At 45.8% G+C, this 72,089-nt stretch overlaps 1 protein-coding gene, 2 long non-coding RNA genes, 1 other non-coding gene and 1 pseudogene across 6 annotated transcripts; 4 read left to right on the top strand and 1 right to left on the bottom strand.

The window, feature by feature from the left end:
- The first annotated feature begins 16,123 nt into the window (after positions 1-16,123).
- Positions 16,124-16,230, top strand: LOC120639408. The gene has a single exon (XR_005661411.1). It is a non-coding gene; the product is annotated as a small nucleolar RNA R71 (small nucleolar RNA).
- A 19,811-nt stretch (positions 16,231-36,041) lies between these two features.
- On the top strand, positions 36,042-39,400 carry LOC120639125. 3 transcript variants are annotated; one of them, XR_005661282.1, is made up of 5 exons: positions 36,042-36,178; positions 36,820-36,932; positions 37,267-37,275; positions 37,413-37,496; positions 39,113-39,400. It is a non-coding gene; the product is annotated as an uncharacterized LOC120639125 (long non-coding RNA). The 3 variants fall into 3 exon arrangements; XR_005661281.1 differs by lacking the exon at positions 37,267-37,275; XR_005661283.1 differs by lacking the exon at positions 37,267-37,275 and having other exon boundaries at positions 36,047-36,178; positions 36,813-36,932.
- A 2,084-nt stretch (positions 39,401-41,484) lies between these two features.
- On the top strand, positions 41,485-43,525 carry LOC120711990. Its single transcript, XR_005690574.1, has 3 exons — positions 41,485-41,844; positions 42,327-42,431; positions 43,219-43,525. It is a non-coding gene; the product is annotated as an uncharacterized LOC120711990 (long non-coding RNA).
- A 1,720-nt stretch (positions 43,526-45,245) lies between these two features.
- LOC120639124 (senescence-specific cysteine protease SAG39-like) lies at positions 45,246-46,583 on the bottom strand. The gene is made up of 2 exons (XM_039915159.1): positions 46,082-46,583; positions 45,246-45,994 (listed from the first exon to the last, which is right to left on the bottom strand). The coding sequence occupies exons 1-2, from the start codon at positions 46,515-46,517 to the stop codon at positions 45,408-45,410; spliced, it is 1,023 nt and encodes a 340-aa protein (XP_039771093.1). The 5' UTR covers positions 46,518-46,583; the 3' UTR covers positions 45,246-45,407.
- Positions 46,584-53,026: 6,443 nt separating this feature from the next.
- LOC120713321 lies at positions 53,027-54,144 on the top strand (annotated as a pseudogene).
- The last annotated feature ends 17,945 nt before the right edge of the window (positions 54,145-72,089 follow it).

The raw sequence follows: 72,089 nt of genomic DNA, 5'->3' as shown, positions 1-72,089 counted from the left end.
ACAAACACCGAAGGTAGCAAGAGAAAGTTAGAGATAACCAATCTAGATCACCTAGATCATGCATATGTTGTAGTTCCAGCTAGATAAAGTGAAGTAAGATAGATGTGAATCTCAATGAAAAGCCTCTTTAAACCAAAAATCTCCAATCCGATCCCTCGATACCCAACCTACTCTGTGGAGACGGCCTGTCACGACGCCCCCCTTTTCAACGGGATACCCTGAAGCAAGTCGAACTCACTTTGGTAGTTCCGCCATGAACCTCTAGCCACCATGACTACAAGATCATGCTAAGTGATCTATCTCGATAATAGATCTAAGATGAAGCGAACCCAAAGAAAAGAATGAAATCGAAAGAGGAGAACATGGTTGCTAAACATTCCGAAACACAAATAACTTCACCATGAATGATAGTACATCACAAGATCACAACCAGGGCCCTACCTTGATCTTGATGATCCTAGCTCCAGAACTCCGACGTGGTCTTTCTTGCAAGGTTCCCACGTCGGCTAGGGCAAACCCTAGACAACTAGCACGACCCTCGGCTCTCCGAGAGGTGTCCCTCTATCTTCTCTGCTCCTTGGCATCGTCTTCCGAATTGCTCTCTGCGTGAACCTTGGGGAGGGGTCTTTAAATAGCCTCAGGGAACCCTCGGTCAAAGGGGAGGTCGGACCGACCTAAAAAAGGTCTGGGCCGGCCGGCCCAATGAGCCTAGGCCGGCCGGCCTGGGTCTTTCCTTCGTCGGCTGGTGCTCAACTTTCTCCCCAAGTCTCCTGGAATCTTCTAGAGTTCATGTCTTTCACGATTGCACCCCTTTAGATGTCGTTATCTTCGAGATTTCTTCGAGGAGAAGGATAGGATGGAAAATCCTTCCTTAAATATCTCTATGCTTTGCTTAGCTTCGAAGTATCTCAATCTTATCTTGTGGGCTTTGTCTTTTGGGCTTCATTGGAGGGTGGATGTGCATGAATGGGCCTCTAATCATCATGGCCTTTTGATCCTTTGTTCGGGCTTTGGCCTTCATCATTCTTCGTGTCATCGCATGATCGTGGGCCTCGCCATTTCATGCTCCAAAATTGGTCAAAAACCTGCAAAAACGAAGTACCTCCAAAATATATGTGCAAACGTGAAAACGACCAATAATTGGCCCGAGGTTAGGATGGTTAGTGATTTTGATATTAAATTCATGCCATTATCAAAGTTAAACAGGGGATAAAATGGATACATAAGGAGCGCCAACAAGCAGCCGCCTCGGCACCACACTGGCCGGCGTCACCCTCCTCCTCCCGGGCTTGCTGCGCCGCCTGGGCCCCTCGGGCCATGGCCTCCCGTAGCCTAGCGGCCGCTGCCTCGAGATCCACGGCGGGCGGGGGGCTGCGGCGCCGTGTGCGGAGTGCTGCGAGCCCCGGTCTTGAGAGCCTTGGCCGGGGCAAGCCGCACTGCATCCTTGGGAACGGCCCCGGGGCTGAAAATCAAGAGACGCGAGTTGAGCAGGATCGAGAAATCCACCAAATACGTAACAAAAACGAAATCCAAAATACTTACCCAGATCGAGCACTCATGCTCCGCTTCCTTGTGGTGCTCCTTCGAGCCCGGGGCATCGTGCTGTCCCTCGAAGACTGCCCCGAAGCCGCTCCGCTCATGTCGGCCCGGTGGCTCGAGGATGCCGGCATGGACTCCTCTCCCGCCGCAGCCTCGTGGCCACGGATCAGCACCTGGGGCGCGGGCGTCTCCTCGCCGGCCGCCAGCGAGGATGACTCCCGCGCCGCACTCTCGAGAGATGGATTCGCCGATGACCCCACTACGGCCCTCGGCTCCTCTGGCGCCACGATCGCTCCCTCTTCTTCGTCCCACAGGTAGAACGTTGGGGGGCTCGCGCCCTCCCCGTCCCTCCTCGAAGCGTGGTCTTCGGCGTCCGAGGCCTCCTCCTCGTCCACCTCCGAGGACTCGGGTGTGGCGGGCCGCGCCTTCCCCTCCGCGCGAGCGAGCTTGCATGCCTTGTCATGCCTTGCCTTCCTCTTCCTTTTCCTCTCGGCCTTTGTCTCCGCCGTGTCCTTCCGCCTCTTCATCTTCTCCGCGTGGAGGCGATTGATCAGGCGTTGTTCTGGGACCGGGGGCCTCGAGATGCCGCACCTCAACCCCTGTGAAACACGCCCGAGATAGGGTCAGGAGAAGGGAACTACATGACGCACGACGAGTTCGAAGCCAAAACTTACCAGGGAAATATACCCCGGCTCGGGGCGCATCTTGATCCTCGAAAGATCCGCGGGATCTTGGGGAAACTCTGCCACCGCGTACTTCGCCTTCCGGGCGGCGTTGGTGTGGGAGAGAAGCTTGCTCGACGTCCTCGAGCCTTCGACCTTGCTCCCGGGGGTGAGCTCGAAAATCGGCAGGGCCCTTTCCACGAGAGGGACAACCCTCTGCCGGTGGAAGTTCGCGATGACGGCCGCTGCCGTCAGCCCCTTCTTCGCCAGACGCACCAGCGCGTCGGTGAGGCCCTCGAGCTTGGCCTATTGCGCTGGGGGCGACACCCCCTAGTCCCACTTCGGCGGTCGCTCCCAGAGAACTTTGTTTGTGAACTCCGGAAGCGCGCCCTTGTGGTTCCGAAGGTAGAACCACCCTCGGCTCCACCCAGCGTTGTTCGTCGTCATCTTGCTCGTGATGTAGAAGTTCCTCCGGGTCTGGCGGACGTGGAGCGTCAGGCCACCGGCGCACGCGTACCGCCTCGGCTGGTTCCGTGCATTCTCGACGAAGAGTTCGCCGCGGAACAGATGGACCCAGAGGTCCCAGTGGGCCTCGATGCCGAGGTACCCCTCGCAGACGGCGACGAAGACCGCTGCCTGCGAGATGGAATTGGGGCTGAAATTGTGCAGCTCCACCTCGTAGTAGTCGCATAAGGCCCGCATGAACCTGCTGACGGGAACGCCGAAGCCTCGCTCGTGGAGGCGCACGAAGCTCACGATGTAGCCTTGCGGGGGCTTCGGCTCAGTCTCGTCCGGGTGCGGGGAAATCCACGCCGGCGCCCCCAAGTCTGGGTTCCGTGGCAGCAGCCGGTCGGCGACCAGCTGCTCCAGGACCGCCATGGTGGCGGAGGACTTCCCCCACGGCAAGGGCTCCTGGATGTCCGACATGTCTTCAATTCGAAGGGGAATGTGGGAGCGACAGCTCTGGATGGCTAAGGTGCTTTTTTCTCCCCTCTCTCTCTCTCTCTCTTTCTCCTTTCTCCTCTTCCTTCCGCTCTTGGCTGCGGACTCAGGATGCAGGGGAGGCGGAGAAGGCGAAGCAGAATGAAGGCAAATGGCCAGGTGAACCCGGAACCTCCCCTTTCTCTTCATATTTATTCGCCATGGCGGGCGCATCCGCGGCCATGGCCCAAATCTACCGCATTGAATGCGGTAGATTTTGCTATCGCTGACGGATGGGCCCCACGACCGCGGAGTCTCCCACACGCGCATGCAACAATAAATGCGGCACGGTAACCGGCGGGCGCGGCGCGACTGTTGTGCTATCCCATCCGTTAGCCGCCGCCCACGCCGCTTCATCTGCCCGAGGCGGACGCCTGAAAAGGCGCGCCCACGTCGCCCGCTACCGGCGGAAGACCCGCACGTGTGTGGCTCACGGCTCTGCGACGTTTTCAGATCACGACGGAATATTCCTTCATAGGGTCTCTTCACCCTCGAAGGAATCGCATTTCGAGGCCTTACTGATCAGGGGGTCGAAGCCTGGCCCTTCAGGGGGTTCGACAGGCGCCCCAGATCACCAGAGTCAGGGACTGCAGGGATGTGCCATACAAACTACCCTCGAACGCGGAGTTCGAGACATCCTACGCAGTGTTCAAGGCCAGTCGAGGGTGCCTAGAAGGGGGATCCCATCGAGGGAGAGCATCGAGCCCTCGGAACCTATCGAATGGGTCCGAGCCCCGCCTAGCGAACCCTCGCGAGCGCTTTATAGGACGTGTCTATGGACCACGAGCCGACCCCTATCGAACGGGGCACGGACGTCCGCTTGAACAACCCGCTAATAGCTCACTGTAGCAGCCATAGCTCGCGGCCCGGGCATGGGTAGCATGGTGCGCTTCACCCCTCCTCCCTGCGGAAGGGCGACGAGGGTCGTAGTCGAAGTCGAGGGTTTCCCCTGAACGCCTTCACACGGGCCTAGGCTCGGGGGCTCCTCGCACACCATGGTTCAAAACCACACCCTCGAATAAATTGACAACCGTCACTTATGAAGCTCCACGTGTAAACCGAACCCACCGCTATTAGCGTACGTTCCCCTAACGGCTAAAGCTGAACGCCGGATCGCTGTACCAGCACCGAGAGTGCCGCGGCCGGCTGAAAAAGTGCCGATGCCGGCTGAAAAAGACGCTAGATGGCCATCCCAGTAAAGCTACCCAGCGGGACAACGTTTATAGCCCTTGGACGAGCACAAACTCTCCTCCAAGGCCTCGGGGGCTACACCCGCGATTGCGCTGACGCGCCCCCGCGAAGGTAACTTCACACATATTCGAGGGTCGAGACTCTATGTACATCCCTATACCCTTGGGGATCCTCCCCGCAGAGGAGAAAGGGAACTTTATTGCTCAATGCAAATAAAGATTACAAAGGGTCACCGGCGCGAAGCCATCGAAAGATACAAACACGTTGCCACCTACGTGGCAATTTTCCCTGTCTTGGGGAGGAGCGAGCGACGAAGAAAGGCACTGAGCCCCTAGCTGACGCAACAGCAAGGCTGCTAGGGATGCGAGAAGCAGCCCCCAGACCTCACGGGTCCAGCAGGACGCTCTCCTCGCAAGCCTTCTTCTAGCGTCTCCTCCACCGAAGACCACGCGGGGGGTCGAGCTGGCGGACGGCGCCCTCCGCACCGTCTCCCCGAGAGCAACCTTGTCGCCGGGAGGGACGATGCGAAAAACAGCCGCCGTACCTGGCGCTAACGCCATGGTCAGGCGCCTCCATCCCCCTTTAGGCTAGGGGACATCGCAGAAGCATGACCCCACGGGCCCAATGCTCTTCTGCTGATCCCACTGAGCCTGGGGGATGGAGCGCACGCCCACTCCGGTCTTCCCCTGCCGCTCGCAAGCATTCTTCTAGCGCCAAAAGCCTAAAAAAGCCAGGCCACCCCATCTGGGGGCCGGTCACAAAAAGGCAAAGGAAACATTACAAGATTTAGGCAATGCTGGAAGAAAGAGTCGGGAGGCTGGAGAAGAAGGGAAACCCCACGACCCCTATTTATAGCTGCGCCGGGCACAAAGCTTCAAGCTTATCAAAGAACGGAGGCTTGTATCGCCCGTGACGAAGTGGCGCTCCACGAGCAACGGATGTCCTCGGTCCCCGCGTCGAGACACGACCGAACGAAATAAAGCGGAGCTGAGCCCCTGGATGCTAAGCGGTGCAGCATCGGCTCTGGCCAGATGCCCTCGAACGGCGCACCGTAAAGCAACCAGGAACGCTGGGGCCAAGGCCCTACGTACGAGACAACGCGATGGGAGCACCAGCTGCCAAGCAGCGGGCGCTACCATCGCCCTGGCCCCCCTCAGCGCGCGGACACGTCTTGTCCTTCAAACAAACAAACAAACAAAGAGGCGCGCGCCTCGAAGTACTCCCCCCTCGGGCATACTATCCCGACCGGCGTGTTGTCACATCTGCTGGGCTGGCGCTTAGGCGCGTCTGGCGGGTGCGCGACATTGACTGATCACGTCAAAAGGGAAATCACCGAATCACCCTTTGGCCGAATCCATTGACTCGACCAAAGCCTCGGGGGCTACTGTCGGGTGCCACAATTAGGGACACCCTAATTGGGGTGATAAGATTGCTTTAAAACACAAAAACACCTGTTAAGGCAACTGGGCCCACGAAGACCCACGGCCTGCTTCCAATCCGGAAGAAAGGAAAAGACTCAATAAAGCCCAGCACGCGGCCCATTCACATCCCCCTCGAACCCGCGGAATGATCTCCGCCTCGCTCGAGGGTCCCTCCCGGGCCCACTGGACAATCTCCGCCTCGCTCGAGGGTAGCGAATCTACCCTCGAGCGGGTGATTCATTCTCCGCCTCGCTCGAGGGCCCCCCTCGGGACCCTCGACCGCGCAACACACTTCCGCCTCGCTCGAGGGTAGCGGATCTACCCTCGAGCGGGTAACTCATCTCCGCCTCGCTCGAAGCCGTCTCTCGGCATAAGGGACAAACGGCCCCGCCGCCCAACCGCCCGCCGTACGAAGGCATTAAAGGCCAGCCACTCCGCCACGGCTCAAAGGACGGGCGGCGTCAGACTGCCACTCCCACCAGTGGATGTGACCGGGGTCCCATCCGCTGACTCTGGTCATCACTCTGCCATCCCGGACACTGTAGCAGCGCCTTGGGACCTACGACGTGGGATAAGACAGGCTCGGTACTGCTCCCGCCGACCTTCCGGACCCGCCCCCCACTGAGGAAGGGGTCCGGCGACGTCACGTGTCCCCCGGACCTTCTAGTGTGCACACCCGCACTCCGACCAGGGGGTCCAAGGCCGACTCGCGCCATTACTACCGCCGGGGCACTGCAGGACAACCGGCGCCATCCCCGCGGGACCAAGGACGAAATCGAGGACAACAGCAACGTGCGCCGCCTTCCCACAGTATACTTCCTACAGTGTTTGACCACTGTACCCGCGATTCGAGGGAAAACGACGACTTCCATGCCCTACACTCGTGTACGCCGCCCCCTCCTTGTGACTATAAAAGGAGGAGGCGGACCCCCTTTAAGCGTTGCTGGTCTCTAACTGGACTCTAGTCTGCTGGGTCTCTCTGGTTTCTATCTCCCAAGAGAACTCTCAGCACTACTGAGCACTCATCTCAACCGACTCCACTCCTAGCAGAGACTTGGGAGCTCCCCTCCCTCTCTCGCCTCGCTTGTATCCCCTACTACAAGCACTCCGGGTGCAAGATAATACAGTGCCCTCGCATACCCCCTTTGCTGGACGTATGGCCCCGCGGCCGGAACCAGGATAAAACCGTGCGTTACTGTGATTGCCTCTTGCATCATCATCTGGGACGAGGAAACACGTAGCGTTTACTAGTTGGGATCCAGGCCCCCGGGTCGGGACACCGACACTACTCTATAAATGATTGCCCAAGAAGTTGAAAAGAAAATGATCTCCATCTCAACTTTAGTTTTGTTGGATTATAACTCTATAGTGAAGAAATGAATAAATCGGTACCACTAAAGTAACTCACGCATATGCATTTCTTGTAGATTCAACTACTCTCGCTGACGGTACGTACGAGCTGGTGCCGGAGTCCGAGAGTGAGCAGCGTCAAGCTCAAGCGAATCTAACTGAAGCCATTGAAGACCCGAACCAAGTTTCGGAAGAGCCCAAGGCTAGTTACGCTCAGGAAGGCAAGCCCCGGAGCATGACCTATTACTTTCAACTTTATGCAACTTATTGTTTCTATATGCTTGTGCATTTAAGTTTACAGGAGTTGATTGAAACTTTAGTTGCATGATCCTAGGTACCTATGTTTGAACACTAGTAGGTTTAGGTCATTAGATAGCTAAGCTAAGGATTCGGTAGAAGTCGAGTGATTTCCTGTCACTCGCGAGCTTATAGGAGTTGAATGTCTGCTACATGCTGCAATCATAAGGTCCATGGGCAGGGCTATGGTACTTGTTGATGCCCCATCTGTTTAGGGAAAAATGTTAAGGCCGTAGTGTGTGGTAGTGGTGGTTAAACGTTTGAACGTACTAACCACATGCCGAGAAATATGATAATCGGTAAGCTTAAGTACTTGGTTGGACCGGGGAGTGGACTTTTCCCTCACCCTCTTTGAACTTGTTCTCTTGCGCGCACATGCGGGTACAGAGTCTGCATACTCTGTAGTCGAGGATGGTGACCCTGATCCACGAGCCAGAAAGAAAGGGGAAATGTTACGTGGGGACTCGGTTCCCATGCGTGTGTTTAGGTCCACCTGGCCAGGTTAACAAATTCGATTCAAATCGTCCGTTTCCCGCGGTTATTGAGACTGCTTAACCCTTTTGCCACATAGAGTAAGAAGTGGAACAATGATGATGAAGAAGATGGTTGAATGATGAAAAATAATTGTTTTCCACCATGTATGCTATTGGATAGATGCTCACTTAGAATGGTTAATTGAACTAGAATTTTGAAGCTAAAATTAGAAATTAAGGATTTACTCTTAGTTGCTTTTCGGCGAAACAATCCCCTCCAGCCAAAAGCCTTGCATGTCTAGGTATTGGGCTAAGTATACCCATAGTCAGGTAAGTCTTGCTGAGTATTAGTATACTCAGCCTTGCTTGTGGCTCAACTTTGTTTTTCGGTGATACGTTTGAAGATCAGATAGCTAGCTTGACTTGGCCGTGTACCTTACCTCCTGGTTGGTCGGTGGAGTGGGATCCGACTTCGGCTAACGATGACAATGCCGAGTGATGTCATGTACGGGCTTCATCATGACATCTTGTATCGTCATTTAGAACTTGCTTTATTTCTGCTGCAGTTGAACTCTGAGCTACTTTCAATTTGAATATCAAGTATCTTTCTGAGATTTCGAACTTGGTTTGTAATAATTAAGTTAAAATTCTGTAATTTAATATATTTGTGAAATGTTGTACTCTCTGGACTCACCTTCATGTGAGTTGCATGTAAGCTTTGGGTTTCTTTTGCAGCTCAGGTGGTTTCATCAGGACTTTACCCGACTGGACTGTCAGATTACTCTGTTTAAAGTGCATATTAGCCGGGATTACCTTTATGGTTATGGTTAGCGCATTTGAGCCAGATTAATTCGGGCAGTTCTGCCACACCCTCGCACTAGTCAACTCGGTTGGTTTCTTCATCACTTACCCTTGCCGTGTTGAGCTAAACTTTGCACATCAACAATGAATTCAATATGTCATTCACAAGTCTTACTTTGTAATCATGAGCTTTTGATCCTTTAGACAAGACATGCTTTATTTTGACAAGCCATATTTAGAAACCACCAAGTAATACATGAGCACTCGTTTCTATCTTTCCTCATAATGTACTTGTATTTGCTTTGTAGTCATGAATGATAACCATATTCCATGCATTGCAAGCTTCCATGTATAAGACCAATATGTAGCACATTAGTGTATGTCTTCTCATTTTGCTTAACTCCATGAAACCTTGCAATAATCCTTTCAACAATTTTATATCTCAAATATTCTTCAAATTTGTCAAGCCATGAATAGAAACCATATATCAACATTTCATGAATACTTGTTTCTCATTTCTTGTCACAACATGTTTGACTTTCAACAATGAATTCCCTTTTATTTGATTCCTTGATACATGAGTCAATACATAAATTGATACACAAATAAATCCCTGCTCATGATATCTCAAATAAAATATTTGTCCTTTAATCATGTTGTCATTCAATTCACCAAAACCCATTAGGGGCCTAGATGCACTTTCACTACCCCTCATCCTCCTCTGGATTTAATCCCCATCGGCCTCCTGCTCCAAACCCTAGCCTCAAATTTCTTTCTCTCCTCCATTACTGCCTCCTCCTCCTCTTCTTCCCCAACTCCGGCTGCCACCAAATCCCCCACCTCGAATGAGTTTCCCTTCGATTCCTCGTGGCTACAGACTCCCCTCAACGTCCTCGACCCATTCTGATGCTTATCCCCTCCGTTTCCTCATCCTGCAAGTGTTCCCGGCGGAGCTCCCTCGCCTCCGCCGCTGGACATCGTCACGTCGCCCGTCTGCCGCCGCTCCCCATCCGTTCCGCCACCGGTGACACTCGCTGCCGCTTGGAATGCGTTGTGTGCCCGGTCCCTGGCCCCGCTTGCTCTTCCTCCGCCGTCGTCGTCATTTGCCATCGCCGCGTGCGAGCCGCGCCCCGCCTCGCCCTGGTCGCCTTTCCTTGACCCGGCCTAGGTGGGCCGCCTGCCCCTAGGCCCCTCTTGTCGGTGGCTGTGTGGTGTTGGTTGTGTGGATCTAGCGATTGTTGGCCCTTTTGTGATGTTTTGTATTGTCTGCATTCTTGTAAAATTCATATAAATTTGTACAGATCTCCAAAAAATGCAAAACTTATTTTTTTGGATTCATAATGCTTATATCTATTTTGGAAAAATGTTGTTTTGCATGTTATCATGCTGTAGTTTTATTTATGTTTTAATATTGTAAAAGTAAGTTAAATGCTTAGTTAATTGTGTACTGCTCTAAAAATGCCAAAATAAATTTTGATAGATTACTTGTGAAATTGTCTTTCCATTGGTGTAACTGGCTTGCATGAATCTTGTATGTTTGTCAGGGGTTTATCTCGATTTCGTGCTTGCTGTCTAAAATGTTTTTTATTGCATAACTAATTGACAAAAAATGATAAAATTGTACATCTGCTTTTGTTAGCTTTGTTTACATGTTTAGTTCCTGTGTAAATTTTATGGAAATTTATTGAACTCTTTTGCATGTCCTTCCTGATTTGTCTTGTTTAGAGTAGCTGAAAATTGATATATTTATGATTAATTTTAGAAAAATAATTTTGTTGCAAATCCAACTCTCATGAGTTTGTTTTGATGTCCTCTATGTTCTAAATTTATTTCATGATTTATACTTTCTGTATAGAATTTCTATGTCAAATCTCGCTTAAAGTGTTCTTGTTTAGGTGCTACATATAAATGTTTAGTATTGTGTATGTTTATTGTTGACGGCTGCTAAGTACCAAATTTAGGCCGTCAACTCCTGCATAAATATATAAAATGTAAACATTAACATAGTGGTAGGGGTTTATTACTGACCATTTCCACAAGTGTTGGTAAATATTTGTATGCAGGTGAATTAAGGGAGAAAACACACTTCAAAGTAGGAAAACACACTCCACAGATTAAGGCAAAATGCGAAACCAATCAAAGCATGAGAATCAGGCTGAAACGGATCAAAAGAGGCCCAAGTACCAAAGCAAACCCATGGGATTAGGACAGGCCATGACCCATGGGATTAGGACAAGGGACACCAGGACAGCCCAAATACCAAGATTGGGGGCGGTTGGTGGCAATGGACCGTTGGCCGACCACCCTGGTCGGCGGAGCAGGCCACTACACCAACCGACTTCAATCTTCGACATGGCAGCTCCTCATTGGTCCTAGATGTTAGTTCTTGGAGGATTACTAGCTGAAACCGACCTTGCTGCCCATGGCTCCCTCCTATAAATATGAGAGGAGGGGGCAAGAATCAAGACACACCACCAAGTTGGGTTTCACATCCACCAACTGCAACTTCAAGCCTTCTCTTTGGTTTAGAGGTTCCTAGGGAGAGGGTAGAGGTACTCAGGAGGGGCGTCGGTCTTCGGCGCTCTTCTCCATTTTGTACCTCTACAAGAGTGAGAGAGTAGTTCGGGAGAAATGCCGGGGTGTCGGCACTCTTCCCCGGCTTGTACCTCTACGGATGAAGCTACATTCTTCGGGTTTAGTAAGTATTCGTGATTTCTATCTCCAGTATTTTACTTGGTATAGTAGATGTTAGTAGTGCTTGTAGTTGAGTGAGATCAGTTCTCTTACTCGCGGGTTCGTCGCTCTGTATTCATACAGAGTGCTGTAGTTTGCTACTAGATATCATACGTAATTAGACTACAGTAGTAATCAGTAGCGTAGGCGTGGTGTCTAGGCTAAGGGTTATCCTTCGTTTGCCTTATATCTGTTGGCGCCTACCAACGTCACCAGCGATGATGCCCGCAGACGCCAATTTGGGGTGGCAGTATTTCATGAACCATGAATAAATCCGCAAGCGCACGGAATACCGCTGTAGCATTTTACCCGGGAGTATACCAGGGTCTCATTTATATTTCCGCAGGGAAGGCGGTGAGTGAGAAGATATATAGATTAGTTGGTGAACTCTATTTAGATTGGATATTCTCATGCATAAACAGGGGTAAGGTAATAACATGGTAGGAGGTAGTGTGACACACACACAAACTACCCTCTTGGAAAAATAAAAGATAAAAGAAAGATAAAAGATGTTTCAGGTCGGGAGCAAGGTAGAAGTCAGAGCTCGAGTCAGCTATGCTAGGCTAGCTATATCTACACTTTCTCATTGGTTAGCTCGTCAGAGATTAAACTACACAACAGGGAGATCGCTATCGAAGCAACGGGAGGAGCCCGTATACCCCGGTGACTTTATGTACCTCCTACCCCCCCCATACCGAACGTGGAAGATTACTCGGGCTCAGACAGGGCTATCACCACCTGCCGGCTACCTCTACAAACCGTGGGTATAGTTGACATCCAGCAACACTTAGCTAATCTAGACACCATGTCTACACTAGTAAGGGATACTCTAGTGTCCCGCACGGAGCCCCCACCCTCCAGATGGACAGACATCACACTAGAGCAATCATACGAATACTGGAGCAGTTGATAGAGTTCTAAGAACAAAAGACTAACCATCTCCAACACAGGGCGATCATACAATGCAAACATTGAATAATAATGCAACCATGACAAGAAGCATATACCCGATAACTCAGAATATACTTCAAGCAGATATCGGTAACCATAGTCCAATTCTATTACAAACGACCAAATATTACAAGAGAGAGCTAGAGATGAACCCATACCAGAACTCTCGAGCAACTCCGGCGACTCGATGACTCCTAGACTTCTCCTAAACTCCACTAAGCCTAAAGACTATGCAAGGAATGCAAGAGAGGAGAGATGTGAGGTGTGTGGTGTGTGTGTATTCTAATCTCTACCCCCCCCCCTTGTATTTATAGCAGGGAGCCACGGGGTGAGACTACTGCAACCGACTTCAGCAACCAGTGGAGAGGCGACACGTGGCGAAGTTGAGGCGGTGGGGCCCATGGGCTAGGTCCAACCGACCCCAGCTTCGTCCAGCAGGCTGTCTTGGGCCTCCTTGTCTAGTCCACGGTGGTCTTGGCCTGTCTTGGCTTGTCTGAATTGGGTTCTTGCATCACTTTTGGTCCATCTGAGCCTGAATCAGTGCTCTGATAATTTCTATGATTTTATGTCGGGCCAAAGTGTGCTTGTAACCTGCATATTAGCTTGAAAACACTACTTGCATATTCTAAAAGGTAAAGTGTGGTTTAGGGACTTTATTGGATAAGGATGCATGTAAGAAATGCAAACTCTCATGATTTTCTGATCAAGTTGACGCCTGGAAATGATTGTTTGTGAGCGTCAACAAGATCCCCCAAGCTGTCCTTTGCTCGTCCCAAGCAAAGGAGGACAAATCAGGTTGTTGATCAGAAAATCACTCTGACTCGTACCTTACTTGTCATGTCATAGTCTGAAGCAAAGAGATTCATCTATAAGTCTAAATAAGTCGGTTAGCATACCTTTGCTCAATTACCTTACTCCTTCATGAGGCTTTTTAGCTATCTCCTTGTCTTGGGCTGTTGATAGTTAGAACGGTGCATAGAGTAGTACTTACTTATTCAGAGATCCTCAATCCATCTGCAGGTACTTAGAAAGATTTTTGAAAAAATGGCAAAGCTCTCAGGATAACTCTCTCGAGGCACTCATCTTGTATTTCCTTACCAGGGCAGTATCTGCCTTTGATCCTTCCTACTACTACAAGCCTTTGTGGAGCTCAAGGTAGGATAAGACAGGGCACACTTGTATTCTATATATTGTAAAGCTAAAGAGAGGATCCATGGAGAAACAAGTCATGCAATCTCGATCAAAAGGTGCAAGTGTATGGGTGGATGGATGGATATGGCTTACTCCTTGAGGTAATGGCTTTTCTCTTTTGAATCATCCATGTGTCTTTTTTTTCAGACATGGTTACCCCTTTTTTCTCTTTTTTTTGGGCCATGCTTCTTTGGCAGACTATCTTTTCTCTTTTTGGGGCAACCAAAATCTGACTTTATTTTTTCAAGGATGTTCTACGAGAGAGATCACCAAGACATGGAGCATTTACTATGTGGAATGGATGGATGGTGATGCCAATTCCCAGTGTAGGAATATAGCAAATGGATGGAACGTGTACGTGCTTATGATCGAGAAAGCATGAAGAGTATCTCACTAGGGTCATACAATTTGACAGAACTCAACAGGACATCAAGCAGCATATGTGTGAGGGTTTTTCATGGAATATGACATATGGCTCTGGTAGGACAATGCACATCACTGGGGAACTTGCCTCTTTAATTTTTTTTAAAACAACTCCAGACTTCAAGCATCGCTAGAACAAACTTGCACAACCTTATTTACCATATCTGAACTCACAACAACTTAGAGTCAGATCAAGCATATGCAACCCACGGAACTTTCAGGTTCATTGGCAAGACATTTGTATAACCAACGAATTTAAACTCAAGAGAATTCTTATTTTCAAACTAGGCACAACAGACATGATAGAGCAAAGCAAAACTCATCCTTTCAACTTATCAAAAGGAGTTAAAAGATTATTACCGCGCATCATGAAAAAAAGGAAATAAAGCAGTAAATCTTTATTTTGTTTTTGAAAGTTTTTATCAAATTTTATTGAAAGCAAATAAAGGGATACATTTGACTTAGGGGAGGGAACCTCCCCCAAGCTAGCTCTTGGTCTAGGGTCCGAAAAGCAGGACCTTTCTCCATACCTGATCATGTTGAGGTCGTTTCGTCCATACCTGGAGAAGTAGTAGCGATCGATGACGTCTTGTTCTTCTTGCGCCACACCTTCTTGGTCTTCTTTGGTGGCGTAGGCGGCGTAGGAACTGGATCCTCGGATGTAGGATAGACAATTACCAGATCTTCCCATACTGTATTGGCGATGAAGTCAGGGATCTTCTGGTCATCTTCCACTGGCTTGGTTGGTGGAGTATGAATCTCCCAATCCTCCCAAGCTAGCTTGGAAGGGGGGTGATAGTCTTGATCATCCCAACCAGGCTCTGCCCATAGCCCTTGTTTCTCACTATCCTCATGAATTAGGAATACCTCCTTTTTGTTCTGGAACTTGAATTTCATGGTCTTTCCCATGATACAGAGGCTAATTCTTCCTGTCCCCACATCAATTCTGGCGTTTGTATCCTTGAGGAATGGTCGCCCAAGTATGAGCAGAATTCCAAGATCTTCCATATCAAGGACTACGAAGTCCACCAATATGTAGGTATTCTTGACTTTTGCCATTAACCTTTCCACAACTCCTTCTGGATATCTTATCGTGGAATCCGCCAGCTGTACACACATAGTGGTAGGGGAAATTGATGGATAGCCTAGTTTCTCGAAAGTTACCTTGGGCATGATGTTGACGCTAGCTCCAAGGTCACAAAGGGTGTGATCAAAGTCATAATCAAAGATTGAGCAACTGATCACTAGGGTTTTGGAATCTTCTCTTATTGTGGCTGCTAACTCGCCCCACGCACCTCTTCTTGGGTGTGTGAGCTTCTCTACATAGCTGAGGGGTGTCCTGCTAAGTGGCTCTTTCCACATAGCATTGATGACATTCACGCTTTCTAGAGTTGACTCGGGTTGCCCCGGAATCTTCCCTAGTTCAGCAGCAGGTGTAGCAACAGCTAATTGAGCCAATTGAGTCTCTAGCGCCTTATTGAAACTCAGCTGGTTCTTCATAGCGGTGGAGAATCCGTCCATCTTGGCATGGATGGTCTCCATAGATTTGTCTATAGCGGCCAACTTCTTTTGAAGGGACTCATTGATCTTCGCTTGGCCGTAGACAAGATCTCTCAAGGTAGGCTGGTTAGGACCAAAATAATTCGAATTCCCATTACCTTCTTGGTAGTATGGGCATGGTTGATTCCACCCCTGACCTCCTTGTGGACGAAACCCATTGCTGCCATTGAGGAATAGAGCTTCTTCTTGGGTTTCTGGGCAATAGTTGCCCGAATGTCCAACATTCCCGCAGACCTCGCACGTCTTGCGAGTTTCCAAGGCTTGAAGTGTTTGCATCTAAGCCTTATCTTGGGAATAATCCTCAAATTTCTTGAGGAGGAGATCAATCTTCATAGCGAGCATGTCGGCCTCCTTGACGGAGTGCATACCTCGCTGGCGCAGTTGGAGGTGATCATCGTTCCAACCTTGGTTGGAAACCATCTTCTCGATCAATGATGTAGCTCTTTCAATGGTTAGCGAGAAGAAAGCTCCACCCGCAGCGGCATCCACATGATCACAGGATGACTGTGTCAACCCGTTGTAGAAGTTCTGTAGAATGAGCCAATTATCCATTCCATGGTGCGGACATGCCAAAATGTACTCCTGAAGCCTCTCCCAAGCTTCCGAAATTGACTCATTTGATGCCTGTTGGAAGTTCGAAATCCGACCACGAAGAGCATTGGTTTTGCCCGTCGGGAAGAACTTTGAGATGAACGCCTTGCCACATTTGTCCCAAGTATCCACAGCAGCCTTGTTAGCATAAAACCACTGTTTCGCTCTCCCCAAAAGAGAGAATGGAAACAGACAGAGCCGGATTGCATCTTGCGATACACCCTTGATAAAAAAAAGTACTGCAGAGCTCCAGGAACTGCTGGAGATGAGCGCTGGCATCCTCATTGGCCTTGCCACAGAAAGGATTGGCCTGCACCATCGTAATGAGACCCGTCTTGATCTCGAAATTTTCTCCTCCGGTGTTAACCTCAGGCCCTGTAGGAACCTGGTTAGCAGACGGAGCAGAGTAATTACGGAGTGTCTTCTGGGCCATAGCTCTAGGAGCTGACAACGATGCGATGACTGGATCGACTGCCGAGAGTGATCTCCGAGGTGATACGAGACGCGCTCGTGTCCTTCTCAAAAGTGACTCTGGATCGGAATGAAAGTTTTGCGGCAAGTCGAAACCAGTCATACACTACCCAGTTTTCATATCAACAAAGACAAGAAAATAAAGCCAAGTTAGCCTGTTTAGCAAGCGAATACCAATTTTGATTTTGTTCACAACTTTGTCTATATATTTCACTCTGTGCCTTCTCCGGCAACGGCGCCAAAAATGCTTGTTGACGCCTACCAACGTCACCAGCGATGACGCCCGCAGACGCCAATTTGGGGTGGTAGTATTTCATGAACCACGAATAAATCCGCAAGCGCACGGAATACCGCTGTAGCATTTTACCCAGGAGTATATCGGGGTGTCATCTATATTTCCGCAGGGAAGGCGGTGAGTGAGAAGATATATAGATTAGTTGGTGAACTCTATCTAGATTGGATATTCTCATGCATAAACAGGTGTAAGGTAATAACATAGTAGGAGGTAGTGTGACACACACACACAAACTACCCTCTTGGATAAATAAAAGATAAAAGAAAGATAAAAGATGCTTCAGGCCGGGACCAAGGTAGATGTCAGAGCTCAAGTCAGCTGTGCTAGGCCAGCTACATCTACACTTTCTCATTGGTTAGCTCATCAGAGATTAAACTACACAATAGGGAGATCGCTATCGAAGCAACGGGAGGAGCCCGTATACCCCCGGTGACTTTATGTACCTCCTACCCCCCATACCGAACGTGGAGGATTACTCGGGCTCGGATAGGGCTGTCACCACCTACCGGCTACCTCTACAAACCGTGGGTATAGTTCACATCCAGCAACACTTAGCTAATCTAGACACCATGTCTACACTAGTAAGGGATACTCTAGTGTCCCACGCGGAGCCCCCACCCTCCGAATGGACAGACATCACACTAGAGCAATCATACAAATACTGGAGTAGTTGATAGAGTTCTAAGAACAAAAGACTAACCATCTCCAGCACAGGGCGATCATACAATGCAAGCATTGAATAATAACGTAACAATGATAAGAAGCATATACCCGATAACTCAGAATATACTTCAAGTAGATATCGATAACCATAATCTAATTCTATTACAAACGACCGAATATTACAAGAGAGAGCTAGAGATGAACCCATACCAGAACACTTAAGCAACTCCGGCGACTCGATGACTCCTAGACTTCTCCTAAACTCCACTAAGCCTAAAGACTATGCAAGGAATGCAAGAGAGGAGAGATGTGAGGTGTTGTGTGTGTGTGTGTGTTTGTGTGTTCTAATCTCTACCCCCCTTGTATTTATAGCAGGGAGCCATGGGGTGAGACTACTGCAACCGACTTCAGCAACCAGTGGAGAGGCGTCACGTGGTGAAGTTGAGGCGGTGGGGCCCATGGGCCAGGTCGGCCGACCTATAGGTCTTTCAACCTGCCAGGTGGGCCAACCGACCCCAGCTTCATCCAGCAGGCTGTCTTGGGCCTCCTTGTCTGGTCCACGGTGGTCTTGGCCTGTCTTGGCTTGTCTGATAATTTCTGTGATTTTATGTCGGGCCAAAGTGTGCTTGTAACCTGCATATTAGCTTGAAAACACAACTTGCATATTCTAAAAGGTAAAGTGTGGTTTAGGGACTTTATTGGATAAGGATGCGTGTAAGAAATGCAAACTCTCATGATTTTCTGATCAAGTTGACGCCTGGAAATGATCGTTAGTGAGCGTCAACAATATCCCATGGTTTAGTAGAGGTAGGCCATAGGTGGTGACAGCCATATTGGTCCTTCGTAATCCTCCACATTTAGATATAGCGTAGAGATGTTGGCCAGAGTCGATTGGCAGACCAGTTGTAAGCCGGTTCCCGAAGCGAGTATTGTGCCCGAGAGATCGACCTTTAACTCAGCTATAGTGTTATCTTAGGAATCCTCTCTAGCCTTCTACCTATCTTGGTGTGTCCTCGGACCGACTGGAATAGAAGTTAGTGCACATACGTTCTCTTTGGATTCGATAACCCTTGGAATACTCTGAGGTGAAAGCTACAATGGTATCTATGCGCTTGCAGATTTATTCGTGATACTAAAATACCCAACAAGCTTTCTGGCACCGTTGCAGGGGAACAGTTGCTGTATCTTTCTTCGAACCTAGTCGTCCTCGTATCCTTTGCTTTTCTTTTCTTCTACCTTGACCCCCGCTACCCATAGAGGAGCTACCATCTTTAGTTTTCTTCCTGCTATCTTTACCCCCGCTACCCAAGGAGAAGCCATCCTTTCACAGCCTCTTTGCCCCTAGGGAGGAGTTTCCAGAGCCACCATCATCTACACGAATAATTCTCACATCCTGCTGTGAACTCTTTCCCGATCTTATCACTCTGGTTCGGAAGCCTTCCTTCTCTGGGTTAGAAAGTGAAAACCCATACCACCATTTGTCGAATTTCGAGCAGTTGTGTTCATTGTTTGCCATTATAGGCATGACACAAGATACCCTTAAGAGGAAATTGTTCCCTTTCTTTCTTATAGGGAAGGCCGAACAATAGTACACGTATGCCATAGGTAGTGTACAAGACAACTGGGATGAGATTAGAGACAAGTTCTGTCTTGAGTTCTTCTCGTTGTCCCATATCATTGCTCTACATAGGGATATCCGCTCTTTCAAACAGAATGAGCGGGAATGCATTAGAGTGGCCTGGTACAGATTCTTGAGTTTGATAGAATCAGGACGTGTACTATCGATACCCGAATCCTTGTTGCTTGGCAACTATTATGAGGGCCTCGACAAGTACTCCGCTTTTCATCCCGACGTTGTCTCTAGAGGATCATTTCCCCATATGACTCTAGCTGAAGGTAGGAAATTCTTATATGATATCATAGATTCTATCGTCTTCACAATCATGACGAACTCCTCTGGAAAATATGCAAGTTGAACCAAGAGGATCTTCTAGCAGTTAAATCCAATCTTTCATCTTCCACATCCTTAGATTCAGCTCTAGAAACCTCACCCGAACCAAGAACATCGGAGGGAGAAAAGATTCACCCCCCGAAGTTCTCTTCTAGATTCGAGGATGAATCAACAGGAAACCATAGAAACACCTCGAATCTCATAGATGCCCATTCAGGGAAGGAACCTTCCTCTGTCCACACCGATCAATCTAGAGATCTCTTGACAGAACCTTCTCTTAGGCCTACGGTACCTCTTTCTCCCCCCGATATCCTTAATGAAGCAATACTCAAGGAGGCCATGAGAGAGGAATGGTCAGATGGAGTGAAGTGCTTTTCTGAAGAAATTTGGATTAGTTCACCCTCCATGATCACTCCTTGTTCTATAAGGGGAACTACCGTAGAAGCCCACATTAACCCCATCATGGAGGTTAATGTTTTGCCATGGCACTTAGCGTACATTCTTCTGGGCAATGTTACGCTAAGACCATCCGACACGCTCTTAAAGAGTTGTCCCTCGGGACACATCCTTAAATGTCGGGGGGTTGCAAGTGCCATGCCGCTCATAATAGACAAAATTGAGGTCAACTTAAATTTCCATATCTTCGATAACCTCGATTTTGATCTTCTCCTAGGCTCCCCATTTGAAAAACTTCTCACATCTCAAGGGAGTCGAGATAAAAAGCTTAGGAAAACCGCTTTTTCCACTGTCTCTTGCTTAGAAAATTCTATGGTGAAGCATTTTCCCGAGCCAAACCCGCTCAAGGAAATGATGCATGAATCTTCGTTCATACCATCCGAGTCCATTCTCTCCGAGGTTGCAAAATCTGCTACTTCCGAAGAGCACGACTCGGACGTTACCCTCCACTTTTGTGAAGACAAACGATCATTATCCCTCTTGAGCGAGTTTGAGCCTCTTCCCTCTGGCCCCAAGAAAGTTGTTCTCAGCCATGATCGAGATTCAACTATGCTTTCCCACGATGAATCTCTTGCGATGGAGAATCGATGGGCCATGGAATTTTGTGAGGCACCGACTTTGGAGTCCGATGAAAAAGATTCCACAAATGAGCATGGGACCGTCATCCTTGAAATACCATGCTCATTCAATGCAACTCCAGAGTCAGACATGCTTAGTGCACCATGTACACACGAGGACTACAACCACCTTATGGTCCTCTTCTGTAAAACTTTCAGGAGGTTGGTTGTAGATGTATATGTTTATCGTAAACATTGCAGATTTTGTGGGTGCAACATTTGGTGGTAAAACAATGACCCATCACCAATGATGGCTACAAGAGTTCTCATAGTCGAGCTTATGACCACAAAAACAAAGCACTGCCGGGAGATAGCCCGAATTATCATTTATTTATTTCCCTTCAATAAAAGCAAGTGCGTGTTGTAGGATAAATCTTTCCTTCAAGTATTTTGGGCCGCTAACCATTTCAGGTGGAGATCAAAATGAACGATGGACAGGTGATGCCTACAAGCATGGAAGCAACACCAACTTCAAACATATTGATACGTCTTGGCAAGGGAACAACTATGAAAGGGAGTTTGAACTCCACACATTTGAAGTTTTGTTGCCCAGCAATGCAAACTCCAAGTGTGGGGGAGATATGTGAGGACCCCAAGTAAGATCCCTCTTGCTAATTTTTATCTTGGTTTGGGAATGGTGTTAGTTCTTGTATCTTCCTCCTTAAAAAATATAAAATTCAAAAAAATGAGAGGAGTTGCCATGGTGACAATATTGAGTTCTCATCAACAAAACACTATGGTAAGTACTCTCAATGTCCTGCTTTTGACATTAAACAAAATCATGTCGGGAGGTCGCCCGAGGATCGCCAGAGTAAGTCTCATGGTGAGAGTAAAGTTTAGTTTCAATAAATTGTAGGGCTCCCTGGTTCTTAAAACTGCCAGAGCCATTATTTCGTTTCCACCATCTCGTTGAATACAGCACCAGGTACAAGTACAAGTGTGGGGGAGATATCTCAAGACCATCATTGTCATGCACATTTGAGATCTCCCACAGATGCATTGCACAGCAATGTCTGCACCAACATGACAACAGACAAGGCAAGGACACCAAATTCAGCCTGCCGCCTAGTGGTTTGGCTGAATCACCATTGCCTTGATCCCCACCTTCTTAAAGAGCGATAGTATGTGCATCCTCTGTCTCTCAAATCTCTTTGATTCATGAGTTTGAACGTATTTTAAATCTTACTCACTAAAATCAAACTCAAAGTGAATCAGTGTGTTGCACCTGCTCTATATGTTTTCTATAGTTGGCTTGCATATGTTTTATTCCATTCTTATCGCCTTGATGCTTGTGAACAAAAATATTTAGGAAAGCATGCTCATTGTTTGAATGATATGGTTTGAATGATATGATCTTTGCTCTTTGTTGTTTAAGTGCATGGGGACTTTATTTTGAAAATTTTGAAAACTCCTTTGCAAAGCTCCTCTTTGATATACCAAAGCCATATGATGTTTCAGTTTGAAAACCTTATACACATATGCTGCTTGTCTTGCATTGAGCTTTGTCAAATTATTGTAACCCTTGAGAGAAATTTTTGTCATGCTTTTACGATCAAGATTCACGTGCACGCCTTATACCCCTTGCTATGCTTCTTTGAGAAGTTAGCATTGTACCATCCACTCATTCCACAAAATAAATGCTCCATAGTATGTGTTGGTCTCTCTCTCTCTCTCTCCAGTTTTTGTATAAAAAAAAAGAGGCATGGGCTATCAAAAAAAATATGGACACATGAAGGTCCATGAAAAAAAAGAGATAGCTATGCTCTCTAAACAATTTATGTATAGAGAGAGATCATACAAAAGGAGTTTCCATTCCATCCACCACAATCCATACATGTGCACATCTTGATCTGATTGTGTGACTTGATTTTCACTTTGGATCCGGTTTTTGACATTGCAATATATGTGAGACAAGTATGCCTTATCTTCCATATCCTACCTTGAGCTCCACATATAGCCATCATGTCACACCCCTAAAATTTTTGAATTTCAGGATGTGATTGAAATTAAAAATAAAACAAAAATGTTCTCATAATTTTAAAATTTGCCCAACATTTATTTTTCTTCAGAAGGAATTTAGTGTAAAAAAAATTGGTTGTCTTCTAAATTAAATGAGGTCGTTTTGTTTGTTATGCATTCAAGCTGAATTGCATTATTTTATTGATTGAGTTCAATTGAATTTAAATCCTCCAAATTTAAATTCAGATGAATGTGTTTGAATCCTTTTTTCAAAAAGAAAAGAAAAACAAAACTATCACTTCTCTCTCTCCCTTTAGGCCCAACCCACCTCCTTCTCCCTTTCTTTTCCTTCTTTCCCCGCGGCCCAAAACCCCCATCGCCGGCCCAATTCCATTTTAGTCCCCCGGCCCGACCCACCTAACCGCCTCTCCCTTCGTCTCTCTGCCGCTGACAGGCAGGCCCCGCCTGTCGGGGTCGTCTTCCCCGTCCCGTGTGTGACACGGACTCAGCAGAGTCTGCCAGAACACGCACGCCGCCGCCCTCTCCCTTGGCGCGCACGGCAAGACCCGTGGCCGCCCCCTATTTATAGCGCCCGCGACCCCCTCTGGACCCCTTCGAGCTCGCGCCGGGCTTGCCTCCCGCAAACCCTAGCCTCGGCTGCCATTGGAGCTCGGGAGCTCGGTGCCGCTGCTGAAACACTGCTCCGCCGCATCCTCTCGATGCCCGCGCACCCCCAGAGCTCCACCTCAGGGTGAGCAATGCTGCGCCCCTTCCTTTTCCCCTCTCTTGCTTCCCTCCGTGCGGAATCGCTAGCCGTCGCGTCGTGGCAGCCTCTCACTGCTGCGCACCCCTTTCCAGTCTCCAACTCGCCTCCCAGATCCCGTAGTCGCATTCGCCGTCGCGTGTACTATCTCCCCGTCCAGACTAGGGCCAAAACCAAGCCTGGAACACCGAAAACGGAGAAGTCCGGTGAGCTCGACGCCGTGAGCCGCCGCCAGTGGCGGCGTCACGGCGCCGCTGCCAGCGCCGTCCGCTCCGCCCAAACCCACCACAGACGTCGGATTCCGATCTAACGGCCCGGATCTGTTTCAACCAGAGTCAATAGATCCCATATCAGTCAACACTAGGATGTTTTGCAAAGAAGCCCCTCAGTTTTGTTGAAATCAACACGCGGTCCACTCCAGTTCAGAAATATTTATAAAACAGTCATTTTTATTTCATTTTAGCCCCTATTATTTTATAAAATAGAACCAGCCATCCCTAGTCTGCTCTTTTTCAGATCTAACCCTAGCCCTTGCCCTTTTTGCAAGCACTATTTTATGTGTCTTGCATAAGTTTCCTACTAGCCCTTCATGTCTATAGTTAATCGCGACTAGGTCCCTACAACTTTGTTTCTCCCATATATTCGCCGTTTTAGCTCCGTTTTCCGTGTTTCTTGCGCTCTCGTAACCTTTAGTACACTCTTTTAAAGCCTTTCTTTTGTTCTGGTGTATTGTTCTTAGTTGTACTTTTTGTTTGCTTTGTATGGTTGCCTGTTGATTGCTTCGAGTAGAAGGATCCTTATTCGAGGATTGAAGATCAACAGTTTCAAGTGAGCAAAAGTTGAAGAGTAGTAAGAGTAGTTTTTCATTGGAGAAAGGCAAGTGACCCTAATCATCCTTCTATCTATGCTTATTTATGAGAATACTATGAATTAATTAGAACATGGAGAACCACCCAAGAAAACCGTACAACCATAATACTATATGGCTCTGGTCTTGGCTAAGTAATTAGATGAACTATATGTTGTGTTGGGGTGGTTGTTGGCACTCCTTAGCCTATACGAATTACTCCGCAAGCACACAAAGACCGATGTAGCTTTCACCAGGGAGTATACCTGGGATATCGAATCCAAGGAACGGTAAAGCTTTGACTAAGTCTATAACTAGTTCAACCGGACCCATCAGGGGAAGAGAGGTAAGTGGGTAGAGGGTCTAACGCCGGTTAGTCAACTTATTACCCAGAAGACTTGAAACTAAATTGTCTTGATCTACTTCGGCGGCCTCAGGGAAGGACTCAGATTCGGGTGAGAAGGGAGTCCAACGGCAGACAGCACTACTGCTATGAAAACACCCGAACGTGGTGGACTACGAGGGACGGATAGGGTTGTCACCACCTGCCACCTACCACAACGGTACCGTGGGGTGGAACACAACCCTATGTAACTAACCCAGTCTAGGCACCATGCCTACAACTATCGAGTTACGTACTCCTACCTCCCGGCAAGGCAGAGAGCACTCTCAAATAAGTAGAATTTGCTACTTACGCAGACTAGGGATCCCGCAGATCAATGACAGAAAGTAAACAAGTAACTGAAGTAAAGAGAAAGACTAGCGAGATACCGACGAGAGACGAGGAACTTCACTCCAAAGATATTTCATTCCTCTGAGGTGGCTTACAAAAGTGGAGTAAGGCTGAAATAATTCAGCACCGCTCCTTTAGCTTAGTTTTCACCAAAGCTCTCACCTCACACTCTCCCTATTCTAAGATGGACTACATCTTGTTTGAGGCTCTTCTCCTCTCCAAATGGTGTGTTGAGAGTGGGGGTGTGGGCTGCCTTTTATAGCCCTCCAAGGTAGGTGGCTTAGCTTGTAAGCAAGGCTAAGGTTTGCTTAGCTTGTAAGCAAAGCTACGATAGCTTAGCTTGAAAGCCAAGCTGTCCACTCATGCATGGCGGTTGTGTATCTTCCTCTGGAAGGCTGCACACGTGGCGCGAAAAAGTGAGGCCGGCCGGCCTCCCCTAGGCCGACCGGCCTGGGGATGTCGTCCGTTGTTTGCCGCCTTTTTGCTGTACGCTCCTGATTGTCTGATGAAGTAGGTTTCAGTTGCATTGGTCCGAAGCGAGGCAGTTGGGGGCCGGACGGCTTGGCCTAGGCAGGCCGGCCTGGGCTTGTCCCTTCTCAGCCCTCCGATCCACCGACGTGTTGATCAATGGTTGCATATTCTCCTCATAGATGGTTTCGGGCTTGAGGTTGAGTTGGAGTACTGCATGTGGACCCATCTTATTATGGCTCAAGCCTTTCGGTCTTGGTTTGTATATTTTGTATGAAACCACATTGGATTGGCTTGCATTTGCACTCATGAGCACTCTGACCAAAGATGAGCATCAAACTCCACGGGGTATAGGCCGGCCGGCCTGGGATTCCTCCCATTTTGGCCAAATTTCGTACATGTTGTTCCTGCGTTCAAATACTCACCAAAACTTGTGGAACTCATTAATATAAATCAGATTTGGTTTGTGTTGGCCCTTAAATCATGAATTCTGGAGAAATGTTGGCGGTAAAAATCATAGAAATTGACCGCCAACACACCCCCACACCTAGACTTTGCTCGTCCCGAGCAAAAAGAGTCGACAAAGATCCAGAGGATCAAGCAAAGTCCAGAATTCATGAGCTCAAAGAATGTATAAGAATTATTTCTATGCTTTCCTCATACCTTGGATTCCGGGTGGCTAACACTTTCATCTCTGAATATTGATCCTCAGAACAACTTGATGGAGAACATGATTCATTTCCTTTTCTCTGTACTTGGAGTTTTTGCAAGATTTTCAAAACAGGAGGCATGCTCTCATCTCTTTCAACTCACTCTTAGTTTCTCTTTTGTATTTGAGTCTCGCTAAGGTAAACTGAGAAACCTCTCCTACTTTTTGATAGGCTTTTGTGTAGCTCGAGGTAGGGATAAAGTTGCATATCTTCCTCATTTATTTTGCAAGATCAAAAATCTTGTCTTTGAGAGGTCATGTCACCCTAGAACTTGGTCATGTGCATGTGTGCGATGGATGAATGTCCTTTGAGTGGTGTTTGATCTTGGCTTCTCCATCCTTCCCCTTTGTCCTTTTTTTTGCTCGAGTAAGAGTGTCTCCTCACTCGCTTCCCTCCTTTTCTCTTTTCTCTTTTTTTGGGGGGATGGAGAGCTTCCGATGAACCACTTTTGGTGGACTTTATTGATGAATGTGCGTGGTGGATGACCAAAGTACTAGATGATCATGACATTTCTCGAAAGGCAACGATGTTTGATCAAGCTCAAAATATAAAAAGATAGCTATGTGGGCTCAACTCTACTCATATATGGCTCTGGATAGGACTTTTGTAAAGTTGAAAGAGCATGAGAATTGCCTCATTTTAGCCTTTTAAAAACAAATCTACAAGACTATGAATTAGAAAGAACATGTCTCGCATTTCATTATATCATGAGGGTCAATAGACAAGCTTCAGGTGATCCTATTATGTATGTTCCAAAGGTAACAAGTACTTGCATAAGAAATATAACTTATACACTTTTGAGAATCATGTGTGAATTCATCTCTTCCAAGGCTTTCATCCAATTTTAATTTTATTCAATCCAGAAAGAATATGAATAAAAACCTGGAAGGAAACGGAATACAGTCGCAAACCTCCGTGACGAATTGCACTTGGCGATGTTTGGTCAGGCACGGGTGCATCGTATTGCACTCAACTTTGTTAAGGGGTTCGTCTTAATAATGTTCATGTACTTCCCCTGCACACTTGGTGGAATGTTAGAATAGGGGGGTTGGTTGGCACACAAATGTGCGCCAACCAACTAAAGCACAAGCATGAAGCAATTTTTTTTTCAAACAAAAACTTAGCGCTGCTGAAAACAAAATTTTGAGAAATAATTTGGAAAATAAATCAGCGCCCACTACTAGGATATGGCACGTTTAAGGTCTGGCGATGACCATAGACGAAGGCTCTTGCTCGAATAACTCGTAGACGTCTATTTCTTCGAGTTATGGTAATTCGGGCTCAAGGAATATATTCAATATTTGGCCATAGGCCTTGAAGGTATTCCTGTCATTATCCTGGAGGGTTATGACCCCATAATCGGTTTTGGTAGGCCTTCTTCCTCCAATCATCCAATTCAGCCAAACATATTTGCCTTTTAATCCCGGCTGATTGGAGATCCATCTTCCACCTCTTGATCGCCCGTTGGGATTGTACTATGTTAGTCCTATCCACGTCTTTAAGGATATTCAATATGCTCAAGGTGCTAGATGATTTTGCTCTTCCATTCTTTCTCCTTGGCGTTCATTATTGGGGTGATATGGAATAGCAACCCGGTGGTTTACTTCAATTCGCTGAGACACTTCCTGCAGGTCTTGTCTTGTGAAGTGTGAGTCTTCACCACTAAACATGACTCTTGGAAATCCAAAGCAAGGAAACATGATTTCCTGAACCATCTTCTTTGAATTCTTCGAGTCGGCAGCAACACAGGAAGTGTTTCAACCCATATGGACACATAGTGTCCATAGCCACCAAGATGTACTTACGGTGCTCTGGCATAGGGAAGGACTCATGGATTCATTTCCCCATACGCCGAAAATTTCCAACTGAAGGTTGCTCTTCAGTGGCATAGCATCACAGGCGTTGATATTCCCGTGTCTCTGACATCTTGGGCATCACCACACAGATTCCTTGGCATCTCAAAACTTGGTTGACTAGAATTATCCCTTCTGCCAGACCTAAGTATGGGGACGGAATACTCCGTGATATGCTCCCCATGGCAATGGGTGGCACGCTCAAGGATCTTGCGGGTCTCACATAGCGGGTTGCAGCTGCGGAGTGAACCATTAGCACAGACTTTGAATAGATAGGTGGTCGTCCCAAAGGTGGTATTCTCTAAGGTGGATTAACTTCTTCTTGTCTTCTCCTAGAGGTATATATCCAGTCACCATGAAATTCACCAAGTTCTTATATCCTGGACTAGATATAGTGACCTTCAGAAGAGTCTCAACTCTCAAGTAGTCATCAAATGGTAATTCCGATCCCTTACTTGCATCCTTAAGAGATGAACAACCACTTGATTCTTTGCTCCTTTCTTTTCTTTGTTTTCCAGATCCAAAATCTTATAGGAGCAAAATCCAACGGATGAGTTGTGGCTTGGCATCCTTCTTGGTCAAGAGGTACATTGGTGTAGCATGATCCGTGTGTACTATCACCTCAATACCAACCAAGTAGGATATTAACTTGTGGCAAATACCGGTGCCAAAAGTTCCTTCTCCGTTGTTACTAAACTCCGGTCAATGTCTTACTTGCATAAGAGATGGCATAATGCTGATTATCCTTGCATTGAACCGGCACTGTACCGACGGCGTGATCATATGCATAGCACGAGGGCTCGAAAGGAAATTTCCAATCGGGAGGTCGTATGATGGGAGAGGAAATGAGTGCCTCTTGGCACTCCATGTCCGAAAACAATTCCTTCTCTGACCATAAAGCACACTTCTCCTAGTTAAGGATTAAGTGCATTTCTTGGCATCCTTGAGAGTTAAACTAATGTCTCAAGGTATTGCCACAGACTGAGAAATCTTTCATGATGTTCTCGATTGGGTCGGAGAAAGTCGCCATCATACACCTCTGAGGTAAAGCAGGTGCATTGCAAAGACCAAATGACATTCGCCGATAGGCGAAGTGTGCCGTAGGGACGGGTGAAGGTAGTTTTACTCGGTTATCCTCATGAATGGGAGAGTGTTGATAACCAAAGTATATGTCGAGGTAGTGGAATAATGAGTGATTGGCCAGCCATTTCAAGCATATCACCATTGAAGGGGAGAGAGAGAGGTGATCTATCCGGGTAGCCTTGTTGAGCATCCAGCAATTTATGCACATCCTTGTTGACTTCCCTCTGAGGTATGCGCGCTCCTCAGATGTGATTGCTCCCTTCTTTGGGACCACTTGAACTAGCATGACCAAATCACTGTCTTACATGGGGTAGATGACGCCCACATGCAGTAGCCTCAATACCTCATTCTTTACTACCTTCCACATCGCATCACTCAGCCGTCTCTGGTGCTCTTTGGACAGCTTATGGTCCGGTTCCATAGGGATGCGATGGGTGCACAAGTTGGGGATGAACCCCTTCAAGTCCTATAGAGAGTACTCGATGATGGACCAGTACTTCTGTAGGACTGCAACGAGCCGCCTAGTCTCACTCTCTGTCAGCTTACACTGATGAGAACTAGCGTACTCTGTTGTTTGTGGAGGAAGGCTTACTTTGGCCTAGGAGGCAGCGGTTTCAGCTCAAGAAGAGGATGTTGCGGTTTCTCTTCTTCATTGAGCTTGAGGTAACCGCCCAGATCTGTTTCCTAGGTGAAGTGAATGGCATCTTCTTCTGAGATAGGTTGAGCAAGATTCCTCTTGTATTATGCTCATTGCCTCCTCCACTGGGTCTTGCTCCGGTCTAGCCTCTATAATTGTATTGCCTGAATGAACTAGACTAACCGGGATCTTCTCTTTGCCAATCTCAAGCTGAAGTGTAGCTCGGTTTCCGTTGGGGTTGACAAGTAGCTCTATTGGCTGACCAATCAAGAAAACTTGTCGTCTTCGGGGATATCGAAGATGTAGAAATTAAGGAAGATCACATCACATCAAGGACACAATCATGAAGAATTCCCTTACTCTCCATCATCTGGCCGTCGATCCACCTTAGGTTCTACCAAGATTTCTTGTGGTGCAGCGTCCCCAATAGTGCAGAGGAGTGTTCTGGTAGATGATACTACCGTCGAATTTGCACTTCCTCAATCCATTCCTTGCTTACGATCACATTAAGACCCTCAAACTGCGATGTAGCATCTAGAATGGATGCCTCAAATCTTGAGCATATGTACTTATGTTCCTTCGGCATTGCTGTGTTCCATATACTCTTATGAAGAGATCAGGAATGACATTGACATATCCTTGGTGAGTGGCTCATGATCTGTGGACTTGAGTGGTTCGGTAGTTCCTATGTGTTGTGAAGGTGGAGAGGATGCAGCTGATAGGATGCGAACTTGCTGCTTTTCTTTGGGTAGATCGGTTGGCGAAACTCATCAGAGGCAACATTTATGGAATGCGCTCTCTGACTTGAGTGCACCAACGAAATGATGCTTCAGCACCTTCCGGAACACCATGAGGTGCTCTAGAATATGCCATAAGCAAAAATCTTTCCCACACTATTCCAAATGACCCTTCGCCTTGCTTGAATGATAGCAGTGGAAAGCGAAGTGCGAACACTTTGGTAACAGGTAAGAAGAATAAGCAGACTCATCCTTCAACATGATCCAATCTCCTCCAACTCTCCTTACACTCCGGTCGTACCAAATTTTCTCTCACCCATCAGAGAGAACAGGGAAAGCTTTCACCATAAGGTGTTTTGGTTACTACCAGGTATGGTAGGATTCTAGCAAGTGAGTGTAGGAATTTGTCTTTCATCAAGGAGAAAAACTATGCACGAACCATGGCAATGAGACTGGGACTGGCCTCGTGACCATCAGATAAATGGGGGGTAAGATGGTGGCGATTCCAAAGCTCGCAGGATGGAACTGCCGGATAACTAGGAGTAAAACCCCATGTGGATATGCGGAAAGGTGTATAGCTGAACGAGTTCTAAACTAGTGTTGCTACCGTTCCCCGACAACGGCGCAGAAAGCTTGTTGGCACTCCATAGCCTATACGAATTACTCCGCAAGTGCACAGAGACTGATGTAGCTTTCACCATGGAGTATACCTGGGATATGGAATCTAAGAAACGGTAAAGCTTTGACTAAGTCTAGAACTAGTTCAACCGGACCCATCAGGGGAAGAGAGGTAAGTGGGTAGAGGGTCTAACGCCGGTTAGTCAACTTATTACCCAGAAGACTTGAAACTAAATTGTCTTGATCTACTTCGGCGGCCTCAGGGAAGGACTCAGATTCGGGTGAGAAGGGAGTCCAACGGCAGTCGGCACTACTGCTATGAAAACACCCGAATGTGGTGGACTACGAGGGACGGATAGGACTGTCACCACCTGCCGCCTACCACAACGGTACCGTGGGGTGGAACACAACCCTATGTAACTAACCCAGTCTAGGCACCATGCCTACAACTATCGAGTTACGTACTCCTACCTCCCGGCAAGGCAGAGAGCACTCTCAAATAAGTAGAATTTGCTACTTACGCAGACTAGGGATCCCGCAGATCAATGATAGAAAGTAAACAAGTAACCGAAGTAAAGAGAAAGACTAGCGAGATACCAACGAGAGATGAGGAACTTCACTCCAAAGATATTTCATTCCTCTGAGGTGGCTTACAAAAGTGGAGTAAGGCTGAAATAATTCAGCACCGCTCCTTTAGCTTGGTTTTCACCAAAGCTCTCACCTCACACTCTCCCTATTCTAAGATGGACTACATCTTGTTTGAGGCTCTTCTCCTCTCCAAATGGTGTGTTGAGAGTGGGGGTGTGGGTTGCCTTTTATAGCCCTCCAAGGTAGGTGGCTTAGCTTGTAAGCAAGGCTAAGGTTTGCTTAGCTTGTAAGCAAAGCTACGATAGCTTAGCTTGAAAGCCAAGCTGTCCACTCATGCATGGCGGTTGTGTATCTTCCTCTGGAAGGCTGCACACGTGGCGCGAAAAAGTGAGGCCGGCCGGCCTCCCCTAGGCCGGCCGGCCTGGGGATGTCGTCTGTTGTTTGCCGCCATTTTGCTGTACGCTCCTGATTGTCTGATGAAGTCGGTTTCAGTTGCATTGGTCTGAAGTGAGGCAGTTGGGGGCCGGGCGGCCAGGCCTAGGCCGGCCGGCCTGGGCTTGTCCCTTCTCGGCCCTCCGATCCACCGACATGTTGATCAATGGTTGCATATTCTCCTCATAGATGGTTTCGGGCTTGGGGTTGAGTTGGAGTACTGCATGTGGACCCATCTTATTATGGCTCAAGCCTTTCGGTCTTGGTTTGTGTATTTTGTATGAAACCACATTGGATTGGCTTGCATTTGCACTCATGAGCACTCTAACCAAAGATGAGCATCAAACTCCACGGGGTATTGGCCGGCCGGCCTGGGATTCCTCCCATTTTGGCCAAATTTCGTACATGTTGTTCCTGCATTCAAATACTCACCAAAACTTGTTTAACTCATTAATATAAATCAGATTTGGTTTGTGTTGGCCCTTAAATCATGAATTGTGGAGAAATGTTGGCGGTAAAAATCATAGAAATCGATCGCCAACAGTGGTTTTGCTTGGTTGTTATGAGTATGTGTGGTGGAGCGGGTGGAGGAAGCTGTGTCTTCTGAGGTACAGCAAAATTAGGGACCAACACATACATATAGGGATTCTTTGGAAAGGCCTCGTAGCGTCCCTATGTAATCACACCTCGGAAAGTGTGGTATTGTGCCTAGCTATCACATGCGTGGTTGGGTTCAAAGTTCTTCAAAACTTTTACACAAATTGTGGTGAAAGTGTACAACCTCTGCAGAGTGTAAAACTGATATATCAGCCGTGCTCACGGTCAAGAGTGGCTTGGACCCTTACATGATTAATTTAACTTAAAGATGGATTTAAATCATTTTCCGGTTATTTCTTATGGCCTTGCTGAGTACCAACTATAAGTGTACTCACCCTTACTTACTGCTGCTGAGAAGAAGAAGGTGTATAAAGTCTCTTGAGGATGCTGCTAAGTTATAGGCGTACGCAACCCCCAGTCGATTGCCTGTGAAGTTTGAAGCCTTCGTTTCCAGGATAAGCTGTATAACTCTGATAGTCTTTTAGTTATTGTATTTCTCTTTTTTGTGATACTGTTACTGATTATTCACTTATAATGTCTCTATTTGTATGAAACTTGATCCTGGCATACATATAGTTATGCATTCGGTTTTGTCCTTAAAACCGGGTGTGACACATCACTAGAAGTAGGATGAAGAAAAGGCAAGTCAAATGCCTTGTGAGGATGTATACACATTGAGCGATCTGAGAGAGCCAAATGAGGAGCTAAGCAATTTTTATTTTGAAAACTTATTGAAAAATCCAAAGCTACTTGACATGAGGAGTAGAAGCGATTTGATTCAAGACCATTCCATACCTCAACCACCCAAGATGGTATGATAGACACTTCAGAGTTCACAAGTACAAGGTATGGAATATCTCTTATGCTCATTTCATATTTTTGGAAGTCATGTTCCACCTTAGTCCTTTCTGCTTTACTCGAGAATGAGCAAAGGCTAAGTGTGGGGGTATTGTTGACGACTGCTAAGTACCAAATTTAGGCCGTCAACTTCTGCATAAATACATAAAATGTAAACATCAACATAGTGGTAGGGGTTTATTACTGACCATTTCCACAAGTGTTGGTAAATATTTGTATGTAGGTGAATTAAGGGAGAAAACACACTTCATGAGTAGGAAAATACACTCCACAGATCAAGGCAAAATGCGCAACCAACCAGAGCATGAGAATCAGGCTGAAATGGATCAAAAGAGGCCCAAGTACCAAAGCAAACTAGCTTAGGAGAAGCCATGACCCATGGGATTAGGTCAAGGGCACTAGGACAGCCCAAATACCAAGATTGGGGGCGGTTAGTGGCAGTGGGCCATCGGCCGACCACCCTGGTTGGCCGACCAGCCAACTACACCAACCGACTTCAATCTTTGACATGGCAGCTCCTCATTGGTCCTAGATGTCGGTTCTTGGAGGATCACCAGCTGAAACCGATCTTGCTGCCTGTGGCTCCCTCCTATAAATATGAGAGGAGGGGGTAAGAATCAAGACACACCACCAAGTTAGGTTTCACATCCACCAAGTGCAACTTCAAGTCTTCTTTTTGGTTTAGAGGTTCCTAGCTTAGGGAGAGGGTAGAGGTACTCAGGAGGGGCGCCGGTCTTTGGTGCTCTTCTCCATTTCGTACCTCTACGAGAGTGAGAGAGTAGTTCGGGAGAAGTGCTGGGGTGTCGGCACTCTGCCCCAGCTTGTACCTCTATGGATGCTGCTACATTCTTCGGGTTTAGTAAGTATTCGTGGTTCCTATCTCTAGTATTTTACTTGGTATAGTATATGCTAGTAGTGCTTGTAGTTGAGTGAGATCAGTTCTCTTACTCGCGGGTTCGTCGCTCTATATTCATACAGAGTGCTGTAGTTTGCTACGAGATATCATACGTAGTTAGACTACAGTAGTAATCAGTAGTGTAGGCGTGGTGTCTAGGCTAAGGGCTATCCTTCGTTTGCCTTATATCCCACGGTTTAGTAGAGGTAGGGCGTAGGTGGTGACAGCCCTATTGGTCCTTCGTAATCCTCCACGTTCGGATATAGCGTAGAGTTGTTGGCCGGAGTCGACTGGCAGACCAGTTGTAAGCCGGTGCCCGAAGCGAGTATTGTGCCCGGCAGATCGACCTTTAACTCAGCTATAGTGTTATCTTAGGAATCTCTGTAGCCTTATACCTATCTTGATGTGTCCTTAGACCGATTAGAATAGAAGTTAGTGCACACATGTTCTCTTTGGATTCGATAACCCTTGGAATACTCTGAGGTGAAAGTTACAACGGTATCTGTGCGCTTGCGGATTTATTCGTGACACTAAAATACCCAACATTTATATCGTGCATCGTCGCATGTTATGCTATTGATTCTTCATGTCATATCATTCACGACCCAACCATGGCATCATTCTAATGCATGCATCTTATTCATGCATTTTAGTGACCGAACCGTCGGAGAACAAACCTGTTGAGCCCACCGAAGTTGCCGAACCCAAGCCCGGTGTCGAGTATGTGGTTGAACCCAAGAAAAACCAAGGCAAAGCAGCTAAGCATGATCCCTTGCACCTATTTAGTTATTTCAAGACGATGTATCACCTCGATGTATCCTTCTTGAAATCAATAAACTTTTCTTTTTCCAAAAAAAGTGGAACATAAGATCTTCATATCTATTTATCAGAGTGTAATAATGGTATTTACTCTCTTGTTTATGGTTTGAACATTGTTCTTAATATATTCACTTATGATATCTATCATATGTGTGTGAACTTGATCCTAGCGTGTGTATTTATATATATAGTAAGTCTATTGAGTACCCTAGCTATGGAATAAGCCATTCCATACCCGAGTGAGCCCGGGCACCCGATCCGGCTTGTCCCCGATCGCCGCTTCCAGTTTTTCCATCCGGTTCGCGACGTCCCCCACCATCTCCACCTCTGTCCCCACGCCCAACTGCCCAGCTCCCCTCATAAAAAAAACTGCCCAGCTCGTGTCTGCACTCCCCTGCGGCCGCGGACGCGCGAGACAGCGAGGCGCCCGCAGCCTCCCCGCCTCCTCCCCCGCCGGCAGCGGCGGCCCCACCGCCGGCGCTACCGATGTCGGCGTCGTGTCGGGAGACATCCGATTGGTGGGAGGAAGCAGCAGCAGGAGCCGGAGCCACGCACAACCGCCCAGCTCCCGTCTGCACCACCCTGGCGGTCGTATCTTGCACCGCCGCCGCGGACGCGTGGGATGACCAGGCGCCCGCAGTCTCCCCGCCCCCTCCTCCTCCCCTACCGGCAGAGGTGGCCACGGCGGCATGGGGACGGGGTCGACGCCACACCCCTCCTCCGACGGTGCTCCCTCATCCAGACCCCGTTCCACGAGCCTATCCTCCCGTCGCCGTCACCCCAAGGAGATCCTCCTCTGACCCGCTGACCAGATCCTCCTTCCATCAGGGTTCCTCACGTCCGGTGCCGCCCCCTCCTTTCTTCCATCTGTTGCGATGAGAGGAGCCATTACTGACCTGCCTGCACCGCACCTTCAATGAGAGGAAGTGTGTCAGCTCGATAGCGCCGCACCAGCACTCCCACGGTAAGAACATGTCCTGTGCCTCCCTCCCGGTGTATTAGTAGTTGCAGATACGGCGCTTGCATCGCCTGCACAGTTGTATGAATGGATAGATTGAACATATGCTGCCCTTGGTATTTTTTCCTCAATTCTGATGTAATTTGTCCTTGTCTGCATCATGTGACCTGAATTCTGATCTAGAGTTTTTTCTCTCGTTGGAACTGCTGGTTGAAATTATAGTTCATGAACCATATAATTACAATACGCAGAATCGCTAGAATTTTTTAAGCATATGATGGTAAATACCGATAATGGCATTTGTTGCCTGTCGCTGGCCATATGTTCGCAGCGCTGGCTTTTTCATAAACTGCTGCTTGAACTAAACTCCATAGTCATAGATAACTGCAAATAAGCAAATAGGCAACAACAAGGAATGGGACAGGATGAATGACTTATCCTGTCCAAGTAACCACGATGTTGAAGCCCTTTATTTGCAGCTGAAAAATCAAACTGAATCATTGAATAAATAGTTTCTGTAGCTTATATATTTCAGTTTGATAGCGATTTATCTTGCACTAATGCTCAATCCAAAATTTATCTTACAGATTCAGCTTTCAGTTATATGCACGCTTAGGCATATAATCCTATTTTCTTCAAGTTTGCAGATTATCTGATGGGCATTTGCGGCATTCTTCATTGGTAGAGGCAGCTTCTTCTCCCTCCCCTGCACCATGGATTTCTTCAGATTAGTGAGCTCTAATTCACCCCCAAGCACAAGGTGCCCTCTATTCTTCTCCCGTATGATCTGTTGATTTTGATTGATCCCCTGCGTTAGTACCAATGATATGTGAATGTATTAGAGCAGTGTTGGCCCTAGATTGTTGCTTTCTCGTAGTAGCGTGATTCTTTTCCTTGTTCCCCATTTGATCCCTCAACGACTGATTTTGCCATGTTCAATTTCGATCTTCAGAATTTTTTCTTGTAGTACCATCATAGTATCTTTATGCCTACAAATTACATATTCTAATAGCATGTCTCTTCTACTTTTCAAAAACAATACAAATTTTGCTATTGGGTGATTGCTGATGAGCTGAAAAATCTGCTAAACTCAGGCCATTGAGGTGGGTTGTGTGACTATGCTTACAACAACATCACTGCAAAAGTATTTATCATGTATTTTGTTTAGACATTACAGTACATGCATGGGTAACCTTATGCTGACAAGCCCCACTTTATGCTCTTTCTTCTTTCCCTATAGGAAGAACCAAGCACAGAAGCGCTGTCTTCGTTTCATCCTTGGACCTCTGATTACTCTGATCTTTGGTGTTCAACGTTCTGCCAGGTGACGAAAGGAAAAATAATTAAAATCTGGGCACAAGCAGTTTGCACTGTTAAACTCTGCAGCTAATGGAGGCATTGCCAGTTCATCAGGTCAATCCTATGATGTCGAGATTGTTGGCACCTCGTCCGACTATGCCTTGTAGGACTAGGAGGAGCATCAGATCAACTTCAGTGTTAAAAGAGAGCTGATGTGGTGCATGCAGATCAGTGACAGGAGATGACAATTGATTTACATGAATGCTTTGGTAATTTACCATATGATCATCTGAATGTCAGGACCGTGAGGTTCAATTCAATATAAGAGCGTGCATTTCCTTTGTTAGAAAATTTACTGATCTATCATAATCCACCCATTTTTCTGTAATAGGATTTGAATTGAGATGGTTTTATTTGATCAACTAATAATACACTGAGTAATACTGCATATGCACATGTTTAAATTTCTGTACAAATTCTATTATCATTTGTTGATTTGGGTATTCTGGTTGATATATATACACAGCAACAATTTATTCCCAGCTTAATATGCATTTTAGAGTTATATCATTACCACAAGCGAGATCAGTCCTTTTAGACAAGGGTATGCAGTACTAACTGATAGAGTCTACTTGCAAAATGTTAGGGTGGACTTCAATCAGGGTTCTGTCAGATTCTATCAGAGTATATTGATAGTGTCTTCTGTTGTACTAACTAGAGCTCAGGTTTCTGCCTTGTTCATACCATGTAATTTGTAGTTTTTTTCATGTTGTTTTATTTTAACTATCAAATATGTTAGAAAAGGTATACTTGTAATCTAAAAGAAAGGTGTATCATAGGTATCTACTTAGTATGTTCAATCCTTTCCCGCTAGTAAATTTCTTCATATAACCAAGCTATTAAGGGTTAGTATATGGTGATGGCTACTGCCCTAGGTAGTTGGTGTGGATGGCTGTACTGCTGCCCATGGACTTTCTATGGCACCTAAATTGGTTTGCGAATCATGCCTTGACTTTTATCACTATGCAAAATCCTCATGAAACTTTCTCACCGAGGAGCCAATATTTCCATTTAATTCACTGTAGCCTATTATTTTGTTTATTGTGGAAAAATCACTTACCAGAAATTGTGCCAGATTCCTGGTGTAGCGTGTTGCATCTGCTCTTGCTTAGAATTCTACACAGTCAACCCAGAATTTTGGGTTCCTCGTATCATTTGATTAGAATTGGTTGCTATCTGGACAACATCATAACCTTTATATGCAGAGCTATTGATGTGATATTAAAGCCCATACAAATGGTGCTATCACATTTTTTTCTTGTTATTGTGCTATAATTATGTGTGTACTACTCTATGGACGACATTGTGCATTCTCACAACTGAATGCTGATGCCATGAAAATTTTGAATTTTTGGTTCAGTTTTTATATGTGCACCTTCGAAATTTTGAGTGCTACTGTTTCTTCCCTGACCAGGTTCACGCGAGTGTCAGTCACTTCTTGCCTTGTCTAATTTTGCATCTTCTTGATCTTGCGTGTCTATGAACTTGGATTCATAGAAGCTATTATCAAAGAGTTTTGTTTTTCTTTAATACTGTTCCTTCTTGTTCTCATTAACTTGCACATGTCCTGCTGTATTTCAGTTGGGAGTATATGTAACGAGGAAAGCAGACCGGCTAACTGAGAACCATGGATTCGGCCTTGCTGGATCAGAGGGCCAAGCTTGTGTTTCTGAACACTGTATTTGTTGGAGGCACTGCTGTTCATCATATAAATACTCCTTGGATGTGATTATGCTTTGTGTCATTGTAAGGGTGGGATTCTATGACCGGAACAACTAGAAAACTAGGTGTGAAATTATGAGTTTTTGTGATCAACTTCACACTTTACGTTTTACCTTTCTTTTCTTGTTGTAAAGATTAATTAATTTATTCCAAAACTTGTTGTAAAGATTAATTAATTTATTCCAAAAGATTGTGCTTCTGCATACCGGCACAAAACAATTCTTTCCAGCCATGTTCTCAGGATTGCAAAACTATATTTTCGACATTCACCAATGTATATGAATTTCCTTGGAAAATTTCCATTGCATATACAAACAGGATACATCCAAATTAAGAGAAAACACATATGCCTGACTTTAATAAAACATTGGAACCCGTGTTGTAAGAATGCACAGTCACTTGAAAAACCGCATCGGCGTGACCTCTAATGTTTAAACCACCGGACAACAGCACGTCTGCATCCGGCTCGAGAAAAACCGGAGCGGGACCACGGGAGAAGGACCGGGTGGTTGCGTTCCAGCGGCGTGCGGAGCCGGGATCGGATGGTTGGCTCGAGCGACGCGATGGGGTGGGTGTGCTCGGGTATGGAATAGTTATTCCATACCCAGGGTAGGGATTAGCCCTAGCCTATATATATATATATATATATATATATATATATATATATATATATATATATATATATATATATGAGATGCATCTAGTTCTTTTCCAAAACCGGGTGTGACATTGTCTCAACTTCAATGTTCTAAGTTGCTTGCTGCAGTTTAATAGCTGATACAATTTATTAGCAACTACTGTCCACAATGCTGGTAGCTGATTCAGTATACCGGCAACGCTGGCAGTGTAGCGTTGGTTTACTGGCACTGTACAAACTAGCTAATATATATGGCTGAGTTTGGGTTTTGGTTTGGAATGGCAAACAGATTGGTTTGGCTCAGTTTTTGAGGTATGCAGTTTGGTTTGGTGAGGTTTGATCAATGTGAAAATTAGTAACTAATTTGATGTGGTTATGATCCGGATCTCAAACCATCAGCAGGTTGAACTCCTAGTGTAACTGATACTAGAGGTTGGTACTTTCACTACTGCACATACCCTCGTCACCGCCGGTTCAGCCTCCCGTTGGATTAGGGTTGATGGTAATGGGATCACTACTACAAAGCATAGATATTGTAACACACTCTAGTAACACATTCATCAATGTGTTACAGACAAACTGCATAAGAACACAAAACAATGTGTTACTATATGTTATAGATGAAGGTTGTAACACATACAGCTTATGCTCTAAAATTGTGTTACAAATAACACTTATAGTAACACAAAAATAATGTTACACCTAAACTGCTACGGATATGGAAGTATTTGTAACGCATAGAAATAATGCTACTACTAAAGTGATACAAAGATCTATACCCACTATATCACATATGACAACGACCTTTCTGTGATGAATACCTCATGGCAAGAGAGCTATTCCTCATTCAATGATATTGTGCATGTTGTTTTGTAGCATTTGGCACAACTTAGGGATGATTGTAGCATTTGGTACAACTTAGGGATGAAAGTGTGATGTGCCTTGTTTCGATCAGCTGAAGTGTCAAGTATGTGACAAAAATCATATTAATGCTGGTCCGCCATATCTTTTAAATTTTTTGGAGAACTTTTTCTTGAAATTTTAATAAGAAATAAAATAATTAACCATATATGGTCACATAAGGACTATTTGCACCAAAACCTCCCAATCATAAAGTTGAAACTAGCCTACGACCTACCTATTGTGGTAAGATCCATTGCCACTTGGTTATGTGGGGGTAACCTAATCCAAAATTAAACTTTAATTTGGGGATACACTACGTCAACATTCAAAAAAGAAGACATCTGATTTAGTGACGGGTAAATAGGACATGTCTTTCGTATGACATTAATGATGGGATAATGTAAACACATCACTAATTACTTGGTTGATCCTGACACACCCGCCACACAGGAGCGGACCCACTTGAATTATAGGGTATGCAACTAAATACCCATTATAGTATACTCCATGTATATTGGTTATACAAAATAAAAATTGCATAACTTAACATGCTCCCGAAGTCTTACCCACTCTGGCCCAAAATAGTTGCAGTCCACCACCCCCTTCCCACCCGCCGGCCCACATCAGCCCATTAGCGGTCAACAAGCCAGTCTGTTCGACAGGCCGAGCCGAGCGCTCTCTGCCCCACCCCCGTCCCCCACTCACCCTAACCTCCCGCTCCCAATTCCCCAGCTCCAACCACCGAATCCTAGTTGAGGCGGCGCCCGGCGGCGCGGCCAGGACTGCGGCAGCCTGCGGCCAGCAGCAGCACCACACCAGGCGGACATTGGATCATCGGGTTGGGCCGGTCGATTGGCGGCCAGCCGGGAGCCTGCAGTGACGGTGGACGGCGGACTCCTCAGGAAGGAAGCTGCACCCCGCCCGCCGCCGCCGGCCTCTACGAGCAGGATGTCGGATTCAATGCTGCCGCCCCCTCCTTGGGCGGAACAGCACATTTCTCCCTGCCGTGGCTGCCATCCTCCTCGTCGTGGATGTCTAGTAGCTCCTCACGGTGAGCTTCTCCTTCTTTCGCTTTCTTTTCTGTCTTACCTAGGGTTTGAAATTCAGCACGTCTCACAGATTTAAATCAGTGTGTATCATAGATTCCGTCCTATTGATTACTGTTGAGAGTAGATAACTTACCTGCAAGCTAGTAGATAATTTTTCATTCAAACTTTTAGCCAACATTCATGCTCATATGCTAGTGTGTTGTTCTGCTTGAATGATGAGGGTGACTGGTGATGTGCTTATCCCTTGCACAACCTGTAAATCTAAAAGGTCCGTCTCTATTTTATTCAACATAAAACACTATTTTTTATTCAGACTTCTGAATCAATTGTTTACTTGAACCAATGCTATTGCAACCTCGTTTTCTATTTTTCTTTGACTATATCAAATATTTTTATATTCTCTGATAATAAGTTACTTGTATTATGATTATGCAATACACTTTTATGAGGTATAAATGAAGAATTTTTGTCTTTTGTTACCCAGAACTTGTATGCTTTGCATGGACAAGCATTGCCTCACGTTGTGGCGGAAAAAGAATTAAGGGAGGAAAGGCAGTATTATTCTGTCAACATCTGGGGCATTAGAATGGTAAGCTACTAAGAGAGCTCCAATGACTTGATATTGTGCTTTTGATGCTTTTTGTTACTCTAGTGCTCTCTTTTTTACAAGTATATAGCTTACATAAATAGATGAGTACAATTCATCTGCAGTGCCTAAAATCTAGTAGCACTTTCCAGGATCAAGTAATGTTCACCTCAAATTTCTGCATATTTCTTAGAAGGAAGGAAACTTGATCTTTGCCATCAACTAAAAGAAAAGGTGACCTCTTGCAATAGACTTTGACATTGTTGTGCCTTGTATCTGTTCTCTGGACCATTCCTTAAAATGATGCTGAAATCAGTCATAAAAAAATACTAATATAGCGTATGGGCTGGTGGATATGCACCATCTCTGACTTGAACTGTGAAATAGTTCCTGCATTACAACAAACATTAGCTAGACAAAAAATAATATTCAGAGGCAGGCATGAACCACCTAGCTAGAGCCAGGAAACTAGTAATTGATACACAGCATATGGTTCATCTGACAATATTTCCTCAGAACTGTCACCTGCAATATGGAGATTGGTGAACTCTTCATGTATGAACAATGAAAACAGCATGGTCGATGAGATGTTATATTAAGTTCGACATTGTTAAGTTCGATGCTGTTAAGTACTTAAGTTTGATATTGTTTCAAATTTCTTTAGTGCTAACTCAGGTTAATTTTGTTCATGCCAAATCAGTATTAGTTGCTTGGCCTTCTAATTGTGTATGCTATAGTTATTTTTTTTTGAAAACATAAATATTACAACAAGCATAATTTCTCTATGCAGGTTGATTATGATCAATGGCTGAATTCTTAATTGGATGCATTCAAGAATGGATCAAGAAACAATGAACTTCAAGATTTCTAAATACTTATATGTTTTAATTTTCCTTTCCAATAGTACAGATTTTGTACTCTTTGCTGTCACAATGTATATTTGCTCTCTACAGTTATTCTTATATATATATATATATATATATATATATATATATAGACACACACACACACACACACACTGTCACATGATGCATACTACCTACATTTGTTTCCCTTCTATATTCTAGTGATTATTGAAAATTGTGGTTTGTGTGATTGAGCGATGTGTGATGTTCACTCGAAAAAAAAATGCAATGCACCATCATTTTCAATATGAAATGCATAAATTTTTTTTTGAAAAAATTAAGTGTGTTACAATAGGCAGAATATGTGTTACGAATCAAAATGTTCTATTTTGGAACTATGTTCTCTATAACAACGGGGAAGTGTTACTAGAGCTAAAAATATGTTACAAAAGATGACTGTTGTAACACTTGAGAAATGTTCCACTAGATCACTAATTGTGTTACAATGTAGTAACACTTTTTAGGATCTAAAGGAAAACATGTATTTTGTTCCAACAGAACAAACTACAGTAACATCGCATATAGGAATACTAATAATATGTGTTACAACTTGTTACTAAAATCCTGTTATGTAGTAGTGGATCATCCATCACTGTCAGTTACTCACTAGCGCCACCGCAGCCCCGCACACTCCGCGTGCCGCCGCAGGGGCCCTCATGCTGCTCCCTCGCCCCCACCCGCCATATCCGCCCACTCGGCCTGTGCCGCCGCGGGGCCCTCATGCCGCTCCTCCCATCCTCGTCCCCGGCCACGGCCGTCTCAACGCCATCCGTCAGGAAAGGGGGAGGGGAGAGGCGACGCAGCGGCAGCAGGGAGGGAAGGACCTATACGGAGGACTGAACCAAACCAAAATATGACTGTGTTCAGTGTTTAGTGTCAATGCTTGTTTCTTTTTCTGTAGTTTCAGGTTTGGATGTTTTTTATGGTTCTCAGCTTACGAAAACCGACCCACCAAAGGACTCCAAAAAATTCCCACCTCATCACCATGGCTCATCCATCTGTTCTCTCGTAGCTGTCTCCTGAGCCATTGCCACCTCCATTTCCGGGTGCTCCAACATTCTTTTGCCGTTACCAGGTCCTTGTTCGCATTTAGATATAGTTAGTACTGTACCATATGATTTCATTTCGTCTTACGGTTAGGGATTCTGACTCTTAACCAAATTGGCTTTATTATCTCATCGACAGTATATGCAACTTTGTTGATCATGAGTGCCTAATTTTTCAGCAATTTAATTTGTACCTCATGGATATACCTAGATCTCGTTTGGATATATTAAGTCCAGTACAGCATGGCCAAAGCCATGGAAAGTTGGCCAGCCAATGAATGCTTAGGCCTTGTTTGGTTGTATAAGATTTATTTCAGACCGGGGAATAGTAGGTATAACAATAAACTCATGATAAGATTCCCGATCTCTTGTTATACTTATCATGAGTATATTTTATTGCAATGAGTTTTCAACCCAAAATAAATCATGGTCTCTTGTTGTACCTATTACAAATTTCTTGTTATACATACTATTCCTGGGCAAGAATAAATCCTATACAACCGAACAATAAATCATGCCTAATGATTTTTGCACTGCTGTTTCATGGGCCTGCTGCCGAGAAATATATGGACTCTGCACGGCTTACTGCATTCAAGTTTGCAAGATCTTGCACAAATACGAATTTGCTTGATTAGTGCTCCTTGTGTACTACAACTTTTTTTTTGCAAGTTCGCAAGTTCTTAGTGCGCCAACTTGATAGCAGCTAATGTGTCAATCCTTTCTGCATGAATTGCATAAAAACCGTACATCATAGGGCACTCATCAGGGACATATCTCCGTGCACCTGGCTGTGGTGTGCTCATCCTTTCTGAATATGAGCTCCATGCCTCCATGAAAATTACCAGCATGTATTCAGCAATCATTAATAAGTATTGAACTGCAGAATATACATAAAGATTATTTCAAACACAATTTACAGACACATATGAACCAGCGATACATCACGAGACATGGAAGCATTATCCATGGCTCTACATAAGTGTTTTTGTTTGATTGAACTCGAGGCTTATGAAGGTCTAGCTGCATGCCTACGCAGTGGGGTAGGAAGGCTCCATGGCAAGACCACACATGCCCTTCTTGTCTGAAATATCCTTCTCCATCCTCAGGTAACCATTCTCACCCCATGTCGTGCCCCATGAGTTCTTCATCAGCCAATACTTGGTCCCATCGCTGGTCTTTCCATAACCAATGGCTGCGATTCCATGGTCCAAGTCAGTACCACAGGAGCCGGTCATCACACCACCAGAGTAGAACTGAAATGTCATGTCTCCGCCATCCACTGCCACCGACACGGGCTGGTTCGCCACTGCCTTCATCAGTGCAGCCTCATCGTTGGCCGGCACATCTTCGTAGCCCTTGATGGTCGCAGCACTATTTGATCCACTCTTGCACTTACCATCGGTAGCTGTGTAAGGATAGCTGGATTCAGTGGTCAGGCCACCATTCTTGATGATGAACTTGAAGGCATCATCCATCAAACCACCCGCGCATCCCTGATCCTCACCATGGACATCGCAATCAACCAACTCTTGCTCGGAGAGTGAGATGAGTTTGCCGGTGCTGATTTTTGCAATGCCCTCTGTGGCGGCCACAGCCGAGAATGCCCAGCAGCAGCCTGCATTTAATAATGTTATTATATAAAATAGTTTGGGTAAATTGTGTTGGCACAAGTAATGTATCATCATACTAAATGTGTACTTACCACATTGGCCCTGGTCCTTGATGGGAGTAACGGCACCCTTGGTTCTCCAGTCGATGGTCGCCGGTAGCGCATCAATACTTACATTCTCGTACCTAAATCCAGTAGGGACTTTCACCGGGCTAGGTCTGAAGCCCTTGTTAGTCTTGGTGGCCCTGAACTCGTTGTTGGTGAGGTCTGCGAACTGGTTGACGCCGAGCCAGAACTTGCGGTTCCCAGCGGCGTTGAATGACTCAATGAACTTAACATTGGCCTTGAACACCTCGAACCGCCGAGCCTTCTCGGCGGCATCTTTGTAGACACGGCTATACTGGGCCATCCACTGCTCGTGCCTCGCCACCATGGCTGAGTCGTCGCTCAGGTCACGAGCAGCGAGGGCAGCACTGCAGAAGAAGACGCAGCCGAGGATTGTGAGGAGCAAAGCCTTTGGGATGGCCATGGTCGATCAGGCCTTTCAGTTGGTTTCTACTGCTGCAATTGTGCACTGTCGTCCTATTAATTTGGTGATTGGATACGGAAGAGTTGCAGGGTATATATAGCTACCGGTCTGTATTTTTGTAAGCAAGAAGATACGGTGCTTGTACGATGTATTGGGTGGAAAGGGACATGTCCGTGGCCGTGAAGTACGATTAGCTTTGTTTATGGCTAGCGTTATCAAACTGTAATAAAATATTAAGCTCCACATTTGATCACAGGCATTGAACATATCGAATAAAAATTGGTAAAAAAGACATACCACATGGGAGTGGGGCAAGTGATTGTGACATAGTAGGCTACCAAATTTGACGTTTATTTCTTCATCAATTTGTTTGCTTGACGTGTTGGCAGCTACGGTAGCCTTGGCATGATTTTCTTCATCAATTTTTTTAACAAGTCTGAGATGGTTATTTGATCACTGTATACATGGTTAGGGAATAGACATGGCAGATGACAAAAGATATGAATGGCAAGCGTTGATCGGCAGATGGAGGCAAGAATCACTACCCATGTCAAACTCATCTACATAGTTCATTTTACTAGAGATATGAAATTTGGAGGCCCTTTGCGGTCGCACCATTCGCACACCCTTGGGGACAGGCCTGGCACAGTGCCGAGGGGAAACGGGTGGCGGAGGTGGAAGAAGACCTGATGGGCGAGGCCTGCTTGTCAGCGAGAGTGAGAGAGGAGGGATGTGGGGCAGGCCGGGGAGAGGAGTTGGGCCTGGGTTCGGGCCATGCTGGGAGAAAAAAGAAAGAAAGAAAGGGAGTTGGGGCGGGCTGGTGGCTGGCTGGGCTGAGCGGGAGAGAAGGAGAGGGGAAGGGGAGCAGGAAGTGTATTCTACGCGCGCGCATCTACGTATCGACATATCGCACAAGAGCTTCACGCAGTCACTTTTCTGGTCCAACTTTCTTCCGGAGGCCCGTTTAGGAGCCCATTTTTTTTGTCGATTCAGCTTCCCCATGTGCCCATTTTCTTCTTTTTCTCCGCCGTTCTCTTGTCTTCTGCCCCGTTCTCTTCCTCCATTCATTTTAGGTTTTTTTGCTGGCTCGTAGATCTCCCCATTTCTTTCTGTTTTGAACTGGTAGGCTTGTAGTATCTACCCATTTCTTATTTGTTTTGAAATGTCATTCCTGTTTGCAATTTAGTTCACTCTTTATGGCTTCTAGATTTCTTTGGGCAAAATTATCAGCAGTTATATAGTTTTCTTGTTTATTCTATTAATCTTTTAGGGTAATGACAATTATTATGCTATTCGTAGTTAGTCTTTTATATATAGTATTTTTTTCTGTGCTAAATAAGCAGGTACTTTTACTCATCAACTTTTACTCATTGTTGACTTCTGTGCTACACAATTTTTCCATCAACTTTGGAACACAATTCTTACTCATTGTTGACTTCTAACATTGAAAAACTCACATATAGGTACTTTTGATCATTTAAGTTCCAACTGCCTTAAATTTTCTCTAAAGTTCCATACTATATTAATTGTTCTCTGAAGTTTGTTCATAACTTTTAAAATTGTTGAAAACTTTTCAGTTTGTGTAATCTTGTAGAACTTTTTGGCCTGCTTCATTTGTTCCACATTATCAATAAAGTTCTATACTATATTAATTGTTCTCTTAAGTCTGTCTACAACTTTTTACTTTGTTCTAAACTTTGTAGGTTGTCCTAATCTTGTACAACTTTTAAGTTTGTTCCTTTCAAAACTTTTAAGTTTGTTCCTATCATCTAGATACATTTAAGTTGTTCCTTTTTGTTCCCTTGCTTTTAAAACAAAAGGAACTTTTAAAATTGTTCCATTTGAGTCTCTACTTTTGAGAAAGTTCCAACCTGGTTTAAAATGTTGTTTACAGTCCTGAACAATACAAATTGTTCTTAAATGTTCTCTAAAGTTCCATACTATATTAATTGTGCTCTGAAGTTTGTTCACAACTTTTAAAATTGTTGAAAACTTTTCAGTTTGTCTAATCTTGTAGAACTTTTTCCTAGATCTGCTGAAAATCATTCTCCAAAGCGTTAATTATTCTCCAAAAGTAGTATGCTCACAATATTATTAATGCTACAGAACTCAAACAGGAGGGCTACTAGTAAACTAAAAAACAAATTGAAAGCCCACGTACGGCCCACGGATATCAATTCAGCCACGCAAGTTGTTATGTCCATGTGAATGAATCGATTCAGCCCACCCCAACCACTGCGTCCCACGTGAATTCCACCCGGGCCAATCACTTCTGCGGTAGCTTCGCAGAAAAATGCATATGCAACGAATAGGACCGGGATATCGCGCGACCCGTCGCGCACACGGCGATTGCGCGACCCCTCCCCCCCTACTTTTTTTTGTCCGATTTTGGCATCTTACGTGGCCACCGTTTGCCTTCATGTGTTTCTTGTAACTATATTTGTCTCTCTGACCTACCTACCCATGTACAGCATGTAGTAGGAGTTTTTTTTAACATATAACTTGTTTATAGAAAATGATTTATCTTATTCGTATGATCTCCGTTTTAAATACTGATTGTACCGTTGTGTTCTACGTGACAAGATGAACATAACTAGATCTCAGTTGCATATGTTTTGAAAATGTTTTCAACTAGTAGCAACTTATGTGAAAATTTAAGTATGATATTACTAAAGGAGTTGCCACACATATAAAATAAAAGTTGCCACAAAAAATACTTATAAGTTTATAATATAGATATATTGTCACAAATAAAATCTATAATATATATACATAAGTTGTCACAAATAAAATTCATAATACACGTAAGTTATTACAAAACACAAAAGATGGCATACATGTAAGTAGTAGAAGAAAAAGTAAGTTATCATAATCATAAGTTTAAAATACAATTTGTCATAAAATAAAAGTTGTCTTATATGTAAAATAAAAGTTGTCGCACATATAAGATGTATGTTACCAAACATATAAGATAAAAGTTATCATAAAAGTACTTATAAGTTGTCACAAAAGCATAATTTGTTATAAAATATAAGTTGTCACAAATAAAACCTATTATATACATAAGCTCCACTAGTAGCGAGTTATATTTACATTTGGATTTCATAATATGGAAGGAGTTGCTACAATATATATATATATATATTGTTATCCTTTATACATATAAGTTGCCATAAAAACAGAACGGTACATATAAATTATTATAAGTATATATATAAATTATCATAAAATAAAAAGTTGTTACACATATAAAATAAAAGTTGCAAAAAAATAAAATCTATTATACCATGAGTTGCCAAACATATAAGATGTGTGGTAAATCTATTACATCTTACGTTTGTAACCAGTTATATATGTGATAATTTATATCTTATTTGTATGACAACTTGTGCGTATCAACCTTTCGTTTCGTGGCAACTTATTCAATAATATCAAAATTAAATTTATACATAAATTACTACTAGTGGAAAACATCGTAAAAATATATGCAAGTGGGGTCTAGTTTTATTCGTCTTGTCGTGTAGAACATAATGGTATAATCAGTTCTTCTCAAAATGGAGATAATATGAATGAGATAAAACATTTTTTATAGAAGTTTCGTACCAAAACAAAGTTAACTAGGTGATGGCGTGAGCATGCAGACACATGGGCTGAAAATGCGGGCGGATTAATGCATGGGACATTGGGCCGCGATGCGAAGAAAGGCCGAGGTCGGGCTTGCGAGGGTTGCGCGCCAACACGCCAGCGCGACCGGTCGTAGGATAGCGTTTTCCCAACGAATAGACAGCCCCCAAAGGGGAGGGCGTGCTGGAAAAGGGAGGGGTTTTGGGCTGCCAAGAGAGAGGAAGAGAAAAAGCTGGGTTGGGCAAAAGAAAAGAGAAAGAAAAAACTTTTAAACAAAAGGGAAACAAAAGAACAAGATCATTTGAAAATAAAATAATTTCAAAGTCAAATAAATTTTATTTTGGGTGTTACAGACAGGCATGATTTAGAGAAATTTATAAGTACAAGGTCAGGTCATGGACAAAGCCGGCCAACCTGTTTCACTCGAATAAATTCCTGACCGTGTTTGTCCGAGCAATAGGTATTTTGAATCAAATCTTCTTCGAATCCAACCATTGGTTTGAAGAAAAATCTTTTTGAATTGGGGAACAATCTGTGTGTAGGGATGGACGCCGAGCCAGCTCGGCTCGGTCTCGTTAGCTAAATGAGCTAGCTCGACTCGGCTCGTTAACAATATGAGCAAAAATAGCTGCTCGGCTCGGCTTGTTAATAGCCCGAGCTAGCTCATTAGGCTCGCGAGCCACATTTAAATTTGATATTACAATCACAATATATAAAAAATATAAAAGTATAGCACTCACAAAGTTTTGAACTTCCAAAATTCAAACTTATGCATAAACCATAACCAATCAATAGTTTACTTATTACATTAGCTCGGCCATAGCCCATCAGCCATAAGTACTATTGTAGCAACATGTATATCTTAAAAAAGACTAAGGATGCACTCTTGTCCCTTTGTCCTCAGTTTTGTTGCAACCTGCAAAAGGACTCCATCTCTCGTTTACAAATTGAAGGCACATGCTAAGTTTCGGCGACAAGCAAATATTGATTAATTTTACAAAGAACTATATTAATCCAATACTAGTGAAGATAAAATGAATAGATATTTTATTAATTTCTTTCTACCACCATTTGTAGAAATTCCGGCAACTCAACATTATCCCCATCATGTATTTCCTGAAAAGACAAACACAATTTGACTAATTAGACCCTCTTGCCTCCCTTATAAGAGCATCTCCAAGAGTGTTTCTAAATTTCACCCTCTAAATTATCATTTGAAGAGCCTTATGCATAAAAACCGTTTTCTATATGTTTGCACTCTCCAACAGCTTTTCTATATCTTGTGTGCACTCTAGAAAGCTATTTTTTATTATCTATCTTTGTCTTGCAAGAAATGTGGAATGAAGGATGTCTACATTTGGATAGCCACTTAGAGAAGTTGTTGGAAGGTATTTTTCTATCAAAATCTCTATTTATAACAATGAGGAAACATATAGAGGATCTCTTGGAGATGCTCTAAGCCCTAAAGCTCCGTTAGCTCGTGAGCAGTTCGCTAGTTGGCTCGAGCTAGGTCGTTAACAAAACGAGCAAAAATAGCTGCTCAACTTATTTAAAAAATCCATCGAACCGAGCCAAACTGAGCCAAGCAGCAATCAAGCCGAGCCAGCTCGCGAGTTTCGGCGTCCAGCCTTATCTGTTTGGAGCCCGGGGAGGAGCCCCTAGGCCTGGTGTTCCATGGTGCCCCGCCCCCTGTCCGCCACCTACCGGCTGGGCACACGCAGCAGCAGCTCCCCCCGAAACCACCGCTTGGAGAGGCCTTGGCCAGCGGTGTGATCCTCCGGGCGGTGGTGCTTGTGATTATCCGGGTTTCAGATTTTTAACCACCCTTTTCTTTTGCTCGGGATATTTTTGTCTGCTAAACCAAACGTTCGAAAAGGTTTCTATCAGATAGGTTAAAAAGTCTAGAGATCCAAGAGAGAACTCAATTCATGTTAGGACATATACCAAGATAATATACAGGAACAAAAAAAAAACAACACGTTATTAGTCTCAACCAAAATAAATCTTTGCATACCACTTAGCGCCAATGTCTTATTTGTTTTTCTGGGTGGCGGCGGTATGCGCTGCCAACAAGCGTAGTGACTACTAATATTTTCAGACGCGTTCACACCATGTAAACTCCAAATAAAGATCCCTGCAGGCCGTAGCTTGTACGTCTGCAACATATTTGTACCACAGATTCTAACTGATACGAGTCAAATTTGTGAATATTCCGTCTAAGAAAAAACAGTCCCACATGAAAAAAAGTATGCTGCACAACTGAAAAAATGTGTCGTTGGTTGAATTTTGTGAATTTTCAAAAATGTAATTTCTCCACAAGAAAAATGTTTTCGGAATGAATATAAATTTGGTAAGAAAATTGTGAGCTGTTGGATTAGCATCTAATGGGTGGGAAATGTAATTGATGGATAAGGTTATCAGTCACTTGTCATGGAGACAGGCCCTGTTACGCTGCGGTGTCACATTAAACCAGTCTTGTTTGGCATAAAATTTTCTCTGGAATACCATTGGTACGGCTATAAGAAATGTTCACTTTTTATAATGGTATGCGGAGTGCATGGTAATATGGAGCTTAATTTTTTATATACGTTTCAGAGAAATACCAGATGACAACTATAACCATAATCAATAAAATTGTCACTCTCAGCTCCAAAACACACGTCTCAAGCACAAGTATTTTATAGATGTGGCAACCCTACTTTCACGGCTACGGAGGTGTTCCTTTCCACAAAGCTTGAGCCACATAATACATCGTAAAAGCACCGTTTCTTTGACTACTTTCACACAACATAGCGGTAGCTATATATACCCATGCCACCCACACTTCCAGTCACCAAATTAAACCAAAGCACAGCGTGCAAAAACAGCAGCAAACAAGAACAACCATGGCCACCTGCAGCAAGGCTTTGCTCTTCACCATCCTTGGCTGCTTCTTCGTCTGCAGCGCCCTCACGGCTCGTGAGCTGACTGACGACTCGGCCATGGCAGCGAGGCACGAGCAGTGGATGAGCCAGTACGGCCGCTTCTACAAGGACGATGCCGAGAAGGCGCAGCGTTTTGAGGTGTTCAAGGCCAACGTCAAATTCATTGAGTCGTTCAACGCTGCTGGGAATCGCAAGTTCTGGCTCGGCATCAACCAGTTCGCCGACCTCACTAATGCTGAGTTCAGGGCGACCAAGACTAACAAGGGCTTCAAACCTAGCCCAGTGAAGGTTCCTACCAGATTTAGATACGAGAATGTTAGCATTGATGCGCTTCCGGCTAGCATCGACTGGAGGACCAAAGGTGCTGTTACACCCGTCAAGGATCAAGGCCAATGTGGTATGAAAAAATAACTTTATATAATGCACATGTCAAAGCTTTTTCCCCCCCTCAGATACTATAGCAACTAATGTACCATGCATGATTATTTGCAGGCTGTTGCTGGGCATTCTCAGCTGTGGCTGCAACGGAGGGTATCGTCAAGATCAGCACCGGCAAGCTCATCTCGCTCTCGGAGCAAGAGTTGGTCGACTGCGACGTCCATGGTGAGGACCAGGGCTGCGAGGGTGGTTTGATGGACGATGCCTTCAAGTTCATCATCAAGAACGGCGGCCTGACCACCTAGTCCAGCTACCCGTACACAGCCGCTGATGGCATGTGCAAGAGCGGATCAAACAGTGCCGCAACCATCAAGGGCTATGAGGATGTGCCGGCCAACAATGAGGCTGCCCTCATGAAGGCAGTGGCCAACCAGCCAGTTTCGGTGGCTGTGGATGGAGGAGACATGACGTTCCAGTTCTACTCCGGTGGTGTCATGACCGGCTCTTGTGGCACTGACTTGGATCATGGGATTGCAGCAATCGGTTATAGAAAGACAAGTGATGGCACCAAATATTGGCTGATGAAGAACTCTTGGAGCACGACATGGGGCGAGAACGGCTATCTGAGAATGGCGAAGGATATTTCGGACAAGAGGGGCATGTGTGGCCTCGCCATGGAGCCCTCCTACCCCACCAAGTAGGATTCGTACAACATATCCACATAGATCGAATAAACATGGATGCTTCTTTGTATTTTCATATATATATATATATATATATATATATATATATATATATATATATATATATATATATATATATATATATATGGCCCATTCTTATTGTCTATAATTTGTTGCACAAGGTCACATGTTTATTTATGTAAACAGTACAGTATGTTTGATATGTACGCAATGATAAATTAAGTCTACGCCCTGGCTATTTTCTTAATTTATTGATCACTTGTGCTAATGGGCAAATGCAACCTAACAGTATATGTGCTTTGTTAGAAATAAAACCTAACATGAAGATTGCTGTATAGCCAATTAGAGCAAGTCCAACCCATTTCCCTTCCACAATACAATTGAAGGATATAGTGGGAAGAGGTGCTGCGGCATGTCATCTTTTCCTTCTTTTTTTAACCCCCCCTCTCTCCACATGGGCCTGTCAAGTGGTTAATCTATTTTCTCTTCCTATAATGCCATTGAAATTAAAGTGTCAGTAATCGCGTATACTTCATGAAATATTTGGATTGATATTATGATGACACGTTGTCGATGAACTAATAGATTAACCTTTTGAGAAAAATATGTTTTGTATGTTAGAAAGAGTAAAAGGTGTACATGCTGACCTGGTGTTTCAAGGAGGGGCAAAAGTTGACTTTTTGATCTGTAGTTCACACAGACACTACTATCGAACACGTATGTTGTTCCGGTTGGAAACTAACTTTAGTCTTGGTTTCCCAACCGGGACTACACTTTCGGGACCGAAGGTTGCAGACTTTAGTCCCAGGCGGCACGGGGCGGCAACGGCTCAGGCCCCCTCCCCCCCCCCCCAAGGAGGGAGGGAGCACAACTAAAAAACATTAATCACGACCTTTAAAAATGACATCGAAGAAAGGGAAAATTTTTTAACCGCCTTGGTTAATGCCCGACATTAACCGAAATGGTCATTTCTTATTAACCAAGACGGTTCAGAAAACATCCTCGCAAAATAGATTAACCGAAACAGTCATCACCTCGGTTAATATGGATTAACCGAGGTAGTTTTTCTAAAGCAACCACCTCAGTTAATAGATTAACTGAGGTGTTTACTTAATAGCGCCCGGCTGGGTTAATTCCCATAAAAGTCTATATATCGAGAGTTAGGTTTCTCTCTTCCTATCCCTCTCTCCTGTCTTCCCCCGATACAGCAGTTGCGGCACCCTCCTCTCCCTCTCCTAGCGCAGCCACAAGTCGCCCTTCCCTCTCCCTCACTCCTCTCTCCATAGCAGTTGCGGCGTGGCTCCCTTCCCTCCTAGCGGCGCAAGGAGCAGTGGCAGCCGCCCGGCTCTCTCCCCTCACTCACCGGATCCGGCGGGGTCAAGCAAGGCAGTAGGGGCCGGCAGGGCCGAGCGCGGTGGCGCCTCCCCAAATCCGGCGGGGGCGAGGTTGGGCAAGAATGGCGCTGTCCCCTCTCCTCCTCGTCCATGGTGGATCCGGCGCTCTCCCCTCTGTTTCTCCTCATCCCAGCCACGGACCCACCTTGCCGCACCGGCCGCTCCCCATCGTGGGCCCGACTCCCCATCGCCGTCCGTGGGAGCGCCTCGCCATTGTCGTCCTCAAGCCCACCTCGCCATCGCGGGCCCGTCTGGCCACCCAGGCACTTCCTACTGGGCGGCGGCGGCTCCGACGGCGGGCGAGCCAGGCGGATTCGGCGCCTTCCCCTATGGTCCTACTCGCGGGCAGGTCAGGTATAGCAGCAGTCAGGCGCATGCAGGCTCGGCAAGCGGCAGGATGCGGAGGCGGTGGTGGGATCTGGCACGATAGCGGTGGATGCGCGCAGCAGATGCATGCGGCGGCCCCGGGGTACCTCGCGCCCTCGGCGGGCCGGATCCGGCGGTGGGACGCAACTCTAGCACCGGGACACGGCACCAGAGGCGGGATCCGGCAGCGGAACGAGGCGACGGCGACGTGACACAGTGGCAGGCGGATGGGCTTGGTGGGCCCTCGATGGGCTTGCCCAGGCTTTTGTTTTTTAATTTTTTATTCGATTAACCGAGGCAGTTACATTATAAAAAACCACCTCGTTTAATCCATTAAACGAGGTGGGCATAGAAACCACCTTGGTTAATGCCTCAGTTAACCGTGATCTTCGCTCCGAGGCAGTTGCAAAAAACGCCTCAGTTAATGCTTTTTGACCGCCTCAAGGGGATCAGAGGAATTATAGTGGCTGGGAGGAGACGTGAGGGAGACGAAGGGATAAGTGTGAGAGAGTGCTGGAGTTAAAAAAATCTATCGGAACCCGCACGGTGAAAGAATTTTGTCCCGGTCATAGACTCAAATTGAGATAAAATGACCCTTTAGTCCCGATTGGAGTCACCAAACACGACTAAATGTTCTAGTCCAGGTTGGTGACTCCAACTAGGACAGAAGGGTACTATTTTGTCCCAATTTGAGTCTCCAACTAGGATATGAGGTCTCTCTCTCTACTCCCCACAGGCCCCTAGACTTTAGACTTGGGAGTTGGGGCTAAAGGTCAATGGGTCCCGGGCCCGACATCGGGTTAAATGTAAAGGACCAAAGACCCTTTCTGTAGTAGTGAGAAAATTGGTAATCGTGGATGCGTAGATCTTTTCAAAAGCAATCCATTTGACTACTCATATGTAGTATTTAGATTTATGACCACAAAGTTTTCTGCAACCGAAGAATGAATGGATGAGATGGATCAAGAAAAAATAGGCCATGTCGCCCCTTCCCCCGTCCTCATGAACCCTCTCCCAGAGTGCATCCTCCTCTCTTCCTCCTCTAGATCCCTGGCATCGCAGCACGAATACTTGAAAAGAAGCAGCAAAATGGATCGAGGAGAAAGAGAAGATAAAGGACAAATGTTAGATTGGTGTTTTCCCCAACCTCTCCTTGCGGATTTTATTTGGGGAAGCCTTGGGTAAGAACGGAATCCATCTCCCTCCCCTCTAATTAAGAGTTTTAGAGGTTTTAGCAGTGCGGGATTAGAGGTTTTGAGGTTGGGATTGGAGTTTAACATCATTTTTTTTAGTTGTGCTTTCCTGGCAGATTCAGCATTTTGTCTAGGGCACGAGTTTTGGATAGGTTAGGTGCAGAATTGATTGTCGAGATAGATTAGGAAGTTTAGATGATTTTCTTTCCATATTATATTTAATTGCAATTTTTGGTAGAGTAGAGCTCGAGGTATGGCCGGATTATTAAGGCTGTTCATGTTTACCAAGCAGATTTAGCAGGTCTATTCACTGGTATTTTTCATCTAGTAAATGGCCGAATTGGATCTTCAATCTATGAAGACTTTTGTTGGGGGATCAAAGTCCTTATCAAAATTTCATATTTTTTTATTGTGTGTTTTAGGAGATACCAATTTCTATATGTTGGTGCGCTGTTAGGCAGATTCAGAAGTGCTGTTTTGAGTGGTGTTTTAGGTGACCTTAGAGGCCTAAGAAAATCGTAGATTGGCTAGTAGTTTTAGTTTTTTCTCTAAAGTTTCCTAATATATATTTATTTGGTACCTAATCTGTTGTATAAAAAAAGATACATAAAAGGTACATATTGTTGTTTTTCATCAATGATAGTGATAAACAATGTAGTTTATCTAGTCTTATTCATATTGGGGTCTTGGACATATGAGCAAGCCAGCAGGAGATACAAGATATGAGGCACACTTTAATCTTGCTTCTGAGGCTGTAAAGGGTTGTTCACACCTAGCCCCAAAGGAACCTGTTAACAACAAAACTCTTTATGTTGAAGAGAACCTCCATCGACAGACAACATGCTCCTAGACTTTGGTTCTGGAAACATGTTTGGAGATTTGAACTAATCTCGGTCCTACATTGATATCACATTAGATATATGTTGTAATAAATCAAAGTCATACATAATTGTTTGAATTGTATTATTTAGTGTGGTTGAGTCCTTGGGAGTTGCACAAATCAATTTATATTGTTGTTATTTTGTACACACTCATAAATATTGTAATATCATACACTTATAATTGGTATTAAACTTATAATTGGTATTAAAATACTTCTATATGTTACATTGTCATATTCAATTGCACTATTGTTTTACATATAGATGTTTGTAGATATCAATCCAAAGGAGGAAGAATTAAGCCTTGTGGACTTGTGTACCCCAAATTTTATACTTAGAGAGATTAAATCAAGACTCTTAGGAAAAGAGAAGGAAATATTATGACCATCGCTAATAGAGATGCTGTTGACACTTACCAGCTTCACCACTAGGTTGGGTGCCCCCAGCGGCAATGCCCGCAGGTGTCAAGTGTTGTGCAGGTATTTCGTAAACCACAAATAAATTTGTAAGCGCACAGAATACTGCTGTAGCATTTTACCCGAGAGTATTATAGGGTGTCATTTATATTTTCGCAGGGACGGTGGCTGTTAAAGTGTATAGGCTGGTTAATGAACTAATCTTAGTTGGATATTCTATTGCATAAACAGGGGTAAGATAAATTGTATAAAGAGGTTGTGTGACACACGAGTTCATACTGAGCTCCAATCAGGATAAAGGCAGGGAGAAAGTAAGATAGCAGCTCGGGTTTAATGTACGTAAGTTAATTATACAACTTACAATATACTATATAGTTTACACATGATCATCCCTACTTTAGTTAACCTGCTACTATCGGGAGACTGCTTATGACCGGCAGACAAGTCTGTTGACCATTTCGATACTTTATGAACCTCCTAACCTTCTAACCGAATGCGGAGGATTACAAAGGCACGAAACAGGGCTGTCACCACCTACCAGCTACCTCTAAACCGTGGAAAATGGCGACATCCAGCAACACTTAATTAACCCAGACACCATGTATGCATTAACAAGTGATACACTAGTATTCCGCGCGGAGCCCCCAACATCATAAGAGCAAACATATGAATACTGAAACATGTACCAGTGTTCTAAAGCTAATTGTCTAATAATGCAAAGCATAGAACAACAATCCAAACTAATCATGAAGTATATATCTGACACCGTAGCACATGATTGACAAATTAGAGATGGTTATGATAGGAAGAATCTCCGAAAAGAAAACTATTGATCACAAGACGAAGCTGGCTGAACAAAATACATGGAAGCAAGATAAAGAGAGTGGCAACTGTTGGCGGTCGTTTTCAGTTATTTCTACCACCAACATTCCTTCAGATTTCAGGCTCTCAGGACCATAACGCATAAAATTTCACTAACATTAATGAGTTCCACGAGTTTTGGTGATTATTTGGTTTCAGGAACACAACGAACAAATTTGAGCCAAAATGGGAGAAAACCCAGGCCGGCCGGCCTAGGCCAGGCCGGCCGGCCTACACTTGTGCCATTTCATCGTGTGACTCCTCAGAGATGGTCCTGAGGAAGATGTCAAGCAAAGATCAAGTGTTCAACACAAGTACAATCAATTAAGATCGAAAGGCATGTACCAAGTCTATTCGGGTCCACAATCAGTGACAAACCATTCAACCAAAGCCCGAACCGACTTGAGAAGCATCACAAGACCCTAGATCAATGTGACACGGCAACGGAGGGCCGAGACATGCCAGAGCCAGGCCGACTGGCCTAGGTATGGCCGGCCGGCCTAAAAACCACGTGGAAAACACCGAGCAGCTCACAACCGACTCCAGGAGAGGATCTAAGATATCCAGAGAAGGTCGGCGCCAGATGGCGCAATCCCCAGGCCGGCCGGCCTAGGGGAGGCTGGCCGGCCCTACCTTGAAGCCTATGGAGCTCCCCCTTGGCGTGGAAGTTAAGCTCAACCGTCCTACCGGCTTACAACCGACGCCACCCTCTGAACCGACCTTGAAGCACTATAAATAGAGATCACTCTCTCACTTGTAACGCACACCATCCATTAGAGAGAATTGTTCACTCTTGAGCTCTCTTTGTATTAGAATAGGGAGAGTAAGGTGAGAAGCTTTGGTGCAAACCAAGCTTAAAGGAGTGGGCTCGAGTTCTCTCTGGTCTTACTCCATCTTTTGTACCCACCTCGGAGGAACATATCTTTGAGTAAGTTTCTCGTCTCAACTTCAGTTTCTCGCTAGCTTTACTTTCTGCATTAGTTACTTGTTTAATTATTTTCTTTGATGTGCGGGATCCTGAGTCTGTGTAAGTAGCAAGTTCTACTTATTTAAGGTTGCTTTCTATCTAAGTACACGGTAGGAGCAAGTAGCTCGATAGTTGTGGGCGTGGTGCCCAGGCTTGGTTAGCTATCTCAGGTTGTGTTCCACCCCATGGTACCGTTGTGGTAGGTGGCAAGTGGTGACAGCCCTGTCCATCCCTCGTAGTCCACCACATTCGGGTGATTTCATAGCAGTAGTGCCGATTGTCGTTGGACTCCCTTCACACCCTAGTCTGTGTCCTTCCTTGAGGCCGCCGAAACAGATCGAGTCAGTAGTTAGCTTGTCGCTAGGTAGAATAGTAAGTTATCTGGAGTTAGGCCCTCTGCCCTCTTACCTTTTCTCTTTTGGAGTGTCCGGTTGAGTAGTTCTAGATTTGGTCAAAGCTTTACCGTTCCTTGGATTCGATATCCCAAGTATACTCCCTGGTGAAGGCTACATCGGTCTCTGTACGCTTGCGGTGTAATTCGTTTAGGCTAAGGAGTGCCAACAACCTTTCTGGCGCCGTTGCCGAGGAACAGTAGCAACACTAGATTTAGAGTTAGTCAGCCGTACGACTTTTCATCCTATCCCATGGAGTTTTCTCCTAGTTATCCGGTGGTTCCATCTAGCGAGTTTTTGGAACCACCACCATCCTGCCATCCCATACTATCTGATGGTTACGAGATCCGTCCCAGTATCGTAGCCATGGTTCGCGCTCAGTCCTTCTCTGGTAGAGAGGACGAATGTCCCTATGCGCACTTGCAGGTCTTCGAAGAGAATTGTTCTCTTCTGATTATACCCGGTATGACACAACACACCCTACGGTGGAAGCTATTCCCGTTCTCTCTGACAAGAGGAGCAAGAATTTGTACAACCGGACTGCAAGGGGAGTTGGAGGAGATTGGATACAACTAAAGGACGAGTTCTGGTTGTTCTTCTACCCTATCTCCAAGGTGATTGCTCATCGGAATCAACTGATGACATTTGAGCAAGGCGATGAGTCACTTGGAGTAGCGTGGGCTAGATTCATGCATCTGATAGAATCTGGGCCACCACATCAAATCCCAGAGGAAATATTGATGCAACATTTCATATACGGTCTCAAGCCGGAGAGTGCACATTTCCTGAATGTGTCCTCTGAGGGGTCGGTCATGTACAAAATAGTGGCCGAAGTCAGGACTCTCTTGAAGAAGGTCCTAAACAGCACCGAATACACCGGCATATATGATGATCCACCAGAGACAATAGAGCAGCCCTACGAGAAGCTGCAACTTCAGGTCCTATTTGCTGCATCCTCTCCACCTCCACCATATATAGAGGAAATCACTGAACCACCAAAGTCCTCAGATCAAAAGCATCTCCATGAAGATATACCGATGTTCATACCAGACCTCTTCACAGAAGAGGAATACTTGGAGCTCGGCAATGTTTCAGGCATGCCGAAGGAGCATAAGTGTGTATGCTCGAGATCTGAGGCGTTCATTCTAGAAGCAGCATCACAGATAGAGGGTCTTTCTGCAATTATTAGTAAGGAATGGACAGAGGAAGTAGAGGCTAGCAGTAGTATCATTCAGATCTACCACTGACCCAGAATACTCCTTTGTTCTATTGGGGACACCGTACCACAAGAAACCTTTTACGATCCGAGGGTCGGGGTGAATGTGATGTCCAAAACCTTGGCAAATCACAATGCATCAGAAGAACCCCTGACCTTTTCTCGTAAGCACCTGAAGTGGATTGACGGCCAGATAGTGGAAAGCAAAGGAATTCTGCGAGTGGTGCCCGTGAAAATGATCACCAACAAGGTCTTCCTGGACTTCCACGTCTTCGATATCCCAGAAGGTGAAGAGTTCTTCTTGATTGGACAGCCAATAGAACCACTTGTCAACCCAAATGGAGACCGAGCAATGCTCGAGGTTAAGGTTGGCAAAGAAAAGATCCCGGTCAGTCTAGTCTGTTCATGCAACACTATTGCAGAGGCTAGATCGGAGCAAGACCCATTGGAGGAAGCAGTGAACATCAGTCAGGAAGAGCAAACTCAGCCCATTCCCGAAGAAGATGTCTCACACTTCACCCAGGAATAAGATCCGGTCGGCAAGAGTAAGCTTAGTGAAGAGGAGACACCGCAACCTCCAATTCCGGAGCTAAAGCCGCTGCCTCCTGGTTTGAAGTATGCTTTCCTCCACAACAACAGAGCCACGCCAGTCATCATTAGTGATAAACTGACAAAGAGTGAGACTCGGCGGCTCGTTGCAGTCCTGGAGAAGTATCGGTCCGTCATCGGGTACTCTCTCCAAAATTTGAAGGGGATCATCCCCAATTTATGCACCCATCGCATCCCTATGGAATCGGAACATAAGCCGTCAAGGGAACATCAACGACGGCTCAATGATGCGATGGGGGAGGTAGTCAAGAAAGAGGTACTGAAACTACTGCACGCGGGCATCATATATCCCGGGCAAGACAGTGAGTGGGTCACCCCAGTTCAAGTAGTCCCAAAAAAAGGAGGCATGACAGTTGTCCAGAATGAGAGAAATGAGCTCATACCTCAGCGGACAGTCACAGGCCGGATGGAGAATGTGTATCGATTACCGAATGCTTAACAAGGCCACCCGGAAAGATCACTTCCCCCTGCCCTTCATCGATGAGATGCTTGAATGGTTGGCAAAACACTCATACTTTTGCTACCTCGATGGATACTCTGGTTATCATCAAATTCCAATCCACCCTGATGACCAGAGTAAGACTACCTTCACCGGCCCCTATGGAACATTCGCCTATCGGCATATGCTGTTTGGTCTTTGCAATGCACCGGCTTCCTTTCAGAGGTGCATGATGGCAATCTTCTCGGACCTGATTGAGAACATCATGGAAGTGTTCATGGATGATTTCTCAGTCTACGACAAGGATTTCGATCAATGCCTTGAGAATTTGGACAAAGTTCTTAAGAGGTGCCAAGAGACGCATTTAGTGCTTAACTGGGAAAAGTGTCACTTCATGGTCAGAGAAGGGATAGTCCTCGGACATAGAGTGTCTGAAAGAGGGATAGAAGTGGACCGTGCAAAAATCGATGTCATCGAGCAGTTGCCACCCTCGACAAATGTCAAGGGAGTTAGGAGTTTCTTTGACCATGCCGGCTTCTACAGGAGGTTGATCAAGGACTTCTCCCGTATAGCCAGGCCCTTGACAAACTTCTTGGCAAAAGATGCCCGTTCAACTTTGACGAGGAGTGCCTTGTAGCCTTCTATACCCTCAAGAAGGCACTCATATCAACGCCCATCATCCAGCCACCCGATTGGAAACTTCCATTCGAGATTATGTGCGACGCAAGTGACTACGCAGTGGGGGTAGTGCTAGGTCAGTGCAGAGATAAACAGCATTATGCCATATCATATGCTAGTAAGACGCTGGCCGGACCCCAGCTGAATTATGCCACAACAGAGAAGGAACTTCTAGTGGTTGTATTCGCCATGGATAAGTTCAGATCCTACTTGGTCGGTGCTAAGGTGATTGTATACACAGATCATGCAACACTAAAGTACCTCCTAACCAGGAAGGATGCAAAGCCATGACTCATCCATTGGATACTGCTCCTCCAAGAATTTGACTTGGAGATAGGAGATAACAAAGGAGCAGACAACTGTGTGGCAGATCATCTCTTCAGAATGCAAATACAAGGATCGGACTTGCCGATCAATGACTATTTGAGAGATGATACTCTTCTGAAGGTTACTACAACCAGTCCATGGTATGCAAATTTGGTGAAGTTCATGGTGACTGGGTACATACCTCCAGGAGAAGATAAGAAGAAATTGATACACCTCAGCCAGTTTTACCTGTGGGACGACCCATATCTATTCAAAGTCTGTGCTGATGGTCTACTCCGACGCAATATCCCAATATGTGAGACTCGCAAAATTCTTGAGGGTTGTCACTCCTCTCCATATGGAGGACATTACGGAGCCTTCCGTACCCATGCAAAAGTTTGGCAGAGTGGATTCTTCTGGCCAAACATGTATGGAGACACAAAAGAATTTGTGCGGCGTTGCCCAAGATGTCAAAAGCATGGGAATATCAATTCCCGAGATGCAATGCCACTAAAGAGCAATCTTCAAGTGGAAATATTCGACGTATAGGGAGTCGACTTCATGGGTCCCTTCCCAATGTTAGAGCAGTGTGAGTACATTCTTGTGGCAGTGGACTACGTGTCCAAATGGGTTGAAGCACTTCCTTGTGTTGCGGCCGACTCAAAAAGCTCGAAGAAAATGTTTCAAGAAATCATATTTCCTTGCTTCGGAGTTCCTAGAGTCGTGATCAGCGATGGAGGCTCACACTTCATCGACAAAACCTTTAGGAAGTGCCTCAGCGAGTTAGGAGTGGACCACCGGGTTGTCTACACCATACCATCCCCAAACAAGTGGTCAGGCAGAGATGTCCAACAAGCAAATTAAAAATATCTTGCAGAAGACAGTCAATGCCATGGGGAAGGGATGGCGAAGCAAACTACTCGAGGCACTATGGGCCGTACAAAACTCCGATAGGGATGACACCGTACCAACAGGTCTATGGCAAGACCAGTCATCTTCCAGTTGAACTCGAGTATAAGTCCCATTGGGCGATCAAGAGGTGGAACATGGACCTCCAGTCAACCGGAATCAAATGACAAATCCAACTGGCTGAACTGGATGAATGGAGGGAGAAGGCCTACCACATCTCCAAGCTCTACAAGGTGCGGACAAAAAGATGGCATGATAAGCGAATCAAGATCAAGCATTTCAAAGCGGGAGACAAGGTATTGCTCTTTAACTCCTGCATTCATTTGTCTGGTCATGGTAAGCTTAGAAGCAAGTGGGAAGGCCCATTCTTAGTGCTTAACGCCGCCAACCATGATGCTATAACCCTCCAGGATGATGACAGGAACATTTTCAAGGCCAATGGCCAACGTTTGAAAATATTCCTCGAGCCCGAAATACCGGAACTTGAAGAGGTAGATGTCTACGAGTTATCCGAGTTAGACATGCATCTACAGTCGTCACCGTACCTTAAACGGGCTGTATCCTAGGTTTAGTGTCTCTCTTTCTCTCCCGATGCTTTTCTTTCCCTTTCTGGACCAAAGCACCCAAATGCCCGAAAATAGAAAGACCGAGGAGGAAGATTCCAGAAGATTGGGGCCATAATTGACAAGGTGGGGCCGGCCAGACTAAGGGAGGCCCCGAGTCCGTTCGCCCTCATCCTCTTGTGCAATGTTCAAATCATTGTAAACGTTCATCTCCGGGGCGTTCGTATCGATCTAAGTTGATTTAAGCCGAGAGGCATCCCCCTCTTCCTCATTCAAACCCTCTCCACCAGAATTCTTCTCGTTCTTCCACTCCACCACCAAGATCACACCCATGGACGTGCAACCCTCTCCCAAAACTCCCAAATCCATGCCCATGGAGCTCTCCAACTCAAAATCTCCCTCCAAGACAAGCCATTCACGCGCGTCATCCAGCAGCGTCAGGATCCTTGGATCCCAGGAGGTTGCCGCCCTCTCTCCATCACCGCCTGCCGGCCAGGGGTGCCAGCCTCAGGCCGGCCGGCCTAGACCCTGAGGCCGGGCGTCCCCCGGTTCGGCAGAGAGTACCACCCAGGCGCTTGGAACAGGAGCCCTTGTGTGTTCCCGTGTGCTCAGCCCGGTGCGACCTACAACAGGGGTCCTCTCCCCTCAAAAGGTCATTACCAAGCATGTGGGAATGTCCTTCGCGGGACGTGTCACGCAAGTCGCTGCACTTCAAGTGGTGCAAGTTGACTCGCCGACGTATTCCCCACAGTACTACTCCGCCAATCCTAACCCTCCACGCTATCGCTTGACCGGGGCCAAGGTCGGGCGAGGGAAGGTGCTCACCCCGCCATTGGACCGCAGCGGTGTCGATTCCCCACCGGACACGGTGCGGCATCACATCAAGCCGCCACCGATCCGTGGCCCTCCTGAGATCCAAGCTTACACAGATACCGAGGATAAGGATGAGGACGAGGAGGAGGAGAAGCCTACCGATGTTGCCTCTCTTCGTGCACAGCTCGCGGTACTCCGGCTACGCCTCAACAATATGGATGAGCTCGTGGCCACGTCGGAGATCGACCGGATGGAGTTGGGTGATCGGGTAGATACCCTTTGTAAGGCGACCGGGAACGAGGATCTATATTGATCCTCGGACCCGAAGTAGGTGTGGGTCTAGAAAGGGTCCTTAGGTCTAGGTTTTGGTGCTGCTCTTTTAAATTCCTTTATTTCATTCCTTTATTCAATTGTATGTAGCAGCACCCAATTTGCTTTTGAATAAAATTAAATTTAAGAGTTGTTCCACCTTGTGCTCTTGGTTGGTGCACATGTGTGTGCCAACCACACTTCTGTTCTGATCTTTCATCAAGTGCGCAGTGATTTCAAACAAGGAGAACAGAACTAGAGTTCCAGTGAAATTTGAACTAAATCCGATGAGAATTCAAGCCGGGCGGCCTAAACCAGGCTGGGCGGCCTACATTTTTCATCAAATTGGCCAAGGCAACTTACCTGGAACAGAGTACGCAGAGCCTACAAGTCTGCAAAAGGGCCACGGAGATTGGCCGCAGATGCAGGCCGGCCGGCCTAGCCTAGGCCGGCCGGCCCCACCTGTTGGCCTCTCTCTCTGAGATTCTTCTCGTGGTGCTGGTTCGATCCCTCTACTACCCTATCCTTCCTGCTTTTGTTCAAATTCATCCTGAGTTAATTCAAATAAAATCATGAACAAATTGCATAGGAAGAGTGAAATCGTTTCATGGAAACGGAATGTGCTAAGTTTTATTTCATATACAAGTTCCTCTCTACCTTGGAACACATGTTTAGGATCGCTCGCCGTCTTGCTTATTGATCCTTGTGATATGATGACATGAGGTTGTGCAAGTTCCTAATTCAAAGTCTTGGAAGTTTATTATTTCAAAAACACAAAACAAGGTGACTCTTATGCTCAGCTTGCCATATACTATTCCAGAGCCTGTACATCATTTACATACAAATTCAAACCTATAGCTGTCTTTCTCATTCTGAGCCCGTGCAAACGCTATGCCTCCGAAGTCAGTTATAATTGTTTATTGCTATGGGTTGTACACGTACACGGTCATCGCTCCAAAGTCCTCTATGTGATTGCATAAAGATCTCCATCCCCTAAAATAATAAGAAAAGAAACACATCAACGACATTCATGCTAGTTCGAGTCAAAAAAAATGACGAAGAAAGGGGAGAAATGGAAGACGCTTGAATACCACAGAGGACTTACATTCCTTTTACACCTGCACATGACTCGAGTGATGAACTTTCTAAACTACCAGGAGACATTACGTTTGCGCTTGCAAAGTGAATGTGTAAGACATGCGATCACCTTTATCCGAGCTCCACATACTCCTAGTGAGAAATCGAGCAAACAAAGTGAGGTTTGAGTAAGACGAGCGAATGAGTGGTTTGAGCAGGAGAATATGCCTTGGTTTTAGAAAATTCAGAAAACCCTTCCAAGTACTGCGAAGCAGGAACTAACGACAACTCTCATCGACTCGTTCCAGAGATCAATGGGTGAAGATAGCAGCGCTAGCCACCTGGAATCCAAGGAATGAAAGGGAAAGTTTTGAAATAACGCTTATGCATACCCGATTCTATGAACCCTAGACTTTGCTTGATCCTCAGGATCTGTTTATACTCTTTTTGCGTGGGACGAGCAAAGTCTAGGTGTGGGGGTGTGTTGGCGGTCGTTTTTAGTGATTTCTACCGCCAACATTCCTTCAGATTTCAGGCTCTCAGGACCGTAATACATCAAATTTCACTAACATTAATGAGTTTCACGAGTTTTGGTGATTATTTGGTTTCAGGAACACAATGTACAAATTTGAGCCAAAATGGGAGAAAACCTGGGCCGGCCGGCCTACACTTGTGCCATTTCATCGTGTGACTCCTCAGAGATGGTCCTGAGCAAGATGTCAAGCAAAGATCAAGTGTTCAACACAAGTACAATCAATTAAGATCGAAAGGCATGTACCAAGCCTATTCGGGTCCACAATCAGTGACAAACCATTCAACCAAAGCCCGAACCGACTTGAGAAGCAACACAAGACCTTCGATCAACGTTACACGGCAACGGAGGGCCAAGACGTGCTAGAGCCAGGCCGACCGGCCTAGGTAAGGCCGGCCGAACTAGGAACCACGTGGAAAGCGCCGAGCAGCTCACAACCGACTCCAGGAGAGGATCCAAGCCATCCAGAGAAGGTCGGCGCCAGATGGCGCAATCCCCAGGCCGGCCAGCCTAGGGGAGGCTTGCCGGCCCCACCTGGAAGCCTATGGAGCTCCCCCTTGGCGTTGAAGTTATGCTCAACCGTCCTACCAGCTTACAGCCGACGCGACCCTCTGAACCGACCTTGAAGCACTATAAATAGAGATCACTCTCTCACTTGTAACACACACCGTCCATTAGAGAGAAGTGTTCACTCTTGAGCTCTCTTTGTATTAGAATAGGGAAAGAGTGAGGTGAAAAGCTTTGGTGCAAACCAAGCTTAAAGGAGTGGGCTCGAGTTCTCTCGGGTCTTACTCCATCTTTTGTACCCAGCTCGGAGGAATATATCTTTGAGTAAGTTCCTCGTCTCAACTTCAGTTTCTCGCTAGCTTTACTTTCTGCATTAGTTACTTGTTTAATTACTTTCTTTGATCTGTAGGATCCTAAGTCTGCGTAAGTAGCAAGTTCTACTTATCTGAGGTTGCTTTCTATCTAAGTACACGGTAGGAGCAAGTAGCTCGATAGTTGTGGGCGTGGTGCCCAGGCTTGGTTAGCTATCTCAGGTTGTGTTTCACCCCACGGTACCATTGTGGTAGGTGGCAGGTGGTGACAGCCCTGTCCGTCCCTTGTAGTCCACCATGTTCGGGTAGTGCCGACTGCCGTTGGACTCCCTTCTCACCCCAGTCTGAGTACTTCCCTGAGGCCGCCGAAGCAGATCGAGTCTGTAGTTAGCTTGTTGCTAGGTAGAATAGTAAGTTATCTGGAGTTAGGCCCTCTGCCCTCTTACCTTTTCTCTTTTGGAGTGTCCGGTTGAGTAGTTCTAGATTTGGTGGAAGCTTTACTGTTCCTTGGATTCGATATCCCAGGTATACTCCCTGGTGAAGGCTACATCGGTCTCTGTATGCTTGTGGAGTAATTTGTTTAGGCTAAGGAGTGCCAACAGCAACCCACTCTTTTGAACAGACAGCTAGGTAAAGCAAGCTGGATAAAGCCTTACTCGAAGGTTTAGATATCACCGTAAAGTCATAGGAATGCCAAAGCCCTTGTTTCCTGGAAAGCCAAGAGAAAGCAAACAGCTTTTCATTTGTGACTTATTCTTTAGTGTTTTGGATTCCACCATCGAGTGTTCTCAGTTGTCGGTACCCCAGGATTGGGGTACCCCCTCTTGCTGTGCCTAGGCAAGAGACTTGTAGTTATCCTTAACTATGCCTCGACAGGCTGGGCGGCCGGACCCCTGTAGTCCGGAGCCCTACTCTCCCGGCAAACGGACCCGGACCCGCTCCCCGCTTGAGAAGGGTCCGGAGATGCCACGTGTCCCGGAGAGGGGAGTGTTCGGCTAGGGGGCCCGGACCTCCCACTAGGTCCCGGACCCCCAAATACTATCCGGACCCCTTAGCGGGGAGAGAACAGACACCCCGCCAGGGGGGGTTCGGAGCCACCACGTGTCTGCAGGCGCAGGAGATGTTAAGTGCGCTCTGCCACAGCAGAGCCCGAGGAGACTTTAGCCAGGCTGTACTGTTGGTCGCGCATTACCAAGGTGCGCAGTACAGCCGCTAGCACCGCTCGCGCCATGCACGTTAGTCTGCTACGCCAGTTAGACACGACAACTCGGCAACAGAGTATCATAATGCCTACACGGTAGACCCAACAGTCTACGCCGCAACCTACACTACCTCAACGGGCGCCTTGTCTTGGGACAAGAGAAGACCCCCCTCGGTCAAAGAGTCTACAGGACGATGAAGTGTATCCGGCAAGGGATTCTCCATCACTGTAGCACCATCAGTGACTATTTAGTATAGTATACATCCTTGTTGGGCCCACCTGTCGGGGTCCAATGCCTGTGTATGCGTCCTCCTTGCTCTATAAAAGGGAGACGCCCGTTAGAGAAAGACTCAGGTCCAACGGGGGACTGAAGGCAGAGGATAGACTCTTCCACAGGCACAAAAGCAATAGAACTCTCAGTGGACGTAGGGTATTACGCTCCGGCGGCCCGAACCACTCTAAATCGTCGTGTGTTTCTATGTTCTTGCTCCTGAGTAGATCTGAGATATCGCTTGCACTCCCTGAGTAACCACCCTCAGAGATTAGGCGGGTGCTCTACGCCACCCGGCTGTGGCCCTCCTCCTAGAGCCACGACATCAGTGTTCTCAGTTTTCAACAACTTTTCAGTTTTGGAAAGCCTATGTTCTCAATATAGAATACTACTGTATACTACTATCCGTAAAGGACTCGTATGTAAACATCATACGATTGACATTATTTATACTACTGAAACATTGATTAGTAGTATGAGATAGTATAGGTAGTGGAAGGATAATATGGGACAGATTATTATCCCTATTTCTTTTTAGTGATCACTTTCTTTTCATAATAATTTATTTTTCATCCCTTCTTTTTCTCCCATTGTTGACGCTCCTTAGCGCCCCAATTTATATACCGCAAGCACACGGGATCGTGTAGCTTTTCCCTTAGAGTATTCCCCCAAGGTTTATTAATCCGTGGATCGACAAAAAACTACCCAAGGTTTTCCATCTAATCTAACGGATCTATCCTAACATGAAGCATGAATTGCACATATAGAGTAACCTTTAATAGATATGAGTGTTGAGTAAAGGTTGATCTCATCCATGAACATAGGCGTAACCATAGCAAAACCAAAGACATGACTAGGCCTATTGTCATCTAGTTGTAGTTCAAGCTAACAAGCAAATAAATCATGCATCTCAATCAATGGCATCTTTAAACCCAAAATCTCCAATCCGATCCTTCAATACCCCATCTACTTAAAGCAACACCCTATCACGACGCCCCCCTTTGGACAAAAGCACCCTGAAGCAAGTCAAACCCCCTTTGGTAGTTCCACCATGAACCTCTAGCCACCATGACTACAAGATCATGCTAAGCGATCTATCTCGATAATAGATCAAGGATGAAGCAAACCCAAAGAAAAGAAAGAAATCGAAAGAGAGAACTTGGTCGCTAAAAGATTCGGAAGACATGATTATCATTACTCACATAATAGATTCGTTTGGATCATCACCACCGAGTACATACCATTGACGACTCCAACTAGCTCATGAACTCCACCATGGCACAACCGCGCAGGGAGGCCATGGCGGCTAGGGGCGGCCTAAGCCATCTCCTAGACAACTTCGAAGACTTGCAGCGGCCGTCGTCTCCCTCCGGTCTTGGCCCTAGGTTTTCGTCGAGTTTTGGGTGGATGGATGCCGCGAGTTGAATAAGGTGCGAGCTATTTATAAGCCGAGGAAGCCACCGGTCGAAGGGGAGGCCGAACCGCCTCAGAAACGGGCTAGGCCGGCCGGCTCATGGGCCTAGGCCGGCCGGCCTACCCTCTTTCGGTCCCGCCTCGGTCTCATCTTTCGCGTGTAGACTCCTTGCATCTTCTAGAGTTTATGTCCTTCACGATTGCACCCCTTTGGACATCGTTATCTTGGAGATATCTTTGAGGAAAGGATAGGATAGGGAATCCTTCCTTAAATCTTCATTTGTTTGCTTAATCCCGAAGTATCTTGATCTCATCTTC

This window comes from Panicum virgatum, chromosome 6K, assembly GCF_016808335.1.
Source record: "Panicum virgatum strain AP13 chromosome 6K, P.virgatum_v5, whole genome shotgun sequence".
Lineage (NCBI taxonomy): Eukaryota > Viridiplantae > Streptophyta > Magnoliopsida > Poales > Poaceae > Panicum > Panicum virgatum.
Note: the sequence above shows the minus strand (reverse complement) of the source record. Positions and strands in the feature narration are given on the sequence as shown.

Bases quoted from the DNA above. Each gene is read 5' to 3' on its own strand.
- LOC120639124 (XM_039915159.1), bottom strand. From the start codon at position 46,517: ATGGCCATCCCAAAGGCTTTGCTCCTCACAATCCTCGGCTGCGTCTTC. The intron at 45,995-46,081 runs GTAAGTACACAT...TATTAAATGCAG, and splicing joins CAAGGACCAGGGCCAATGTG to GCTGCTGCTGGGCATTCTCG.